General features: G+C 46.3%; 3 protein-coding genes across 8 annotated transcripts; 1 reads left to right on the forward strand and 2 right to left on the reverse strand.

The window, feature by feature from the left end:
* Nucleotides 1–9,175: 9,175 nt before the first annotated feature.
* LOC125081763 (metallothionein-1E-like) lies at nucleotides 9,176–9,587 on the reverse strand (the record flags this gene model as incomplete). Its single annotated transcript, XM_047696499.1, has 1 exon — nucleotides 9,176–9,587. A coding segment is annotated over one exon (252 nt), but the record flags the coding sequence as incomplete, so codon positions are not given.
* Nucleotides 9,588–16,111: 6,524 nt separating this feature from the next.
* On the reverse strand, nucleotides 16,112–25,257 carry PRAME (PRAME nuclear receptor transcriptional regulator). Of its 6 annotated transcripts, none has more exons than XM_047698278.1 (5): nucleotides 24,838–25,257; nucleotides 22,074–22,443; nucleotides 18,777–19,076; nucleotides 17,781–18,371; nucleotides 16,112–16,898 (listed from the first exon to the last, which is right to left on the reverse strand). In XM_047698278.1, the coding sequence occupies exons 2-5, from the start codon at nucleotides 22,181–22,183 to the stop codon at nucleotides 16,373–16,375; spliced, it is 1,527 nt and encodes a 508-aa protein (XP_047554234.1). In that variant the 5' UTR covers nucleotides 22,184–22,443; nucleotides 24,838–25,257; the 3' UTR covers nucleotides 16,112–16,372. The 6 variants fall into 6 exon arrangements, with proteins under 6 accessions (XP_047554234.1, XP_047554232.1, XP_047554233.1 ...); XM_047698276.1 differs by having other exon boundaries at nucleotides 18,777–19,079; nucleotides 24,838–25,256; XM_047698277.1 differs by lacking the exon at nucleotides 24,838–25,257 and adding an exon at nucleotides 23,129–23,212 and having other exon boundaries at nucleotides 18,777–19,079.
* A 13,278-nt stretch (nucleotides 25,258–38,535) lies between these two features.
* LOC125082436 (immunoglobulin iota chain-like) lies at nucleotides 38,536–39,607 on the forward strand. The gene is given in 3 exon segments (XM_047698101.1): nucleotides 38,536–38,860; nucleotides 38,862–38,910; nucleotides 38,996–39,607. Coding segments are annotated over 3 exon segments (585 nt in total). The 5' UTR covers nucleotides 38,536–38,731; the 3' UTR covers nucleotides 39,403–39,607.
* Nucleotides 39,608–67,296: the final 27,689 nt, after the last annotated feature.

Raw genomic sequence — 67,296 nt, forward strand, 5'->3', positions numbered from 1 at the left:
CCAGTACTATGAACAACTGTATGCCAATAAAATGGATAAATTCTTAGAAACATAAAACTTGGGGCACCTGGGTGGCTGTGTCGGTTAAGTACCTACTCTTGATTTCAGCTCAGGTCATGAACTCACGGTCATGAAATTGAGCCCCGTGTCAGGCTCTTCATTCAGTGGGGAGTCCGCTTGAGGATTCTCTCTCCCTCTTTCTTCTGTCCCTTCCCCTGATCACAGTCTCTCTCTCTCAAATAAATAAATCTTTTTTTTTAAGATTTTATTTATTTATTTGACAGACAGATCACAATCACAAGTAGGCAGGGAGACAGGTCGAGAGAGAGGAGGAAGCAGGCTCCCTGCTGAGTAGAGAGCCCAAGGTGGGGCTCGATCCCAGGACCCTGGGATCATGACCTGAGCCAAAGGCAGAGGCTTAAACCAACTGAGCCATCCAGGCACCCCTCAAATAAATAAATCTTAAAAAAAAAAAAAGGAAACATAAGACCTACCCAAACTGCATCAGGAAGAAATAGAAAATCTGAACAGACCTAAAATAGTAAGAAAATTAAGTCACTATTCAAAAAATAGCCTGATAAAGAAAAGCCTTGGACCTGACAACTTCACTGGAGAATTCTACCAAACATCTGGATAACAGTGGTGCTTCTCAAACTGTCCCCAAATACTGAAGATGAGAAAATACTTTTAACTCATTCTATGAGGTGTTACCTGATACCAACGCCAAACATACTACAAGAAAAAAAAAGAAAAGACCAATATCCCTTGAGCCCAAATTCTCAATAGGTGACATCAGTGAAATGGCAGAGCGCACAGCCTCAGACCCTCATTTCCCTCATGTATCCTAAAGATACATGAACCAAAGTGCCTTTGTGAGAAGTCCAGAAGCCATGTAAGACATTGTAGCACCCAGGTGAATGCAAAACCAGTAAGAGCTGTGCTGAAACAGTAGAAAATGTTCAGATAAATTTCTAGGGCCAAGATGGAGCCACTCCTGCTTGGGATGCCATGTCAGCAAACCAAGTTTTTGTGTTCCTGTAAAGACTCTGCTTGATCAGAAATGCAGTACTATCCAGTTAGCCAATCCCCAAACACCCAGCCAATTCTGGCTCTATAATCATTTCCTTGATCTTTTTAAATGAGGCAGACATGCAGCCCCAACCAATCACGCCACTTGCAATGCTCCTACCCAAAATCCCTCAGGAAGAGTTCTCCTTATTTTGGCTCCCTCAGCTACAATGGTTTCCCCCAGTGGCATCTATTGGGACACTGAAAGGGACAATAATTTTTTCTTCTGGTTTTTGGACATTACTGAAATTCCTCGTCAAATCACTCAATGACCCCAGAGATAATGGAATAGGAACTTCAGTGACCCCATGCAACATGGAATACACATTGCAGGAAGAGCTTGGGAAAGCCTAAAATAGGTACTTTCAGCCCAAAACAAATAAAAATCAACAATCTTTCTGAGGGGCAGAAGAATGAGGTCTCCAGAGTTAGCACAGTTAAATACTCAGCACATCTGGTTCTCAAAAAGTTGACAGTTATGCTTGTAAGGGCCTGCCCCTCCCAGAGGAACTAGCTTGTGGACCCCGGAAGTAGGGGCGGGGCAGGCCAGGTGGAGACGTCCAATCGGTGGGGCGTGGGTATATCCACTGGGTAAATTGCAATTCAATTGGTTAACTGTGCAGGGGTGGGGCTCAACCACCCCCATAAAGATTGGTCTGCAAGGCTGGCGGGAGCAGAAAAAGGAGAGCTGTCAGAAGGAGCAGAAGAAGGAGAGTCGGCGGGAGCAGAAGAAGGAGAGTCGGTGGGAGCAGAAGAAAGAGAGCTGTGACAGCTCTTGTGAGAGCTGTGAGAGTTGTGACAGCTCTTGTCAGAGCTAGACGAGCAGCCCCACCCACACCGCGGCTCTGGCAGCGGCTCCGCGGGGAGCAGCGGAGCCACCAGCAGCCCCGAGCACGTGAACGGTCCCAGCACGCCAGCAGCAGCCGACGCCACAGCAGTCCCGATGCCAGGGGTCCCGACGCCAGCTGTCCCAGCACACCAGCGGTCCCAGCATGCCAGCAGCAGCCGAGCCGCCAGCAGTCCCGACGCCAGCGGCCCCACCGACAGCGGGGAACGGTCTAGACGCCAGCAACCTCGCTGCGAACGCCTCGTTGCCAGGAGCGGCCTTGATACCCTGAGCCGCAGCCTCGCTGGAGCTGCCCCATTCCGGGGAGCGGCTTCGTCTGGAAAGAGGCTTCCTTGGTGAGCAGCCCTGCGGGAGGCAGCATTGTCAGAAAAGAGGCTTCCTCCAGAGTGGCCTCTTTTTGTGAGCAGCCTTGTCTGAGGAGCGGCCTCGCCGGAGCAGCCCTGTCTGAGGAGTGACCTCATCAGCTGCAGCCTCGTCCTGGGAGTGGCCTCGTCCAGAGTGGCCTCATCTACAGAAAGGCCTTGTCCAGAGCAGCCACGTTGGGAGCGGACTTGCTGGGCTCATCGTTGTCACCTTTTCGTAAGAGACAGCCCTGACCGGTCAGTTTGATTTTTGATGCTTGGCGTGAAATAAAGCTTTGTTTGATTTTTGCTTTATATCAAGTCTCGTTCCTTTGATCACGGACCCTAACAATGCTCACTGAGGTAGGAAATCCATGAATAGAAACCTCAAACCAGGGATGCCTGTGTGGCTCTTCAATTAAGCGTGCAACTCTTGATTTCAGCTCCCGCCAAGAGCTCAGCGTGGTGAGATAAAGCCCTATGTTGGGCTCTGAGGTGGGTATGGAGCCTGCTTAAGATTCTCTCTTCCCCTCTCCTGCCCCTCCCCCTGACCCTGCACATTCACTCTCTACAAAAACAAAAAAAAAACAGCCAGAAAAAACAATGTATGAACAAAATGAGAGTATCAATAAAGAGACTGGAATTCTAACAAAAAACGAGAGGAAGAATGGAGAGGATTGTGCAGAATGTAGTAGGGATCTGTTGCTCCATGCAAACATTTGACACAGGCATACTCTGTATAAAGGAACTATTTTAGAACTCTGAAGTCTATCAGAAGGTTTGCAGTTTCCAGGGGAAGGTTTGGCTGGTAAGCTACAGTGAATTTTGGTCACTTTCAACTGTGTGTAGCAACAGCTACCCACTCTCTCCCCACAACCCCGGTGGCAGGCAGCTGGGCTGGTGTTCCTCATGTAGCTTGTGGGGACTATCACCAGGGAGACTCCCTAAAACTCTGGAAACTCCTAGAAGCTTCTATGCTACTATCAATTTTATCTTTTAGAATTAGCAAATTGGGGTGCCTGCGTGGCTCAAGTGGCTGAGTGTCCGGCTCTTGGTTTTAGCTCAGTTCATGATCTCATGGTTGTAGGATCGAGCCCTGTAACAGGCTCCCCGCTCAGCCGGGGGTGCCTGCTTGTCCCTCTCCCTCTGCTCCTCCCCCCAACTCACACTCTTTCTCTGTCTTCTCTCTCAAATAAAGGAATTAAAGAAAAAAAGAAACTAACAAATTGTTAGAACAGGCCCCCAGGAGGATGCCGATGCAAATGAATCCTACAGTGCCTAACAGCTACCTCAGTTCCATTATGTTAAAACCCCTGGAAGGGGCATACAACTCATTAGCATGACATACAGTATGAATGCTGAGTGCACATGTGCACCTTTACGCCTGTAATGACAAGGCCTCCACCTCTGAATATTCATTCTAACCCTAATAGAAGAACCCTGCTTATCCCTGGCTGGGGAAGTTACAGCTTTGGAAAGGAGTTCCTGTGATTTCCTTATTTGCTGCAAATAAAGATGACTTTGTGAGGCAACTCCACCTGGCATAGTCTCTGTCTATAATTCACCAAAGAGCAGCCTGCATTGGTTGGGTAATAGAATCAGGATGGTTAATAAGGACTTTGTCCTCCAAAAATCAGGAATCTATGTTTTGACTGCTCTTGATAATAACCGTGGGCCAAAGCAGCTTCCAAGGAGTTTAAAAAGATACTGGCTACTTCCCCCCCCCCCCCATTTTTCTCCTTTTGGGAGCTAAATATTGAAGGATTTAGGTATTCAAAATCAACAGTTTCAAAAACTTTAGAAAATCGCTGCATATATCCTGAAAAATGTAGGCTCAGAGAAGAACAAAGAACACCTTAAAATTTCTATCTCAGGTGATGTGATCCCCAGCAAAGAGATTTCCTAAAACAACAACAACAACAAACCCAACCCAGTACACCCGGGGGAAAGGGAAGAATCTGATTTATGGAGTTCCATATTGTAAGATTCAAATGCCTAGTTTTCAAAAACAACAACAAAAAAATTACAAGATCTACAAAGAAACGGGAAGGAAAGTCCAATTCAAAGGAAAAAAAACAACAGACACTGTTTCTGAGACAACTGCATGGTGGATATACTAGATGAAACAACCATCGTGAAGACTGCTTAAAGAGCTAAAGGAACAGTGAACATCCAGAAAATATATGAACAAAGTAGAAATAACTGCAATGTTTCCTAAAACATAAAACAAACCAAAAGGAAATCCTAGAAAGTACAGTAACTGAAGAGACTGAAAAAGATTTGAATATAGAAGAATCCGTGGACTTGGAAACAGGACAAATGAAATCAGTAACAATCAGGAAAAAAAAAGGAAATAGACCATGTGCACATAATAAACCAACATGATCTAACAGAAATATATAGAACACAACTGAATTCACATCCTTCTCTAACACATATGGGATATTCATCAGGACTGACCACAAAACAAGACTTAACAGATTTTAAGAGATCTAGAAGGTATCTTATCTGACTACTGTAAGGGCCTGCCCCTCCCAGAGGAACTTACTTGTAAACCCTGGATGTAGGGGCGGGGCAGGCCGGATGAAGACATCCAATCAGTGGGGCATGCGTATATCCACTAGGGTGAATTGAAATTCAATTGGCCACCTGTGTGTGGGCGGGGCTCAACCACCCCCATAAAGGTTGGTCTGCGAGGCTGTCGGGGACAGAAGGAGAGCTGTCGGAGGAAAAAGAAGGAAGGAGGAGAGTCGTCAGAGAGAGAAGAAGGCAGAGCTTTAAGAGCTGTAACAGATCTTGTCAGAGCTGTAAGCGGCGGCGGCCCTTGGCAGCAGCACTGCGGGGAATGGCCTAGCCGCCAGCAGCCTCGCCACCACAGAGCCTCGGCCCTGCTTCGAACTGCCTCGCCACCCTGAGCCGCGAGCGGCCTTGTCGCCCCAAGCTGCAGCCCTGCCGCAAGGGGCCTCGCCGGAGCAGCGACATTCTGGGGAGTGGCATCGTGGGCGTGTGGCCTCATCTGGAGCGGCCTCGTGGCCTCGTCTGGAGCAGCCTCGTCCGGAGTGGCGTTGTCTGGGGAGAGGCCTTGTTGGAGTGGCGTCATGGGGAGCAGTCTGTGTCGTCGGGGTTGTTGTCCTCGTTGTCGTGGCCTCTTTGTCATCAGGAGCGGCCTCATCTGGGGAGCGGCCTCGCTGGAGCAGCATTGTTGTCCTTGTTGTCATCACCTCTTCGTCGTTGGGAGCGGAGTCCTCGTCATCGTCGCCTCTTCAGAAGAGATGGCCCCGACTGGTCAGTTTGATTTTCGATGCTTGGCGCGAAATAAAGCTTTGCTTGATTTTCGCTTTGTGTCAGTCTCGTTCCTTTGATCATGGACCCTAACAGGTATACTGTTAATTTTTTTATTACCAGCTTTGTTGTTAATCTCTCACTGTACCTAATTTATAAAGTAACCTTTATCATAGGTATGTATGTTTAAGAAAAAAAATACACAGTTGATCTTTGGAAACTATAGGTTTGAACTGTCTGGGTCCACTTACATGTGGTTTTTTAAAGCGCTGACAGCATAAGCCACAAGGCATTTATTTACCACTGCATAAGATCAAACTGAAGGCCTCTGGCACAGAGGTCATGCTCTGAGTACCTAGAGAGGCTTAATGTGGTTGCCAGCATCCCCCTCAGGGGAACCCAGGACTGGCTAGGGTGTAGGTCACCTCACATACTAATGGAGTGGCTGGGTTGAACTCCTGGGGCTGGCAGGCAGGAGGCTGGGCTCAAGTAGAAGAAGGTACTCAGAGGGCAGAGAAAGTGCTGCAAAGGGAGCCCCACACCCCTGGTGCCCCCATCCCCCACAAGTCCTCCATGCAAGGGGTTCCAGGGCTGTGCTGGGGTCACTGCAGGCCTTGGGTCCCCCTGGGCTGGGTGTGGACTCCTCCCTGTAGTGGTGCCCTGGCCCCATGGCCACCTGGAGACCAGACTACTCAAGCTTGGCCATAGTGGCTATCGACCATGGCTGGTGGTACCTCTGTAGGCAGATGGGGGAGCAGCTATACTGCACCTCTGCGTGCAACCAGCAGCTGCCACTGCTGAGCTGAGGCTACAGGCTGCAGAACATTGCCATCCCAGGGCCAGGCCTGCCACTGCCACCACCCCTGTCCTGACCCAGTGCACCTATATGCAAATTTTTTCAATAAGTATGTATACAATACTGTAAATGAATTTTCTCACTCTCTTTTCTCTGAGAGAGAGAGTGTGTGCACAAGTGGGGGTGGGGAGGGGAAGAGGGAGAGAGAATCTTAAGCAGGCTCCATGCCCAGCGTGGAGTCTGACATGAGGCTCAAGAGCAAGACCTGAGCCAAGATCAACAGTCGAACACTTAACCAACTAAGTCACCCAGGTGCCCCTGTTTTCTCTTCTTTATGGTTTTCTTAATGTTTTCTTTTTTCTACTCTATTATAGGAATATAGTACACAATACATATAACATCTAAAATATGTGTTAATTGTCTTGGTAAGGTTTGTGATCAACAGTAGGCTATTATTAATTAAGTTTGAGGGGAGTCAAAAGTTAGACAGATTTCTGACTATGTAGGGGATTGGTGCTCCTAACCCCCCTGCTTTTCAAGGCTCAACAGCACTATCAAACTAAATTCAATAGCACATCAAGAGAGTCACATACCATGACCAAGTGGGATTTATCTTTGGGATGCAAGGTTAGTCCAACACATGCAAATGAATCAATGTGATACACAATATAAGTAGAATGAAAGATAAACATTACATCATCATCTCAAAAAGTGCAGAAAACACTGACAAAATTCTATATCCAATCGTGATAGATAAAATCTCTCAAATTTCTACACGAGAAAGGCCATCTATGAAAAATCTACAGCTAATATCATAACCAATGAGTTATAACTGGAAGATCTTCCTCTAAGATCCAGAACAAGGCAACGATCCCCACTCTCACTACTGCTATTCAACACTGTCCTGGAAGTCCTAGCCAGAGCAATCAGGCAAGAAACAGAAATACAAGGTATAGAAATTGTAAAGAAAGAAGTAAAATTATCTATTTGCAAGTGAGAGGTTTGGGGGGTAGGGAAGGAAAAAATGAAACAAGATGGGATCGGGAGGGAGACAAACTATGAGACTCTTAATCTCACAAAACAAACTGAGGGTTGCCGGGGGGAGGGGGATGTATGGATAGGATGGTTGAGTTATGGACACTGGGGAGGGTATGTGCTATGGTGCGTGTTATGAAATGTGACTGAGGATTCACAGACCTGAACCCCTGGGGCTAATAATACATTAAATGTTAATAAAAAATATAAAATAAAATAAAATAAAATGCAAAAAATTTATTTGCAGATAGGATCATCATATATATAGAAAACCATAAAGACTCCACAAAAAACTACTAGATCAAATTCAGTAAACTTACAGGATATGATATCAACGTACAAAAATTCTCATTTCTAAAGACTAAGGAATGAAATGGAGCACCTGGGTGGCTCAGTGGGTTAAAGCCTCTGCCTTGGGCTCAGGCCTTCTCCTGAGACTAGCCCTGCATCGGGTTCTCTGCTCAGCAGGGAGCCTGTTTTCTCCTCTCTCTCTGCCTAGTTGTGATCTCTGTCTGTCAAATAAATAAATAAAATCTTAAAAAAAAAAAAGACTAAGGAATGAACTATCAAAAAAGGAAATTAAGAAAACAATTCCATTTACAATAACAAAAAAAGAATAAAATACATAGGAAATAATAAAAGAAGTATAAGACCTCTATGTGTTGAACATTATAAAACACTGATGAAGGAAATTTTCAAAGACACAAATAAATGGAAAGACATTTTCAAAGACACAAATAAGTGGAAAGACATTAAATTTATTAAATTATTAACTATCTTTCCGTTTATGTGTTTTTGAAAATTTCCTTCATCAATGTTTTATAATGTTTGTAGACTGGAAAAATATCGTTAATATGTCCATACCACTCAAAGCAATGTACATATTTATTGTAACCCTTACCAAAATCTTTCTAATGACACCTTTTACACATACGGAAAAATTGAAATAGAATTCATATGGAACCACGAAATACCACAAATACCAAAGCAATCGTGAGAACAATAAAACTGGAGACATAATGCTTTCTGGTCTGAAATTACATAACAACCAAACCACATAAAAACAGACAAACCAGGGGCGCCTGGGTGGCTCAGTTGGTTGAGCGACAGCCTTCAGCTCAGGTCATGATCCTGGAGTCCTGGGATCGAGTCCCACATCAGGCTCCCAGCTCCATGGGGAGTCTGCTTCTCCCTCTGACCTCCCATCTCATGCTCTCTCATTCTGTCTCTCTCTCAAATAAATAAATAAAATAAAATAAACAAAAACAAAAACCAGACAAACCAATGGAACAGAAGAGCGAATCCAGAAATAAGCCCATACATTTACAGCCAACTGATGTTCCACAAGGATGCCAAGAACACACAATGGAGATAGGATACTCTTCAACAAATGGTTTTGAGAAAAATGGATATCCACATTCAAAAGAATGAAATTATATCCCTATCCCACACCATACACAAAAATCACCTCAAATGAGTTAAAGAATTAAACCTCAGGCCTGAAACTACAAAACTCCTAGAAGGAAATGGGAAAAACATCTTGATATTCATCTTGGCCATAACTTCTTAGATGGGACACCAAATTACAGGCAGCAAAAGCAAAAACCAACAAACGGGACTACATGAAACTAAAAAGCTTCTGCATATTACAGGAAACGACCATGTGAAAAGGCAACCCATGGAATGGGAAAAAATGTTTGTAAACCATATATCCAATAAGGCATTAATATTCAAAATATATGAGGAACTCCTACAACTCAACACTAAAAATATAAATAACCTGATTTTATTTTATTTTTTTTTTTCAAGTCAACAGCTTTTATTATGTAATTCACGTATTTTATAAGGATAAACAACAAGGAATGTAGGAAACTGGTCAGGTTTGTATCCCAAACAAAAAAGCACCAAGAAACACTGTAGGTTTGCACACGTTGCTCTATTTACATCGGAAACAGGCTCCCTGGGATCAGGCACAGCAGCTGCACTTGTCCGACGCCCCTTTGCAAATGCAGCCCTGGGCGCACTTGGCACTACCCACCGGGCAGCAGGAGCAACAGCTCCTCTTGCAGGAACTGCATTTGCATTCTTTGCATTTGCAGGAGCCAGCGCACGTGCAGGAACCACCGGTGCCACAGGAGCAGTTGGGATCCACAGCGTAAAAAAACGGCGGCTGGAGTCCGTGGACAGTAACACGACGAACAGCAAAGACTTCAGGGAACAGTCAATAACCTGATTTTAAATGGGCAAAATACCTAAATGCCACTTCTTTAAAGAAGAAATTCAAATGGCTAACAGGGACATGAAAAAGTTCTCAACATCTCTCATCAGGGAAATGTAAGTCAAAACCACAGTGAGGTTTCACGTCACGCCTGCTCAGTTGGGTATTATCAAAAAGACAAAAATAGTGTTTGTGACAATCTGGAAAAAGGGAGCCCTCATACACTGCTGATGGAAATACGAAATAGTACAAACATTGAAAACAGTATGGAGATTCCGCAAAAAAATTAGAAGATCAAGTGATCCAGTAATCCCATTTCTAGGTAAATATTTCAAAAGAGTTGAAAGCAAGATAGCAAAGAGATAGCTGCACTCTTGTGTTCTTCACAGCACTATTTAAACTACAGAAATAACCTAAATATCTCCCAGTGGATGAAAGGATAAAGAATATCACGTTTCCTTTATCCATTCATGTAAACACGTTTTTATTTATGTATGATGTAATAATAGCCTTAAATAGGAAATCCCGCCATTTGTGACAAAATGAATGGAGCTGGAGGACAGTATGCTAAGCAAAATGACCAAGACACAGAAGAGAAATACACTGCATGATCTCACATGTGGAGTCTAAAATATTCTAAATTTGGGGCACCTGGGTAGCTCAGTCACTTAAGGGTCTGCCCTTGGCTTGGGGTCCTGAGGTCCTGGGGTCTAGCCCTGCATTGGGCTCCTGGCTTGGCGGGAGTCTACTTCTCCTTCTCCCCAACTTGTACATGCACATACTCTTTCTCCCTCTCAAATAAAAATATTTTTAAAAATAAAATATTCAAAGTCATAGAATGAAGAGTAGAATGGTGGTGGCTGGGAGTGGGGAGAGGGGGAAATGTGATGATGTTGGCCAGAATACAAAGTTTCAATTATACAAGATGAATAATTTCTGGAGATCTAATTATGTATCTCATGGTGCCAATAGTTAACAATACTGTTATTTTATGCATGTAATTTGCTAAGAGGATACATCCTAAATGTTCTCCCTAAATACACACACACTACCTAAGTAATGTATGTATTAATTAGCTTGACTGGGGTCATCATTTCACAATATACACACATATTGCAAATGTCAAATGTATAACTTAAATATATGCAATTTTTATATGCCAACATCATCCCAATAAAGCTGTTTTAAGAAACACTAAAGGATTATAAAAAAGCACCATGGACAACTATATGCTAACAAATTAGATAACCTAGAAAAAATGGACAAATTCCTGCAAACATAAAACCTACTAAGACTAAATCATGAAGAAACTGAAGTTCTGAAAAAATCTAGAACTTTTAAGGAGACTGAAACCATCAGAAAGCTTCCAGCAAAGAAAAACCCAGGACCAGATGGTTTCACTGGTAAATTCTACCAAGCATTTAAAAAACTGACACCAATGTTTCATAAATGCTTCCAAAAAACTGAAAAGAAAGGAAAACTTCCCAACTCATGCTATAAGGTAAGCATTACCCTGACACTTAAGAACAGACACTACAGGGCACCTGGGTGGCTCAGGTTAGGCCACTGCCTTCGGCTCGGGTCATGATCTCAGGGTCCTGGGATCGAGTCCCGCATCGGGCTCTCTGCTCAGTGGGGAGCCTGCTTCCCCCTGCCTCTCTGCCTACTTGTGATCTCTCTCTCTCTCTCTCTCTCTCTGTCAAATAAATAAATAAAAATCTTTAAAAAAATAAAAAAATAAAAAAAACAGACACTACAAAAATTGAAACTACAGACCAATGTCCTTCATGAATAATGGTTCTAAAATCAATAAAATACTAGCAAATTCAATTTAGCAACATTTAAAAATGATTATACATCATAACCAAATGGAATTTATGCCCAGAAAACAAAGATGTTTCAACATTCAAAAATTAATAAATGTTGGGGTGCCTGGGTGGCTCAGTGGGTTAAAGCCTCTGCCTTCAGGCTCAGGTCATGATCTCAAGGTCCTGGGATCGAGCCCCGCATCAGGCTCTCTGCTCAGCTGGGAGCCTGCTTCCTCCTCTCCCTCTGCCTGCTTCTCTGCCTACTTGTGATCTCTGTCAAATAAATAAATAAAATCTTTAAAAAAAATTAATAAATGCAACACACATTAGTATCATGAAGGGGTAAAGCTCACATGATTTCAACTGATGCATATCTGACAAAATCTAATACCCTTTCATGATAAAAAGAAACAGTCAATAAACTAGGACTAGAAATAGACTACCTCAATGTAATAAACACCCATAAGGAAATACCACATGTAATGCTGAACTCAATGGTGAAAGACTGAAAGCTTTTCCCCTAAGATCAGGAATAAAACAAGCATGTCTGCTTTCAATACTTCTCCTCAACGCTGTACTAGAAATTCAAGACCGTACGGTTAGGCCAATAAAAAAATAAAATAAAAGGCAAATGAATTGGAAAGGAAGAAATAAAGTTCTATCTCCTTGTAAAGTTGTAGGATACAAAAATCTGTTTTATTTCCATACACTGGTCATGAACCACCAAAAAAATTAAGAAAACACTTCCATTTACAATAGCATCAAAAACAATAAATACTTTGGAATAAAATGAACCATGGAGGTGATAGATCTGTACACTGGCAACTACAAAATTATAAAACAGGAATAAACTAAAGAAGACCTACAGAAATAGATATCCTATGTTCATGAACCAGAGAACTTCCTATCAAGATGACCATATTACATTAGAGGTTGAACTGTGTCCCTCAGAAAGATTACTTGGCAGCCTAATTCCTGGTACTTGGGAATGTGATGCTATTTGGAAATAAGTCTTCACAGATGCAATCCATTAATAGGAGATCATACATGATTACATTGGCCCATAATGCTGTATGACTGGTGTCCTCATCAAGAAAATTTGGACACAGGGGCGCCTGGGTGGCTCAGTGGGTTAAAGCCTCTGCCTTTGGCTCAGGTCATGATCTCAGGGTCCTGGGATCGAGCCCCACATCGGGCTCTCTGCTCGGCAGATAGCCTGCTTCCCTCTCTCCCTCTGCCTGCCTTTCTGCCTACTTGTGATCTCTGTCAAATAAATAAATAAAATCTTAAAAAAAAATTTGGACACAGGCAAGGAGGAAAGACAACCATGTGAAGATGACAGTAAAGACTGTAGTCACGCTGCTGCTACCAAAAGATCTAACAGGCAAGGAAGGAACATATGCTAGAGATTTCAGAGAGAGCATGACCCTGCCAATACCTTGATTTTACAACTCTAGTCTCCAAAACTGTGAAAGAATAAAATTTGTTATCTTAAGCCACTTCATTATGGCAGAGGGGGAATGGGAAATTACTGTACAGAGACTATTTGGAGTGAAGAAGTTTTGGAAAATAGAGAGTAGTTCTGGTTGCAAACACTGTAGATGTAACATGCCACTGAATTACACACCTAAAACAGGTTAATTTCCATAGACGGAATAGAAAAAGTTATCAGGATCTATCATGCAGGAAGCACCAAGCCCAAAGAGATCCACAGGGAATCCTACTAAACTTCAAGACTTTCAGAGGCTATAGATTTCCTTTGCTATCTGAAAGTAGAGAGCATTTTTTTTTAAGATTTAATTTATTTGAGGGGCGCCTGGATGGCTCAGTGAGTTAAGCCTCTGCCTTTGGCTTAGGTCATGATCTCAGGGTCATGGGATTGAGCCCCACATCGGGCTCTCTGCTGAGCAGGGAGCATGTTTCCCCCTCTTTCTCTGCCTATTTGTGACCTCTGTCAAATAAATAAATAAAATCTTTTTTTAAAAAGAAGGTTTATTTGAGAGAGTGAGTGTGTGTGCACAAGTGGGGGGGGCAGAGGGAGAAGCAGGCTCCTCACAGAGCAGGGAGCCCAACATGGGGCTCGAGCCCAGGACCCTGGGACCGCAACCTGAGCTGAAGGCAGACGCCTAACCAACTGAGCCACCCGGGTACCCTGATCTTTGAAAAGTAGAGCATTATGAAACCTTTCGTAAGCTGAAATGTTTGTGTAAAGCAAAGCAACTGCCATTAATTTATATGGAAAACATTTTAGTGTTCCCAGACCCAAAAAGTAACCTCTCCTAGGCTTGTCTGACATCTCAGCACACACCTTGCTAACACAAAAGCACAAAATAAACCAAGAAAAACCACACACACTCACAGACACGGTTCACAGCTATGGTGGCTTGTCGAGATGCGGAGCAGAGTTCCGGGGCGGGGTGGAGGGGGGTGCACTTGGCAGGGCCACTCTCGCAGCCTGAGGTGTGCGCTGCCTCTAAGATGACCTGCTGCAAAACAAACGCTGAATGCTATTTTCGCTTTTTACATAAAAGTGAAAATCCTCTTCGAATTTCTTTTGCTTAGTAGAAACAGGGACAAATGGAGGTCTTTTGCACAAGTGGCGTCACACAAATTTTCAAAAAGCGGGGCACACCTGTATATAGGAAAAAACCCAAAACCACAGAAGTGGGACACACTGAAACATCACCCTGAATAAAGCAGCATCATTTCAAACTGCCATATGCTGAAGGCACAGCTTACACCACCAGGAATGAGACAAGGACACCCACTCTCACGCATCATGGTATTGGGAGATCCTAGGCAGGGCGATAAGGAATGACAATCTTAACAGAGAAACAATCTGAAATTAGCAAATCAAACTGCTGCTATTGGAGACAGAGAAAACACAAAAGTATAAATTATTAGAAATAACAGAAGGAAATGAAGTGGGCCCAGAAAGTTAAAGGCAGTTCTTGGGAAGTAATTTGGGACAGGGAGTTGGGTGGAGAGGAGACATGCGCTTAGGTATCACCATTTATTATGAAGAAAAAATTGGAACAATTCCTCTCCACTACACTGCCCTCCGCCTTAACCAACTTTGCTCCAGCTCAGTTGCTTTTTCTCCAGGGGACTCTAAGCAAAAGACTACTCCACGAGAAAGGATTCTCCCTTTTCATCATCAAAGGGTTTGACATATCCTTCATCCTCTGTCTCTCCTTGATTCCTTCTCACATTCCTCCTCTCATCTCTCTGCCTGGGGTGAGGGCTTCCCTAGCTCTTCTGATATCTGGATGCTTTTCCACACACACCTATCAGTTACTGGTATGTTTACAGAGAATCCTCAATTCCTGCATCTCCCCTCACCAACTCCCTCAAAGCAAAAACAAAAACAAAAACAAAACAGCCATTGTTAAGGAAAACCCCAGTTCTACCTCCCTCGTGGGGAAAAACCCAGTTCTTTGCTGCTGGGAGTCTTTCTCCTGGGTCTCCTTTATGCCTCACAGAAAACACTGCACTTCTAACACTTCTGGTCACCAAATGTGTGGGGATTCGTCCCTGCAACAAAAACTAAGTCACACCGTATCTCCAATACCATGCACCTGGAGAGAGTGGCGGATCCCAGGAGAATCGATCAGTCCCACATGACTGCCCCCACCCTACTTCAGATGCCCAAGAGCAAGTAGTTAAGCCCCCAGCTTACTCACCACTTGTCTGATCTGGCTACAAATCAGAGGCGCTCCCATGACCCCCTCCCTCAAGTTGGATTAATTTGCTGGAGTGGCTCACAGATCTCAAAGAAACACTTACTATTACCAGTTTATGAAAAGATGATAAATAGTACGGATGAAGAGCCAGATGAAGAGATACATATGGTGAGGTCTGGGAGGAGGGGATCCAAGTGGAGGAGCTTCTGTCCTTGCGGTGTTGGGGTACATCTCTCCATACCCCTACTACTGGGGTTTTATGGAGTTTTCCTCATGTAGGTGTATCAACTCACTCCGTTTCCAGTCCCTCCTCCCCCTCTGGAAAATGAGGCAGGGGCTGAAAACTCCAAGCTAATCATGGTTTGGTCTTTCAGGGGACCAGTCCCACCTGGGAGCCATCTGATCGCCCAGCCTAAAGTATGTCATTAGAACAAAAAATGATCCTAGTATTCTTCTCACTTAGGAATGTATGTACAAGGGTTTCAAGAGCCCTTGTAGGGGTAGGGGTAGGGGTCAAAGGCCAAATGTTGGGACAAAGGATACTTCTAGAGTTGTTACCTAGGAAATGACACTGCTTTCAGAAGCTCTGCGTCAGGAACTGAGGACAGACCAATACATATGCTCAACCATCCCAGTCCCCTGACTCTGGTAACCCCTCGCCATACTGGTATCCTGTTGTTCTCATGGCACTCCTCTGAAACCAGCTTTCTTAGGGGTTTGGTGACCTGTTTAGTGGTACCCATCCCTTTCAAAGCTACGTTCTTTGAAAGCAGACACCTTGAATGTTTACGCTCTTCCTCAATAAGAGCAGTTTCTGAACAGGAAGTTGACAAATATCTGAATAAAGAGGTGAACAAAAGCTATGTACTGAGCACCTACATTCATCTATACCCTTTATGAATATGTCAGTGATCCCACCTTATTAAAAAAAAGTGCTTTGAAAAGAAACTCACCCAACTGCATGGTGTTCAAAGTGGGAATGCTGAAGCAAAATGAAAGGGAAATTGGGTAAACAGACCAGAAGGAAAAGTGCTGGGAGACTCTCTCTTTTTATATCCAGCACTAAAACAGCACCTGCAGGGTCGATTTTTGACCGGTGCTTGTCGATGTAATGAGTAAGTGAGCCCCAGTTGGATCCAGAAATAGGAGTCCCCACCACAGTGTTTGTTGTGTTTTCTCTTGTTTTCATAGTTTTCTTCAAAGCCACACCATCCCTCGGGAAATCCACTGCCACAGCTCCAGGATCCACTGCTGCCCCTCTTTCCCATCAGGTCAGCTATGCATTCTCATTAAGTCAGGCCACTGAGGTTGAGTTAGTCAACTCCATGTCGGCCCGCTGTAGTGCCTGCAACATTTCCTGCAACTTGGCATGCACGCGGGCGAGCTCCACTCTGTTGAGGTTCCCCCACCTGTATTCATCCAAGTACACAACACACTCAGCAGGGACAGGGTACTGCACACGCTTCAGCTCCTTCAGCCCCGCTAAGTGCTGCAGCACGTTCATGATGCCTGAGGTGGAGATGACATTGTCGTAGAACACCAGAGAGCGGAGGTGGGAGCAGCAGCACAGGGCAGGCAGCAGGGCTCGGAGCTGGGCTTCCTTCAGCCGGCAGCTTCTCAAGTTCAGGTGCTGCAGAGTGCCTGAGACCTCCCCCAGCAGAACCGCGAGGGGTCCAGGAACCATCTGGGATAGATTATTGCCACAGAGGACCAACTCCTTCAGGTGGGTGGCATGAATGCTCTGGGACAAGTAAGTGATGTCATTCTCAGTAAGCCTACATCCATTAATCACCAGTGTCTCTAGTGGTTTTTGCAGGCCACTGTGGAGAGACAAACACTGTTTACTCCTTGGAAATTAGAGTGTACACCAGATGCATTGGGAAAAGATCCAGAAATCTGGCCTGAGAAATTTGCACTACGCCTACCTCAGTCTGGATGCAAATGGTGGGAGCCATCTTCTGCAGCAGTTAAGAACACAGCGTGGAATGAAACATTTCTCCATTCCCCACAGGACCTCTCTATTTTCAGAGTATGGTGTTGGGCACCCCTCTTAGCTTCCTAACAAGCCACATCGACACAGTTATCACTCATGCTCCATAAAGCATAGAATTAATGAAATTTAGATGTAACTCCTACTCATGGTAAGGCCTAGATTCTACTCGGTAAAAGGTTCAGGAAGATGGTTCCCCATGCTTCTATTTACTCAAAGACCCATGCCCCAGGAGAACTACTCCCTATTCCAGGGCGTACCACAGAGAAATCTGAGAGACATTTATGAGGAGAGTCAGTTCACCAAATCAGCTCAGCTTAGATGTTGTGGGGGGCAGTTTTCTCCCTCAAACACCACCCTCACAACTTACCATCCTTATTCACCTTCTCTACATAAACTCTAGACAGATTTTTTTCAAGGCTGCATATCCATTCTTAGCTAACTGCTTGGCACAGACTAAGCATGAATGAATGGAGTGAGTGAATGAATGAGTGGATGAGATGACAATTTCAGACCTGCCTCTTTCTCTTCTATAGCAGCCACCAGCCTCTGGCTGGCCCAGGACCACCGCCCTGGAGTCTGGGTCCAGCAGCAACTCTGTGGACTCACAGAAGGGAAGCCCAGGCTTGTCTCTGCTCCAATGCAGCAATGCCCAGAGCGGCGTCCAGGCGCCCTGGCCTGTGTATCTTCAGAGGACTTGCCGCACACTCACCTCAGCATCTTCTGTAGCTGGCCTGAGAGACAGCCAAAGATGAGATGGAGCTTCTGGAGGTGGCCCAGTGGACTCAGCAAGGAGAAACAGTCTGCAGGGAAATCCCAGGGGATGTCGTTCATGATGAGGTGACCCAGGTTGCTCATCTGTCCTACGTGGGTGAAGAACTGGATCAGGTCCGACCGGAAGCAGAACCTGCTCCTGTGATGAAGCCTCACCTCTCGGATGGTCTCCAGCTCCAGCATTCCCAGGATCTCAACGAGGCTGCGCAACGGCACCTGGTTGATGACCAGGGTCCGACAGCGGAGGCGCAGACAGCCATGACTCTTCTCAACTCTCTGCAGTATGTACGAGGGGAACCCCGACAGGTGGAAGAAGCCGAACAAACCGCCGAGGAAAAGGTCTGTGTGGATTTCCACAGGTTCTCGGTGATGCGGAGGCTGTTCTTTGGAACTGGGCGCCAGCGGGTCTGCCTCGGGCTCTTCCAGCATGTGTGTGATGACAAAGGGAGCAGGAGTCGTCTCAGAGCACTCCTCCCAGTTGGAGTGCTCAAAGTCATGGGTAAAATCCAGCACCTTCAGCTTCGATTTCCTGCAGGGAATGAGGAGGATAGTAGAGACTGGGACTTCCAGGCCAGTACAGCAGGGCTGGGAGGAGACCAGCAGCAGTGAACCCTGGAAAGGGCCGCTGGGCCAGCCAGCAGCCCTGCCTGCTGCCCTGCACCATGCGTTCAAAGGGCCCTCCTCAGTGCCCACCTTTTTATACACTCCGGGGATACCACCCAGAAACCTACCCATTCCCTTAACCACCTCAGCAGCGTGATCGGCTCTGAACTGCACCAGGGCCCTCTTCTCAGAGGGACCCTGAGCAATGGCTCAAGGCTTCCCAATGATTGACATTGTACCTGGTGGCACATGCCTGGGCCCCGCATCCCTGAATCCAGCTCCCGCTTCCTCAGTCACTGCGCCACTATCAGCACCCTGTCTCTCCAGTTACCTGGGGCAAGCAGCACTGGTAGGAACCAATTCTAGCCCATCTAGGACAGCTTCCAAGAGGTCTTGAGTTATTGACTGATCTCTTAACGATCCAAGATGGAGGCAGGGGAAGGGCCAGGCCTGCACCATTGCTGTCACAGTCTTCGTGTGTCCCCCATCAAAAGCTGCCGTGGATAGTGCTGGGAAGAGGCCCACAGGGAGCTTCTCCAGGGCACGGACAGCTGAGTCCTCATCATTCAGGAGGCTCTGTGCTGCAAGATCCAAGAGGCTGAGAGGATCTTGTCCACTCATCTCCACTGACCTGCTGCAAGGTAAGGGAAAATCCTCAGTGCATTTTCATGGTGCTCAGCCCTCCCTCTTTTGGGCCAGGACAACCCAGCCTCCACCACCCTTCTTAGCAAGAAGTGAGATCCCTGGAGGTCCCCTATCCTCCTTCCATCCTACCACTTCTAGTTCTAAATCTGGAGCACGCTCTCTCTCTCTCTCTCTCTGCTGGTGGCACCGGTGTCCCTTACTCTGATCCCAGCTGGCTGAAAGGAGAGTAATTAGGGCTTTATCTCTGTTCCTGACTGAGCTTCACAGAGCATAAATTTTTCCAAAGTTAGTTTCTCAAACTTTCCCCAAAGATCATCACCATCTCCAACATGATTTTAAGGACTGGACAACCATCTCTTTCCCTAGTCCAGTGGCAACAGGTCAGGTCCTGAGCTTTTGTTTGCCTTCTCTGGTAGGCAGGCAGGCCTTACTAAAATGGTAATGGCAACTTTCCACATGTTCAGATCTGGACTCCTTCCTGCTCTATACAGTGCATTCCTACTCATAATCCACCAGGCTTCAATGCAAATCAGAGGCAAGAAAATTATTTTCAAAAAAATCAGAAAGATCTAAAACTCCTCTTACGGTGCTAGTAAATTTTTGACACAAAAATGTCAGAGAAAGGTAAGAGAAAGGAAAATTAAAGCACCATCCCAAGTGTAAGTAGATACAATAGTCCTGGATAAAATATTACTAAACAGAACGAACCAGTGTCTCATGACCAAGCAGAATCACAGAGCGTTTCTTCCAGGAACAAAAGGGGAGTGACACATTGGAGAATCTATTAGTGAACTTCTGATTACACTTGGACGACTGAACATGAGTGCTCTGAGCTGCCACTTGAAAACCCAAATGAAATAAAGGAAGAGCTAAAACCAGAAGGTCAGAGAGGAGAAGTTAAGACACCCCTGCTCTTTAAGAAAAAGGCAAGTTTTGGAATCTAGAAAATGGTGGATCAGAGGAACTAGAGTTTGGACTACAGAAGCTAAAACCTCAGCCTGTGTGGATGGTGAAGTCAGAAATCAATTGCAGAACCCGCAAAGGCCTCAGGAATGATACCCACAAGCAGGGCCCTGGGCAAGGGCCAGAGCGCTTGGCCAGCCCTGTGGTAGCAGTCTCTACAAACACATGGAGCATATGCATTTCCCTCCACCCCAGCACAGCCAGCAATCCACACCTGGGCCCCACCTTCCTCCAGTTCCACCCTGACTCTGCTCTGCCACTCCCTGGAGCCACTCTCAGCCCTCACCCTACAGCAGGCTGCTGTTCCCAAGGGAACGAGGGGACTACGAGAGAGCTGGTTTGGTAAATAATGATTTTAACCATCAAAACGCTGGACTATGACCCGACTGAGCATTTTCCACCTATGTATAAGTGAGAAGGGGCACCTGCTCAGAGCCGAGGCCCAGTAAGCAGCACCAGGCCCCTGTCACAATCCACCAATTGTTCTGATGGCAGAGCTCGTCTGAAGGAGGCAGGGCCCTGGCTGCAGAAGTGGCTATGTCTGAAGCCCCCCTCCCCCGCCCGTGCTTCTGAAATGGCCCACTTCTTTGAAGGAACAGCTCAAGGGAAACCACACGTGGGCCCCTAGGGGCGTCTCTGCCCTTGCCCCTCCTTCATGCCCCTCTCACTTGGTTAAGACTAAGTTCAAATACCAAACCCTTCATGGGGGATGTATATTCTACTGACATCTGCACAAGACACAGAGAAGAGACTCCCCAAAACTCAGCAGTGAAAACTCCTCACGTTCTCAATCTCCCTTCCCCTCCCCTAAGCCTGTCAGCCTTCCTGCCAAATGCCTTCCTTGGGAGGAGCTGTTCACACCTCCAGCTTCTCCCCACTGAAGCCCCTAAGCATCTCCCTGCTGCACCCTCCTGAAGGACCTTCACCAACCTCCCACTATACTGCTGAAAGATGCTATAAACACATATTCAACATGTCACACTGATTTTCTTAGGGCCTTCTCCTAGATTCCAATGCATCAATTCTCCTCATCTTGTCTTCCCTCCATTATTCATTGTAGATTCAAGGTCCCTACCATTCTGCTGTCCTTGCTAGCGAGCCAGGTGGCCTGGCTCACACCTCATCTCCGAGGGGTCCGAGCCCCTGCACCCTGTGCCTCTTGCAGTGAGGGCTGTAGCACAATGAGGCAAGGGAGTACTGAGACCCTAAATGGATCCCTCGGGAGTCAAATTTATTCTTCTCTATCCCCTGGTTTAAAAGCAGCTCTATTCTCTCCTAATCTGGGTCAATTACTCTCACCAAGATGGGGGCTCCTTTTTCTTACCAGTTGGGTGCTGGACACAAAGAGGATAAAGTCTTCAGGCACTGCTACAGCTTCTAACCCAGCAGGATCTTCTGCTTCACAATGGACGGTGGCTGTACCTAACCAACTTTATGACTTCGCGGGTTTGACAGAACTTCCCTCATGACAAGCATTTCTGGCCATAGGGTCATGTCGTGTCTGATGGCCCTCTGCCAGGCCCACTAGCACTACAGGAACTGCTTTATAAGCACATGAGTCACCTCTGCAGACTTCGCAGCCTGGCTCCAGACCCCTAAGAAGGTACCTTTTCCTACCACTGATACCCCCAGTCCCCTCAGATTGCACCATCTTGTGGCCCAAGTACCAGGGCTGCTTTCACAACAGCTTAGACTTTGCTCCTCTGCGGAGAACGTTCCTAGTCTGGGATACACTCGAAGTCACAGTCTTTTTGGGCACCTTGGTGGTTCAGTCAGTTAAGTGTCTAACTTCAGCCCAGGTCATGATCTCCAGGTCTGGGGATCCAGCCCAGTGTCTGGCTCCATGCTTAGTGGGGAGTCTGCTTCTCCCTCTGCCCCTCCCAATTCCCCTGCTCATGTACACAGGCGCACTCTCCAATATACCTTAAAAAAATGGGGCAGTCTTTTGTGTCTGGTATACAGGCCAAAGAAGCATTCCAAGATATGGAATATGTTGTCTCCAAAACCTGAGGAGTCCTACCAGGTGTCATGCTTCCTTCTTTGCCACGGGAGGTGCAAATTGTGATAATTCATCTTTTCCTTTGGATGGTATGACCCAGCATATCCTGGGGCACTCCAAGCTCTTCTCATGCAGCAGATCCTTGAATCTTCACAGGCACGTCTCCAAGGATGCAATGCATGTTTCTTACCAAGGCTTCCAACCTGCCAGCTATTTCTCCCTAATCTCGCTCGAATGGCATGCAGTCAGAGTAGTGAACTGGTGTGATGTTCTGTGGATGCCCGGGTGTAGGTGGTCCAGATCTCTCTTCCTGACAGAGGCAGGAAGGGCATAATCCTGGGGCAAAATTAAATGTAGACTCTCGCCTGTTCTGTGTGAAAGCAGATGGTACCTGATAGGGACAGAAATGAACACATTTGCCAATTAACATTTGTATACCATATACCCGAGACTTCATTAATCCAGCTTGAGCAAGGCAAGCCCATCTGGAATGGCAGCTTCAGCTGGGGCTACTACCTGGGTGACTTTACAGAAATCTTGGCCAACTTCCAGGATGAACCTGCTTTCTGCAAGGACAGACTGCTGAATTAAGTGGAAATATGACAAGGTCCACCACTCGAGCCCTTTGCATCCTTAAGAATGACAAAATTATCTGTCATTCCTCCTACCGTGTGATACTGTTTTATATTTACTATCTTGACCAGGAATGGGAACAGGTACAGAGACCTCCACTTGGCCTCTCCTATCATGATAGTTCTTATCTCACAGATAAAAGACCCAATCTGGATGCTGCATTGACTTCCAAACATTCTATTCCAATCAGGCTTTGCAAACTGGGCAATGACACAGGGTTACCATTGTGAGCTGGATCCTGACCCAGAATTCTATTTATTATCTGGCTCCCTAGAGCCACCCACTCAATTCTAACAGTGGGGCACAATTATGTTTTGTACATCCAGATAGTAATATCGACTTTGACTCTATGTCCAACAATACATAATTATTTATATATCGCCCTTTCCCTGGTCTGCTCCTCAAACTGCTTGTATATTCCAGTTCCCCTTGTTCACATTTACCCATGTGTGGTAAGCATCACCCAAAATGACCACAATAATTCTTGCCTCCTGGTATCCATTCATGCCCTTGTGAAGTCCCCTGCCACACTGAATAAAACAGACCTGTGATCATCTGTGGAAATTACAGTGTGTGACTTCCAAAGTTAGGTCATAAAAGGCACTGTGACTTCCACCGTGCTTCCCCCTGGACACTGGCTCTCGTGTCACAGAGACCCCCAAACAGCCTTATGGCCTTATGGAAAGGCCCATGTAGCAAGTAATGAAGGGCTTTTGTCAAAAACTGACTGGGCATGTGAGGGAGCTGCCTTGAAAGTGGGTATCCAAGGCCCAACTGAACCTTCAAATGACTGCAGCCCCAGCCCAGGTCTTGCTTGCATCCTCAGACACACCAATGAGCCACCAATTAGCACTATCCAGCTAAGCCACAGAAACCATGTAAGATAAGAACAAAAAGAATGAATCAGGCTGCAAAATTTTGGGCTTTCTTATTGCACACCATCAGGTAACTGAAATACTGAGTAAACGTGCATAAATTCCCTTGAGAAAATTTATTGAGTCCCCTTGCCATAGAGTTTTGTGGTCCTTTAAGGCGTGGTTCCTTTATCTCCCTTCTCAACCTAAGCATGTCTCTTGTTGTGTTATGCTGGGACAAGCCCTACTTACATGCCAGGAGGGAAACTGGGGAAGACAGCAAGAAAAGCATATTTTGTCTTAGTGAAAATGCCCCTGCAATGTATTCAAATAGAAGACTTAGTGGGGGGGGGGGGTTGGGGGGGTACTTTTTTTTTTTTTTAAGGTAGGCTCCACACCCAGCATGGGGCCTGAACTCACCACCCTGAGATCAAGACCTGGGCGGAGACAGAGTGGGACGCTTAATCAGTTAACTGAGCCACCCAGGCACCTCAATATTTTAGTTTTTAATAGGGTGGGTTGGCCCACTTACTTCCATGTCAGAGGGTTAAGGAGAATCTGTGAATTTCAGATCACGGGGCTTCAATGCAGGTAACTCTATCTATATGCCAGGGTGCCATTCTTTCCCAACCAGGCTGATTTTGGTATAGCAGACCTGCCCTGATTGGGAATTCAACCTCCTTTGGAACTCTACTTCCCTGCAGATTAAATCCCAGCCAGACCCTTAGCTCTTCTCCCCCACACCACATCCTTCCCCCTCCACCCCCCAAGATGAAGGCCTCTTTGTTTGCTACCAAGGAGATCCTGAGGATGGCTTTCAATTGCCAACTGGCCCTCTGCCTTTATCCTTCCCTATGGCGTCAACCCAGCCTAGCACTAGCCATTCAATCCCACAGTTCTCTTTTCCTAATTACTAATTGGTCATGCTTTCCAAAATGATTCACCTAGTGTGCTGCCTAGTGCACTCCCTTCCGTGGGCATCCTATCCCAATTCACCACCAGTTCAAGCTCTAACTTTGGGGCCGCCATCTTGTGCCTGGGCTACCTGAGCTCCACTCCCTTCCACCAGTGACGGCTCCTAATGCCAACTGGTGGTGAGCTGCGTCCAGAGGCAGGGCATGGCCAAGTGTCAGGGTCAGCCCATCCTTGTAGGTCCCAATGGTGGAAACTGGGCCTCTCCGGTGCCCTCTGTCCCACTGCGTCGGTGGCAGTCTCCGGAGGGCAGCCCCCGTGGCGGTCTCCAGTCAAGGGTAAGAGGCAGCGCAGGTGGTTACAGCAAGAAAGAAGTTTGTACCCACCTGGAAGTCCGCCCACTCGACTTTCCTTTGGAACCTCTCCGGATCCCCCATCAAGCAAAGGACACAGGAAGCGTCCCGCATCCCGCGCGGCCACCTGAACCTCAGGAGAACGTAGGAAGCCCGGGCCAGACAGCTTCAGATTCCGGTGTCCTGAGGCCTCCTTGGTGCGGGAGCCCTGGGCTCCTGTTCCACATTTTGACGCCCCACGCGACCCCAGAGCCTACGACGCAGCTGAGAAGGGTGACCTGGGGATTGAAAGCACTCTCAAGGGGCCGGAAAGCAAGACTCAGAGCCTAACTGCAGCTCTCAAAGTTTCCTGAGACGCGGGCAGCTTCCTGAGTCACGTGGGGTGCGGGCTGAGAAGAGGGTTGGCAGCCTCACACAGGTCACGTGGGCAGGGCCCCCTCCCCCTCACGTTGGATCGCGTGAGAAGCAGGGCCGGCCCAGCTCCCCACGCCTTCTACGGGTCACGTGGTTGGGGTGGGGCCTGCTTCCTGCTAAGGGGAACTTGGGAGATGGGGCGGGGCCTGTCCCTTAAAGGGATCTTGGGGCCTGATCGCTTCATCGTGCTCACATGGGCAGGACCTCGTTTCGTCAGTTGGGATCACGTGTGAGGTGGCAGTTAGGTCCTGCTCAGCTCACCCCTCGTCTCCTGGTTGGCGACTGTGGTGGGAAGGGCCGAGAAGTAGCCTCGGACTGCAGTCTGTGGGTCATATCACCAGTGCGGGCTTGGAAACCTGGATGGCTGAGATAGGGTCCCAGGCCTGTTGGAGAGACCGAGGAGGGGGCATGGAGGACCCCGGAGGCGTCTGGACCCTAGGAGGGTCCTTCTGGGAATTGGGCAGAAAGTCCTTCTAAACCTGAGAAAAGGGTTTCTGCGCGCCGCCAAAGTCCCAGCACTTGGCGTAAGAATTAAAGGTGGCCCTGCCCCAGTGAGCAGTTTGAAGACACCTCCCCATCTTTTACGTTGTATTTTGGTTCCCCAGTGGAGTCCCCAAGGGTCTGCAACAGGCCTACTCTGAACCATGTTTTGTAGAGAGAGCAGGTTCTCAACCTTTTCCCCTAAGGGCATCAGGCGCCTGAAAGAAGTAACTACCTCTTAAAAGACGTTTGTCCAGTGCCAGGCACCCTGTCAAGGATTTGCTGTACCTTATTTCTTCCCAAGAATGCTGCTGGAAGTTCCACACACACCCTTCCTTTTCTCCTGTCTGACCCATATAGTTCTCTCCTACTGGAGCCTTCTTTTTAACTTCATTAACATCCATTAAGGATGTGTTACATATATGGTTCATTCTGAGACCCTGAATGTAAACCATTCCTGTGTACTTCTTAGAATAAAAATATTTGTAGGCAGTGCCTCAGATGCATTCGATGATGATTCTCCGTGAGATAAGACTGCTTCAAAATAGAACAAGGGCTTGGAAATAGGGGTGCACAGATCCACCCTACGGTGACCTATTGAGGATCATGAGGGCACCAGGTGCCCTCTGGGCATTCTTTTTTTTTTTTTTTAAAGATTTTATTTATTTATTTGACAGACAGAGATCACAAGTAGACAGAGAGGCAGGCAGAGAGAGAGAGAGGGAAGCAGGTTCCCTGCTGAGCAGAGAGCCCCATGCGGGACTCGATCCCAGGACCCTGAGATCATGACCTGAGCCGAAGGCAGCGGCTTAACCCACTGAGCCACCCAGGCGCCCCAACCCTCTGGGCATTCTTAATGATGTGGTCAATAGATTACAAAGGAATCATTCACTTTTTCATTCATTTTTGTGATGATGATGCTTTCATTTTCTCCTTCAGCCTAACCCCAGCTGTGGCCTTGGCCACGCAAGGACCTGGGCTTGAGGTAGGACTGAAATCAGGGATCAGAGAGGTTAGCCTGGAGGCCACACTCTCACCTCCAGTGGGGGAGAGAAGACAGTAGGGGCACCTGCACCCCCATCTGTGAGTTCTCAGACATGTTCTTCCATCCTCTAGGTGTCTAGAATTAGGTTGCACAGACTCTGCTGCTCCCAGGATCCGGGACCAGGACTAGGACACTCCTTACTTCCCTATGTCAGGGACCCCTCCTTTTTGTGGGTCTGAGTATCTCTGTTAGAACCATCACCCCTGGGTTTTATCTTGGTTTCTTGCTGGCCTTAGAGGTTCTGAATCACTTTGTTTCAAAGTGAACATCCCCTTTCCCACTGAGCTCACCGGAGCCCCAACTGTGGCCTTTGAGGACACGGAGAAAGAAAATGTTTAAACATTAGGTGATAAGAAGCACCTTGGGTGACGATACAGAAGCACCCTTCTTGAGTACCTGTCCAGCTCCCGGCAGAACCCAAGAGATGTTCCTTCTGTGGGCATCCTCGTGGTTACCTCTTGTAAACCAAAAAACCTCAACTAAAATAATTTGCAGCAGCTGAGGCTGGGCACCCTCCTCTGACCTTGGCTCTTACCCAGAACCCCAAACCCCTCTCCTTCACCAGAATAAATCCAACTTCAATAGTCTGCAGGTATAATGTATTCTGTCTTCACAGGGGACAGAGGAGAAGTTCCCAGGGTAATGGAAGTGAGCGAAACCTCACTCCACTCTCCATGAGCCAATCTCCCCTTCCTTCCCACAGCCTGTCAGCCTGGACATGCTCCTTTATGGGCAGGAGCCATTCACACCTCTAGATTCTCCCAAAAGAAACTCCAAATTAGGGACGCCTGGGTGGCTCAGCTGGTTAAGTGTCTGCCTTCGGCTCAGATCACAATCCCAGAGTCCTGGGATCGAGTCCCAAATCGGTTCCCTGCTCAACAGAGAGTCTCCTTCTCCCTCTGCTGCGCTCTCTCCCTCTCTGTCAAATAAAATCTTTAAAAAAAAAAAAAAAACAAAACAAAAAAGGAAAAAACTCCAAATGATCTCCCCACTCAGCACCAGCAGGAGCCTCTCAGATGCCCCTCTTCCAGTTGAGGTGGATGTTGTAAATAGCATGCCATTTTACCTGCCACACTGATTTTCTCATGACCTTAAGTTCCAGTGCAGCTTTTCCTCTCAATTTTTAGTCCAAAGCCTATCAGTCTCTGCCCAGCAAGACATGGGGGACGGGGGAACTAAGGTCTTTGATTTCCCCTGGACTTACTAAATTTCAGGCACTTCTCCTAATCTAGGTACCTCGGGGTTTCAGGCACCAACTGTGGCATGAACTTGGCACATGATCAAGGTCAGGGAGTTCCTGCTGGAAAAGAGACTTCAAGTAGACACTTGGCGTATAAGGCAAAACAAAAACAAAAAACCTGAAAACCAGTGGTTTAATTGATGGATTAATTGATGCTATTGTTAAAACTGGTTCTCCGTAGGGAGGAAAATTAAGACAGACTCTGTACCACACGGCATTAAGAAAGAAACCCAAAGGGGATTAGAGTAAAGCTATAAAGATAATGAGTAATCTGCAGGAGAACATTTTTTTCTGTAACCTGGAGGTGCTGTTTGAGCATGGCACTAAGCAAAGGGGAAGCAAGTCAGTGAATATCAAACTAAAATTTTCCATCCAAAAAGATAAAAGAGACAACTGTAAATGCTGGATTATAAACTGGGACAATAAATTTTTAAGGCAGTTGATTAAGGTCTGGGAAATGAGAAAACCCCAATCAAGAGAGGGAAAATGGATCTCATGGAAACATACAGACATATACATGGGCAGCTCCCAGAAGGCTAAAGGGTAAAGGCCAAAAGCATGCCTTCATGGTAATAACAATGCTGAAAATTAGAGAAAAAAAAAAATCTGTGAACGCAGCAGAGATTAGGAAGGCCTAACAATGTGGGTGGGGATGGGACAATGTGTAGTGTTCTGGGAGCAACCCATCAGGATGAGTGAAACGAGGCGTCCCTTCACCCCTTCCAGCTGGCAGCTCCTCTCTCATGTGGAGTGCAGCTGGGCATGTTCCCTGTCCCCCCAGGGCCCCCCTCTGTTTCGTGGGGAGATGTGAGGTGCATGTGACCTCAGGGTTGGTCAGTCTTCAGGGCAGCAAGAATCACGGAAGGATCACTGAGGAGCCTTAGACACCATGAAAGCCTGAGCCCGCCCAATGGTTCTTGTACCTTCGGTTTGAGAGCTGTTCGGACAACAGGATGACTTCTGGAAATGCTTTCCTGAAGTTTCGCCTACAGACAAGCAAACGGAACACAAGTGTACATCTTGATGGGCTCTCACCAACTGAACTCTGCTGTGTGACTAACACTCAGATAAAGAATTAGAGGGGCGCCTGGGTGGCTCAGTGAGTTAAGCCGCTGCCTTCGGCTCAGGTCATGATCTCAGGGTCCTGGGATCGAGCCCCGCATCGGGCTCTCTGCTCAGCGGGGAGCCTGCTTCCTCCTCTCTCTCTGCCTGCCTCTCTGCCTGCTTGTGATCTCTCTCTGTCAAATAAATAAATAAAATCTTAAAAAAAAAGAATTAGAATATGACCATGATTCCATTTCTTAGGCAGCAGATTTTTAAAAGAAACTCCCACGTGATTCTAACAAGTGGTAAGTAAGATTTCCAGAAGTATTACACAGGGCAGGGGTTTCCAAACTTCATGGTGTCTTGAAGTCACCAGGGATCTTTAAGAAACATTGATGCCTGGGGCGCCTGGGTGGCTTAGTGGGTTAAGCCTCTGCCTTCGGCTCAGGTCATGGTCTCAGGGTCCTGGGATCGAGCCCCGCATCAGGCTCTCTGCTCGGCAGGGAGCCTACGTCCCTTCCTCTCTCTCTGCCTGCCTCTCTGCCTACTTGTGATCTGTCTGTCAAATAAATAAATAAAATCTTTAAAAAAATTGATGCCTTGCTTCAACCCCCAGATGTTCCAGTGTAATAGGTATGGGTGAGACCGTCATCCTGTTAATGGAGTACTAGACAGCCATAAACATAGATCTCTACACGTACGGTAGAGTTAAAAAAGTGACAGATTGGCTGGGCACTGCATAACAATAACATTGATGCAAATTTAAAATACTCATAAAACCACTATCTTTTTCCTTTTTTTAGAGAGAGGGAGAGAGCCCACTTGAGCAGGGGTGGAGGGGCAGAGGGAGAGAGAGAATCTTGAGCCCAACTCAGGGCTCAATCTCATAACCCTGAGATCATGACCTGAGCCAAAATCAAGAGTCAGATGCTTAACCAACTGAGCCACCCCCATGCCCCTTTTTTCCCCAAGAGATATATGTGAGCAAGAGAAAGGGTTTTGAGCTCCTGACAGCTGGGACCCTGCCTGGTCCTATCAGCCAGGTCTTGGGCTGCTGGGAGTTGGCCCAGCCCTGTAGCACCCAAGAACATAAACAATTTCACAGAACACCAGCGTCAGACAAGGCCAGTGATGGATCAAGACAAAACAAGATCATACTGCAGTCATATCTGAACACAGACAAAACACGAGCTATTGTTCAAACCACAAAATGACCATACGCCCACCTTGGTTGACTCCTATGAGTGCCTCCTTCCCTACCAGCTCTAGCTTTATACATGTCTTATGCTCCTCCTCTCAGGTTAGAATTAGGACACTCTTCAATGATAGAATCACCCTGCCCGCCTGACAGCATCCAGCCACCCAGCAAAGTCCTTCTTCCTTGAATCCTCTCCAAAATTTCTGAAAGCAAACCCAAATCCTATAATTCTTTCCTAACACCCTCTAACTGAGCCACCCCACCGTTTCCCAGGATATCCAGTATCTGACATTCCAACAAGTCCATAAATCCAGGCTTGTCTGGCTACAGGTGTATGCTGGAGGTCTTTGTCTGAAGAACATTGACGAGTACCCAGGATCACAAATAAATCTAATTGTAATCGAAACACAGTTACCACGATATTAGAATGAACAAATCTATGAGACTATAGCAGCAGGTCTAATCTAATAATTACCAGAATTTAACCTTATGGATAAGTGTAAACTGTGTTTGAAAGTTGGTCAACAACTAACTATAACATGATGTGAACGTTACTGCAGTTTCCCTTGGCGATAAATAGGTATTGCCAAGACTGCCGTGGTCTCATGCCTACATTCGCCACAGAAGCAAGTGCTAAATTTTAGTGAGAGGTGAGTTGTAATAAAAGAATACAATTTAACCCTCCCAAGTGCACAGCCCGCAGAATTCTACCTATCCCAAGCCCCGTTGACGCCTGGTGCTGGTGCACGCTCATCTTGGTCGGCAGGGGGCGCTGTGCAGCCGTCCTGAAAAGAATACCGCCTCCCATCAGGGGACCTCTCAGGGGACTCTAAGGTAGTTGTACCAACATAGTCTTCACTGGGGTGTGACTGATCGCAGCTGTGCCCAGCCAGGACCAACGGGGTCCTAATGGGGCCAGGAGCACCTGCGCTGCCCTCCACCCCTACTGAGGCAGGTCCAGGAGGCCAAGGCCCTCCCCCAGACCATGCTCAGACTGGCCAATCAGGAAGCAGCATCTTTCGGCATCTCTGCCCCCACGTAGGTGTTAGTAAGTTTTAGACGTATCCGAGAGACCAGCCCCTGCTGTGGACTGTGGGCCAGAGCTCTGTGGTACCTCCACCACGGCCTGACCTCTCTGCTCCTCTTCACCTTCCTTTCTCTTTGCCCACGTGACCTGCAGATGGATTCTCAAGAAACAGCCCTTGGGCTTTTCTCTCTTGCCTTCCTCTGCATTTCGTGTGGCTCTCAGCTCAGGGAGACGGGACTGGTCTCTGAGTCTCCCTCCCTCCAGGGCCCTGGACCCAGTTAGTGCTGACCCAGCCAGTCTCAGTGACAGTGGTTCTGAGACACATGGTCACCATCTACTTGATAAAATCAGAGTTTGACACGGAGTTTGGCACAGTATTCTGCATGGACGAACCTCCCACAACATGTACATAATGGAACTCGGTTGGATCAAAACCTAAAGCTAAAGCTGTAAACCCTTAGAAGGAAACAGGATCAAATCTTTGTGGCCTTAAATCTATTTCTTAAACACGACCCCAAAACCACACGCAACAATGAGACAGATCAATGGGGTTCATGAAAACTAAAGGCCGTGTGCATCAGAGGACACTGTCCAGAAAGTGAAAATAAAATTCACAGCATGGGAGAGAATATTTGCAAATCTCGTAAGAGTCTGTTGTCTAGAATGTGTAAAGAATCCCTAGAACCCAACAATAAAAAGACAAGCAATCCGACTTAAAAGTGGTCAGAGGACTAGCATAAACAGTTCTCCAAAGAAGATAGCCAAATGACCAATGAGCACATGAAAAGACTTTCAACATCACTAGCCATGCCACAAGGAGATGCCACTTCTCCTTTGGTGGGATGACTAGAGTCAAAAAGACAATAACAAAGATGAATGAGGTTATAGAGAAATGGGAACCCTTGTGCATTGCTGGTGGGAACATAAGATGGTGAATTTTATGCTGTGTGGATTTTATCTCAATTTTTAAAAATTGATTTCTACATCTCCTCCTTAACTAGATGAGAAATTTAGCCCACCTGCATGCCAATTGCATTGATACTTCTCCCAAAAGTGTTTCTTCCTTCAGGACAAGGGTGCCAACATTTCTGAGGCTTTTGTGACGTAGACTGATTCTATTATGCAATAATATTATGCTCTCTTGTTCATAAAATTTGGCTGGATATAGAATGCTAGGCTGAACTTCCCCCTGTTCATTACACTGAAAATATTCCTCCATTTTTTTCTTGCATACAGAAGTATGTGTGCGGTCAGTCTGGTTCTTGTTCCTTTGTAGGTGATCTTTTTCTCTCTTGAAACTTCTAGATTTTATTCTTTTTTTAACCCTTAATTTTACTATACTTCCTGGTGCAGGGTTTTTCTTTTCTCATCATGGGCTATTTCAAGCTGAGGTCTTTCATGTTCCTTTAATTTTGGTACATTTATCTTCTACTATTTCCTCAAATATTTATTTCTCTTGGGCTTTTCCTCTCCTTTTATATCTCTTACTAGCACTTCAGCTGCCCATCTGACTGCTTGAGATCATTCTGGGATCCTCTTTCTTACTCAACAATCCATCCTTCACCAATTCATACCAGTGCATCCCACAAAAGACGTTTATGATTATAGTTATTTGGAAAAACCTATCTTCTGGAAGACCCAGCCTTTTTTTCTCTTCAACTGGACATGGGGTGTTCATTTCATAGAAAAGCAACAGCAAGAGAATGCTGCAGACAGCTCTAGTACGTCTAGAGTATAGCAGATAAAAATGATTAATTGCTCATAATGGCAACACCGAACCACTGAAATGTACCAAAGTATTTTCTGAATCCAAAAAATCAGATTGTACTCATTATGGTTTTATTTTTTTCAATTTTTAGAAAGATTTTATTCATTTATTTGAGAGAGGGAGAGAGCATGAGTGGGGTGGGAGCAGGGTGGGCAGAGGAAGAGGGAGAAGCAGACTCCCAACGGAGCAGGAGCCCCACTTGGGGCTCTATCCCAGGACCCTGAGATCATGACCTAAGTAGAAGGCAGATGCTTAACCGACTGAGTCACCCAGGTGCCCCTCATTATGGTTTTAATGTCCTTCTATATCTCAAAGTTCTAATACACTGATGTTTGGTAAACCAAATAGTCAGAACATTCAACAGCTAAGTCTTCTGGCAGTACATAAACTTACTCATACACGTCTGGTATTTCGCCGCACAAATATTTTAAAATTCCAAATCCTTGATTAAGTGATGTATTGCTTGCATTCATTAAATATATTTAATAACAAATTTATTTAGACTTCTCTATTATACAAAATTAAATTTGCAATTAAATTAGTAAAAAAGTGCTCACTGTGGTTTTTATGGAACATTAATATTCTGGCCAAAATGTTTATTAATGTACTCTGTAGTTTAGAAATATTGCCTTTTTAAAAAAAATTTTATTTATTTATTTATTTTTGACAGACAGAGATCACAAGTAGGCAGAGAAGCAGGCAGAGAGAGAGGAGGAAGCAGGCTCCCCGCTGAGCAGAGAGCCCGATGTGGGGCTTGATCCCAGGACCCTGGGATCATGACCTGAGCTGAAGGCAGAGGCTTTAACCCACTGAGCCACCCAGGCGCCCCTAAGATTTTCTCTAAAATGATCAATACTGAGTAAAGATTAGCAAAGTAACTACTGTTTTTTCAAAAAAGCCTTGGAGCACCTGGCTGGCTCAGTTGCAAGAACATGCGACTCTTGATCTCAGGGTTGTGAGTTTGAGCCCCAGGGTGGGTATAGAAATTACTTAAAGAATCAAAGTTAAAGAAATAAATATAATAAAAACTTTAAAAAGCCTTCACTTGGATTAAAAGACAAGAATGAGGATTGAGATCAAACTCCCTTGAAAAATACTACGAATATTGCAATTCCATCTGAGGAGAAGATAAGGATGGGAATATTATAAAATGTATTTGTGCTCTTTTCATAGCACTGATGAGAAGCAGGTAGTTTTGTGATTGGTTGATCCAGGAGCCTCCTTGCAGGCATCATTAAAATCTGCATGGATTGCATGCTCTGAGCAAACACCCCGGGCTTCTCAGACCCAGTTGCATTTCACGGCAAGACTTAGTGTCTCCAACTCAGTCTGGCAGCCTTGAACTTGTAAACCCTCTTTGGAGTTTGCCCCAGCCCTTCTGAGATGCTGTCTTTTTTCTCTGGACAGACAGGGGATACCTGTGCCGGAGCAGCTGGGTGTGATGTCAAGGAAGAGGGTAAAAATTCTTTTTCGGCCATAATGCCAGGAAAATGCTCTTCCTGGTGAGGCTGAGAGCTCTTGCTGAGGATTTCCTCATTTTTCTTCCTTCTCCAAAGAGATCTGTCAGCCTCTCTGCAAATGGCTTCTTCATAGCCAGGATTCCTTACAAACCATGGGTCGTAATGCCGAACAGCTTAATTTTCTCCACCACCACCACCACCACATCAAAGAGTCTTTCTGCATCTTAGCTTCAGGAGAAACATCTGAGGGCTGTGCGCCCCCCCCCCCCCCCGCCACCGCCATTTGCAGCATCGACAAATATTCTGTAAGTATCTCCTGGTGTTCTGATCCCTGAGTACTCCAGGGCAAACTGGTGGTCTCCAAGGCTATGTCTGATTCCTACTTTCCATTCATTAAAAAATAACAATGTGGGTGGGTGGGTTTTTTTTTTTTTCCCTGTATTTTTGTGTACCTTCTTTGGTTCAGTGTCGTGGGAAAAATAAACTGTTGGTGAAGATTCATCGTCATCTACTGAACCACCATCATCACCAAAGTGCAGGTACTGGTGATGCTCAATATCATTCTCTTGACCTTGTCTTTGACCTTGCACTGGGAAATCTCCTTGTAAAAACTTTTCTGAGCAAGGGAGCCCATAGTCTCATCTGAGATATGATCTTTTCCCTCTCCATATGTGACCTCTGCCTCTGGGTTACTGTCAAGCTCACCCAGCAGGTTTTCTTGTCTCTCCAGCTCTCCCAGGCAGGCCCAGTGTTCTTCATCCATAAGCAAAGCATCCTTGGACTTTACGTCATTTTCAAAGTGTGACGTTTTGGGTCTTGAACGAGGTTTGTGCACAATTTGGGGTTTTCTTTTCAATACAGAGTTGTTATGAATGTGTTTTCTTATCTCAAAAAGTAAAAAGTAAAGTAAGCTAGAGAAAAGAAAGGGTTTTTAAGAAAATCATAAGGGAGAAAAAACACATTTATAGTACTGTCCTATTTATTATTTATTTATTTATTTATTTTTATTATTTATTTTATTATTATTATTATTTATTTTAAAAATCCACATATGGGGTGCCTGGGTGGCTGTCAGTTTGGTGTCTGCCTTTGGAGACAAGTTGAGATCTTGGGGCCCAGGAGGGATCCCCACAAGACTCCCTGCTCAGCAGGAAGTCTGCTTCTCCCTCTCCCTCTCCCCTTCTTCTCCCTCATCCCTCACTCATGCTCCTTTCTCTCTTCTCTCAAATGAAAAATAAGGGGTGCCTGGGTGGCTTAGTGAGCTAAAGCCTCTGCCTTTGGCTCAGGTCATGATCCCGGGGTCCTGGGATAGAACCCTACATCAAGCTCTCTGCTCAGGAGGGAGCCTGCTTCCTCCTCTCTCTCTGCCTACTTATGATCTCTATCTGTCAAATAAACAAATAAAATCTTTTTAAAAATGAATAAATAACATCTTTTTTAAAAAATCCACATATCAGGGGTGCCTGGGTGGCTCAGTGGGTTAAGCCTCTGCTTAGGCAGACGTCATGATCCCAGGGTTCCGGGAATCGAGCCCCACAACCGGCTCTCTGCTCCGCGGGGAGCCTGCTTCCTCCTCTCTCTCTGCCTGCCTCTCTGCCTGCTTGTGAGCTCTGTCTGTCAAATAAATAAATAAAATCTTAAAAAAAAACACCACATATCAGTACACCCACACAGTTCAAATCAGAGTCATTCAAGGGTCAACTGTATTTACTGATTCCCTACTAGACTCTAAGTTCCATGGGGATAGGAACCATGGATATTCACAGTGGCTGCTCTTGACCAAAGACTCACAAAGAATAGTCTACCTGGAAGAAGAGGTCATATAAAAACCCAAATCCTAATTTCTCCTAAAATAGCAGTAAATAAGGCTTCCCTAGGTAGGAGCACCAGCCGGTGATACTGTGATTTATGATAAGAAATATATATTTGATCTTCTTCCAGTTCCTGGCACAGAGCTCCTGAAACTTTTGGAGCTCCTTCCTTCCTTTCCTTCCTTCCTTCCCTCCCTTCTTCCTTCCTCTGCCCCCCCCTTCCCTTTTCTTTCATTCTCTCTCCCTTTCTTTCTCTCTCTCTCTCTCTCTCTCTCTCTCTCTCTCTCTCTCGGGAATAAAAGTATATTGAATGCACCACAAGGGAGCAGAGGGCACGACAGCAAAGGAGAGACTGTCTGCCTGGAGTTTCTTAGGGGATGAGAGCTCTAAGGGTGTCTTTTCTTATTCATAATAAACCCCAGACAATCACACCTGTAACTGCAGGGTGTGGGTAGGCACATTACTGGTGGGGAACCCCCGTTGCTTCCTTTCCTGCCCTGGGAGAGGATTTCTTTCCCTCTGGCTGGGAGCTCTCTTGGTCCCCACTGTCAGTATGACCCAGAAGACCTTCAGCATGGACACCAGAAGGAGCCAGCTGGCAGACTGCCAGTCCCATGGGGAGCTAAGTCAGAGCCAGGAGTTTTTCTGCACTCTGCCCTGGAAATTATTCCAAGCATGGAACACCTTGCAACCCCCTCTAGAATTCAGCATATGTTCTCATCTTAGTGGCTGGTCCTACTTATGCCTTTTGAGGAGAAACAACAGCTGAGGTGACCCACCCCCTGGAGTAACCCCTTTTCTTTTTTTCTTTTCTTTCTTTTACCTCCACCAGAAGAGAGACCTTGCCTTAGAGCCCCCTTAGAGGGTGCCTGGTTGGCTCAGTAGGTTAAGTGTCTGCCTTGGGCTCAGGTCATGATCTCACATCGGGCTCCAGGCTCAGTGGGGAGCCTGCTTCTCCCTCACAAGCCCCCTGCTTGTGCTCTCTCTCTCTCTCTCAAATAAATAAAATATTAAAAAAAAAAAAAAGAGCCCCATGAGAACTGAGGACCCACTTCACTTCCTTGGCTTCCCTCTGTGGCTATGTCTTGCTGAGAAAGTTCTAGAATGAGATGAGGAGAGAAGGGATGGTAAGGTGTGATGGTTGATTTCATGTGTCAGTTGGACTCGTCCAAAGGATGCCCAGATTCAACATTATTTCTAGGTGTGTCTGTGAAGGCGTCTCTAAATGAGATTAACATTTGAACCAGTGTATTCACTGAAGCAGGAGACCCTCCCCAAAGTGGGTGGGCATCTTCCAGTTCATCAAGGGCCTGACTAGAACAGAAAGGAGAAAGAAGGAGGAATTGGTCCCTTTCTGCTTCCCGTCTCCCACTGAGCTGGGACATTGGTCTTCCCCTGCCCTTGGACTGGGCTTTCCACCACCGGCTCCCCTGATTCTCAGGCCTCTAGACTCAGAATGAGCGACACCACTGACTTTCCCGGGTCTGCAAGATGGTGGGTCATGGATCGCTGGGTCCACCGTCTTGCAGACATCTGGCAGATCACGGGACTTCCCAATCTCCATACTTGAGTGAGGCAAGTTCTCATAATAAATCTCTTCTTACATATATCGCCTATTGGTTCTATTTCTCTGGAGAGCTTCTGATTAACATAGGGACATTAGTCTTCATCTGAGGGCTTTGTGGGGAGGGCTTTGTGGGCAGCACAGAGCAGAGAGTAGGCATCAGGCCTTCTGGAAGTGCTCGGTGATGGGGGTCAAACGCAGGTGGGGCAGGGATGGGACACACAGAACCTCTACAGGGGCAGGGACTGGCCAAAGAGGGGGCCGAGGACCAGGGGGACACTGACATACTTGCTCCCCAGGGAGACTATTGTGAAGAGGATAGAGGTCAGAAAGGCTAGGGCCAGGCCCCTGGAGGACCCGATGGGGGGAAAAGGCTGCTCTACCTCTGCCCCCACCTGCTCTGGGCCCCACCTGGGCACTCCCACCCCCAACAGCAAGTCCCTTCTGGTGCTTCTTTCTCAGAAGCTGTGAGCCACAGCTACTTCATTCTAGGAGGAAAGCGGACTGGGTTTGGCGGAAGGGAGCAGCAGGAATGTGGAAGGGGACAGAGTACCGCACTCACCCCAGGGCCACAGCATTTTCTGCTGTACAAAGCAGGTGTTTTCACCACCCTAAGGTTGTGTTCTCTCTACTGTTTCACCGGGCATGTAAATTTGGACAAGAACCATATTATTGGGGGGTTCAGCTCCCTCAGGAGGACGTTGAGGTTACCCTACCTCAGACACCCAACCTTGCAGGCTGGCCTCCTGGGCACTGGCCCGTGAGATTCCAGCAGGTGCTTCCTCCCCGGACGCTTCCAAGGGGCCAAGGCAAGAGCCACAGAGGCAGCCGTGGGACCGTTCCCCAACCGACGCTGCAAATTCTAGAAAGTTCAGGATGGTGGCGGCCAGGAAGCAGGCCTGCAATGGCTCCACCCCTGGGAGGGCACAGGAGGGTGCTGGCCCAGCCCTGAGAGGGGCTCAGGAGCCATGGCAGCACAAAGGAGACAGAGCCCAGCACGTCTATAACCATGTCCTGGACTCCTGCCCTGCTGGTACTCGTCGCTCACTGCATAGGTGAGAATACCCCAGAGCTTGCCACCCCTAGCCCCATCCCCTCCCCTCACCTGCCCCAAATACCCATGTGCTTCTGTGTCCCCAGGCTGTGGCTCCCAGCCAGGGCTGAGCCAGCCGCCATCTGTGTCCTCATCTCTGGGAACCACAATCCACCTGCCTTGCACCTTGAACGGAGACCATGACATCAGCATTTACAGCATCTACTGGTACCAGCAGAGGCCCGGTCACCCTCCCAGATTCGTGCTGAGATATTTCTCCCACTCAGACAATGACCAGGGCTTCAAGATCCCCCCTCGCTTCTCTGGATCCAAAGATGTGGCCAAGAACACGGGGTATTTGAACATCGCAGAGCTGCAGCCTGAGGACGAGGGGATGTATTACTGTGCGGTGGGGTTCCAGGGCATGGAAAAGGTGAGGGTGATGACAAGGGAAGAGAAGGAGCCTGCTGCTCCAGGGTCCCAGGCACCCCAAGACTCACATACTGTGATCTAAAGACAGACGGGCATGCATCCTCAGGGAGAGGCGCGTGTGGGCAAGGAGGGCTGGGGCCATGAGCTTCACAGGGCCGAGGAGAAGAGTCCTGGCTCAGCTTTTTCCTGTTTGGCAGCTTTGCTGAAACCCCGCAAATTCTTATTGTCCCCCTCCCCTCTGCCCCCGGAAGGCCAGATTGGGGGATTAAACTCGCTTGTGTCTTGCACAGTTGTCCCACTGAGTTTGGTGCGTCTGGTGTGCTGAATTGTCCTGGGGAGGCCGCAGATGTTCTGTGAAAGGTCAGAAGGAGTGGGATGCAGGGGCGCCTGGGTGGCTCAGTGGGTTAAGCCGCTGCCTTCGGCTCAGGTCATGATCTCAGGGTCCTGGGATCGAGTCCCGCATCGGGCTCTCTGCTCAGCAGGGAGCCTGCTTCCCTTCCTCTCTCTCTGCCTGCCTCTCTGCCTACTTGTGATCTCTCTCTGTCAAATAAATAAATAAAATCTTAAAAAAAAAAAAAGAAGGAGTGGGATGCACCCAAGAACCAACCTAGGGTGAAGGTCCCAGGAGACTGGTGGCTCACAGTCTACGTGACCCCAGTCTCTGCTCTGGGAGGTCCTGGGCGGGGGAAGGGGCTGCACCTGGGGAACATGCCTGTTGAGGACGGGATGCTGGATTGTGCAGGGGTTACAGGGTGATCAAGCCTCTGGGGGGTCGTGGGCGCCAAGGGACAGGTCGGGAGCAGGTGCTCCAGCCCGGTTCCTCTGACGTTCAAACACCGTTCTCTGTGGTGAGGCTGTCCCGTTGAGCAGCATCTCTGACCCCAACCCAACAGATGCCCGGACCTGCGCCTTCCCGCCCCTAATTACAACAACCAAAAATGTCCCCAGACATTGCCAAAAGTCCCCAAGGTGGCAAAATTACCTTGATTAAACACCACTGATGCAGGTGAGAGAAATGCATGGATTCTTTTGCGCAAGAGAGTGGCAGCGGCTGGCAACTATTTTCTATAAAGGACCGTATAGTAAATAATTCGGGCTTTCCAAATTACTGTGACAGCGGTCACAGATAACAGACACATAAATGGATAGGTATGGCTGTTTATTATTAACTTTATTTACAGAAACATAGGGCCGAGCCAGATAGTACCAGACCTTGCTGACCCCTGCTCCGGAGGAACTCTCCTGCTGCTGGGTTTTAGTCAAGATACGTTTGGTGGGGCAATCAAGGTCAACCGCAAGTCCTCCCACCTGATAACTCCATGGAAGCCTCTGGACCTGGGGAAAAATCATGGAGGCAGGGGGAGTGGCCCCACCAACAAGTTTACTGGGTGAAGAGGAAACAGTGGGTGCCTTCAGGCCTGACCTATTGTGCAGCTCACTGAGTCCCTGGGTGGTGGGTCAGGACGTACCCTGCAGGAAGGGACCCCCTATATAGGTAATTAGGGGGGGCATGCCTCCTACTCAGAGAGGTCCCAGGCAGACTATCCAATCCTATGATCCCAAACATGGGTGAGAACGTCCATTTCCCAAGGGGTCCCCCAGAGAGGTGGGCGCATGTCAGTACTGGCCCTTCCACCAGTATAAAACAATGGCCTCAGCTCATGCCATGTCCTAGGTACCCTCTGAGTTTCTACTTCCTCAAATGCACTGTGTTCTTCTTCTTATTGTATTATTTCCTTATCAGTCACCAGGCCTGGCCTTCCTCTTTGTCAAGTCCTTTCCTTTAGCCTGAGTCCTTTCTCACCTCAACCATTATCTGGCTTCCTGCCTGTCCCCACTGCTCAACCTGTACCCTCCATTCCTCCTCATTACTCCCAGATCCAGCTTTGCCTGCACTCCTCCTCTCTAACTAACCTTTTGTCTCCCACCTTCAAAGTCACCTATGCAATCCACATCTGTAACTTTTTATTTTCTATTGACTACATTTATTTAAAAAGGTAAAAAGAAACAGGTGAAATTATTTTTTAAAAGATTTTATTTATCTGACAGAGAGAGATCACAAGTAGGCAGAGAGGCAGGCAGAGAGAGGGGGAGAAGCAGGCTCCCCACCGAGCAGAGAGCCTGATGCGGGGCTCGATCCCAGGACCCTGGGATCATGACCCGAGCCGAAAGCAGAGGCTTTAACCCACTGAGCCACCCAGGCGCCCCTGAAATGATTTTTTTTTTAAGATTTTTATTTATTTATTTGACAGAGAGAGATCACAAGCAGGCAGAGAGGCAGGTAGAGAGAGAGGAGGAAGCAGGCTCCCTGCCAAGCAGAGAGCCCGATGCGGGCCTCGATCCCAGGACCCTGAGATCATGACCTGAGCCGAAGGCAGCGGCTTAACCCACTGAGCCACCCAGGCGCCCTGAAATGATTTTTAATAGTGCATTTTACTTAAGCCAGTATATCCCAAATGTTATCATTGCAGAATGCAGTCAATATAAAAATTAGCTATGATGGTTTTAAACTTTTTTTTCCCAGTATGAAATCCTCAAAATCCTGTGTGTGTTTTACACTTGTGGCTCATCTCAATTTGGACTGGCCACGTCCCCAGTAATCAACAGCTGCCTGTGGCTTGGGCAGGAAAGTACAGATTGAAGGGGGAAATTCAGACTCTTTATCATGACGCAGTCTTTGGAGGCTGGCCCAGATTTGGTCCCAAGTCCCATGTCTTATACATCCCCCTGCTCAAGTGTTTCTGCTGCATTAACTCTCTGCAATTGATCCGACACCTAATCCTCTTGGTTGCCTCCAACGCTTTTTCCAAGCCGTTCATTGACAGACAGGACTTCCTGACCCTTTACAGGATCCTCCAGCAGGCGTCCCAGTTCAGGGTTCTAGAAGGATCTCAAAACTCCCTCCTCAGGCAATAATATTTCCCTGACCTCTTAATGCAGTTACCAGCTTCCTGCCATGTGTAAACATTGTGGTTTCCTAACTAAGCGCCCACCATACAGATCTAAGTTTATTTTGCAACTCTCTCTCCTTAACTAATCTGCAAATTCTGCAAATCCTGATGGGCAGGATCCATTCCATGCGTTTGATGTGTCTGATAAATACAAGATGCTGACAGAGTTGGGCAAAGAGATGAATGAGATGAATGAGCAGCTGATGGCATGACCAAAGGGATTCCTGAGTTCCAAAGACCCTGCCATTCTGGGACTCCTGGAGATGGCTGGGGTCATTGTGATTCCCTAAGAAGGGAAATCATGTCACATCAGTGACTGGCCACATTTTGTCCTTCTGTCTGTCTGTCTCTATCACACACGCATGCACACGCGTGCACGTGCACACACACGCACACACACACACCTCTGATGCCTTGCATATGAAGCTGGTGATTTATACAGCTGCTGGGAGCATGTGGGAAGGAAAGGGTCAAAATAGGCCAATGCAGGAAAGGGAACATTTGGGGGAACTTTCTGAATCAGTAACAGAGGAGAGGGATGTCAGAAAGGGTGTGGTTCCCAGATTGTTGGGATCTGGTGCTGCATCTCACCCCCACTGCCACCCCTAAGCATCTACAGCACCCCCAGCTGTGACACAAGATGAGAACCTGGGGTGCTAGGAATTGTGGCCTGTGTACAGAATTGCTTGGCGCAGATCCCAAATTTGACATAGAAACACAGAACCCAAAGGGTTTGGCTATGGCACCAGTGGTACTGAAGATGGAGGACCCAACATTTTTGACCTGAGTTAGACCCTGAGACCCCCCAAATCTGAGGGAGGCCCAGGGGTCTTGGGAGTGGAGCATGCCAATCAGACAGAGTGAAAGTTCAAGGGGCTCTTGGAGCATACAGAAGGCCAGTGTGACTTTGACATGGTTTGGCTAAATGAACTGAGGGAGATGGCTCCACATAACAAGGGGGGGTGGTGGAATTAACACAAGGACACCCATCAGGATATGGAGTGGGGGCCCTTGTATTCCATTCTAAATTGTGTTTTTGTGATGTAAGCACAATGCCCTAATCCATTGGTTCATTACTGGATGCAAGCCGGGGGAAGTTCTCATTCCTGCATTCTTGCATTCCTCCTTGACTTTGGTAAGAAAATATCCCCTCATCAGTGATTCAGTCCCCAGAGGAGCTATGTATAAGGTAAAAAGCAAGATAAATGTTTGCTCTTTTCCCCTCTTATTTACCGACTGTCAATAGTAATAAGTCAGTGTGCCAGCTTCTTCCAACATTGGTTTGCTAGTGTCATGATAAGCCCATGGGTATAAGCATATTTGAGGTGTTTAAATCCATTGCCAGTAGTTCTCAGGGAAAGCAAGGGCCCCAGGAAAATAGCCAGACAAACCCAGACTGCAGAATGCTGGAAAAGAAAATTGGCATGAACGCTTCGAAAAGTGAATATCAGGAAAGAAAAGGTGTAGACCCTTACAGATGAAAAGAATCTGGAGAGATCTAACAAGTAACGAGAACACAGTTTATACAGATTAGATCTTCTCAGGAGACCAAACCAAACAAAAAGTAGTAACTATAAATAAAAGCCATCTTATGGACCATTGTGGAAATTTGACTGTGAAGCAGCTATTAACTATTTCGGGATTATAATAATTTAGATGGGATCAGGATATTGTGGCTTTTTAGGAGAACGTGTCAAGACAACTGCAACTGAATTTTTCCAAACTTTTAATTTTGAAATAATTATAGATTTACATGAAGTTGCAAAGTAATGTACAAGGATGGTCTATGCACATTTTCCCCAGCTTCCTCCAATGTTAGCATCTTGCATAATTATAGTACAGCATTAACACCAGGAAATTGACATTGATATAATCTAGAGCTTATTCCATTTTTTCCAATTCTACCTGCACTCATTTGTGTATGTGTGTGTGTGTGTGTTGTGTGTGTGCGCCTATGTTTTCATGTGTGTTATCTTTGCACGATCACCACCAAGCAAGATATTTAGCTTTACCATCTACCATCCACCATCTGCCACCTCTACCACAAGGCTCCTTCATGCCCTCATTCCTCCTATCCCTAACCCCTGCAAGCATCATTCTGTCCTCCATCTCTTTAATTTTGTCCTTTTAAGAATGTCATAGAAATAGAACCATAGTAGGTAACCTTTTGAGACTGGCTTTTTCCATTCAACATAATTCCCTTGAAGTTCATCCAATTTGTTGCATGCATCAATAGTTCATTCTCTTTTATGGCTGCGTAATATTCCATGGAATGGATTACCATATTTGTATAACCATTTTCTCATTGACAAACATTTGGGTAGCATCATATCCAAAAATTATTTTGAAATACCCCATAGCCCTAAGTAGAAATCCTAAAACCATAAAACTTTTAGTAGAAAATCTTTGTGACCTCGAGTTAGGCAAAGACTTCTTAAGTGTAACAGCAAAAGTACTGTCTATCCATAAAATAACAGGTTGATAGCTTCATAAAAATGAAAAAAATGTCTGCTCTTCAAAAGACACTGTTAAAGGGGCGCCTGGGTGGCTCAGTGGGTTAAGCCGCAGCCTTCGGCTCAGGTCATGATCTCAGGATCCTGGGATCAAGCCCCACATCGGGCTCTCTGCTCAGCGAGGAGCCTGCTTCCTCCTCTCTCTCTGCCTGCCTCTCTGTCTGCTTGTGATCTCTGTCTGTCAAATAAATAAATAAAATCTTTAAAAAAAAAAAAGACACTGTTAAGAAAATTCAAATATAAGCCCCAGACTCGGAGAAAATATTTGCAAAATATATACCTGATAAAGGGTATATGTAATACATAAAGAATACACAAAGAACTCTCAAAACTCAATAATGAGAAAACAATCCATTCAGCTTTAATAAGGGAAAAGTTCTGAACAGATACTTCACTAAAGAAGATATATGGAAGGCAAGTACATGAAAAGATGCTTAACATTGTCAATCATTAGAGAATTAGAACCACAGATTAGGGGCGCCTGGATGGCTCAGTCAGTTAAGTGTCTGACTCTTGATCTCAGCTCAGGTCTTGATCTCAGGGTTGAGAGTTCAAGCCCCATGTTGGACTCTACGCAGGGTGTGGAGCTTACTTAACACAAAACAAAACCGAAAGCCACAAATTAAAACCACAACAAGATAACACTATGCATCTGTTAGAACAACTAAAATAAAAAAGTCTAACAATGCTAACTCCTTAAAGGATGTGGATCAACTAGAATACTCACACATTACTGAAGGCATTGCATGATGATATGGCTACTTTGGGAAACAGTCTGGCAGTTTCATATAAAGTTAAATGTACACTTACTTACGACTCAACAATCTCTCTTAGGTATTTACCCAAGGGAAAAGAAGACATATTTTCACACAAATGTTTCTAGTGGCTTTATTCATAATCACCAAAACCTGCTAATAGAATTGTCCTTTGATTGGTGAATGGATAAATCAAGCTGGAGTATTCACACAATGGAATAATAACTTAGCCGCACAAAGGAATGAATGACCGCTGATAGACGCAAGACATGGATTGTCTCAAGTGCAGCAGGCTATGTGAAAGAAGCCAGTTTAAAAAAAGAAGCCAGTTAAAAAATAAAATAGGCTATGTGAAAGAAGCCAGCTACATATTGTATGATTCCATTTACATGACACTCTAAAAATGCAAAACTATGGGGATTAAAAAAAAAAGAGAGAGACCAGTTGGTTGCTAGGGTTTGCAGGTGGAAGGATGAGGTGATGGGGTGATGACAAAGGAGCATGACGGGTTTTTAGGGGTGATGAACTATTCTATATTTTGATTGCAGCAGTGAGTGGCTACAAGACTGAATGCATGTATTCAAACTCTGAACTGTACACTAAAGAAGATGCATTTTCATATATCTAAATTATATCTCAGTATACCAAATGTAAAAAAAAAAATTTCACACAGCAATTGCCACGTTGATCTGTCTTAGTAATGATACCACATCTGGAACAACTGGGGTTGCCGCTTGATTAAATTTACCACCATTTTCAGCCTTGACCTAAGTAGTAGAATTTTCAGGGACCAGACGAATGATTTAAAAGATGGGGATCACCGCATCTGCTTCAAGTTTTGGGGGTGGGAATATATTCTGCCATTCCACCTAGAGTGCCATATTGGTTTTTGTTATTGTTGTTGTTTGTTTGTTTTGTTTTGTTTGTCTGTTTATTTGTTTTAAGATTTTATTTATGTATTTGACAGAGGCAGTGAGGGAACACAAACAGGAAGTGGAAAAGGCAGAAACAGGCTCCTAGCTGAGCTGGGAGCCTGACATGGGACTCAATCCCAGGACCCTAGGATCATGACCTGAGCCGAAGGCAGACACTTAACAACTGAGCCACCCAGTCTCCCCTGTTTTTTTTGTTTTTTTGGTTTTTTTTGAAGAAAGATTTTATTTTTATTTATGTATTTAGAGAGAGAGAGCAGGGGAAGGAGCAGATGAAGAAGGAGAGACAGAGAATCTCAAGCCGTCTCTGCACCAACTCCAAATCCCCACACAGGTTTCACACAACCCCAAGATCATGACCTGAGCTGAAACCAAGATTTGGACGCCCAACTGACTGAGCCATCCTGGTGCCCCCACATTGTTTTTTGATGACCTATGATTGACTTTGTATATGTCCAGAAACAGGAAATTATCACCAGCCAGTTCTGCAGATCCAGTGGACACTGTGTGAAACTGACATGGGGGAGGAATCCGTTAATCCACCAGTCTTCTGTATTGTAGTTACCTGCAAACGAACAGGATGGCTTTTTTTTTCTTCCTTTCTTTTTTTTCCCCTGCTTTCTGTATCACCTCAGAACCTGTGTCAACAGCCCTCAAAAGTATCTGGATATTCATTCCCATTTCCTGTCAGTTATTGGGTAAATAATGAGAGGATCTCCTTGGGGAAGGATTTCTGAAATATTGTAAGGTCCTCCTTCAAGTACACCTGGTTTTCCTATTGGTTTATTCTGGATCTGAGAATAGTTTATATCTGGAAACTGGGAAGGGCTCACGACTCTCCTTTGGTGTGGCTGAATCACTGGTGTGACTCACCCACTTGCAATCACTAGTCAAGCCATATGTGACTGCCCCTACATCTGATACCTCAATGTACCATGGTCTGTTAATCATTTCTACATGTTCCTGTGGATCAGAGTCTCTTGGTTGCCATCTCAACTTTTCTGCCTGTGTCAGTTTGAGTCTTCTGAGGGTTAGACACCAAACTGGGATTAGACATGTATGAGAGTTTTTAGGGCAAATAGCTGAAAGGGGAAAGGAACAAGAATTGGTAGGGATAGACCTCAGACCATACTACTGGTCTGAGACCTGAGAAAGGAGAAAGGGAAAGAAGGAACGGTGAAGAAGGGTCTCAGGTGGAAGTTCTAGGAAAATCTTATCCATACTGATGAGGAGTCCCCAAGCAAAAGTTGCCCATTGGGGTGTCCATGTAGGGAGGAGTGGTCCATCACTTGTAACCCAGCCAGTAAAGTGATGGGAAGAGCCTGGATGAAACAGCTGAGGGCTATCCTTCAATTATCATCGCTCAGCCTTCCCCAAGGTGTTCTGGAAGGAAACCCGGGAGGGGCATCTCACTCCCTTCATGGTAAGTACTTCCACCTGGTCTCTGTGCTTTGGCGTTGCCACTGGGACATCTGCCATACTCATTGAAATGGATTAGTCCAATTCTATGGCAGTATCCCTACCATGAACTCCAGCCTGTGGAGGACAGCTACCACTGAGTGTTTCCAGAGTGGCAGCCCCTCCCATCAGCTTCATTTTATGAAGAGAGTGTCATCTGAGCCCTCTGGAAAACAGTCCACTGGTGTTTCTCTGAACCTTTATAATAAGTCCATTGTAACATGAACACCTCTCTCTGATCATTTTTACCCTGTTCCTCAAGGTCGAGGACGTTCCAGAATCCCCATTGTTGTTTTTTTTTTAAGATTTTATTTATTTATTTATTTGACAGATCACAAGTAGGTAGAGAGGCAGTCAGAGAGAGAGAGAGGAGGAAGCAGGCTTCATGCTGAGCAGAGAGCCCGATGTGGGGCTTGATCCCAGGACCCCGAGATCATGACCCAAGCCGAAGGCAGAGGCCTTAGCCCACTGAGCCACCCAGGCGCCCCAGAATCCCCATCGTTTTAACACTAGGGTCCCATTTATCCAAGTTTCAAGCACCATCCCATTAAGACCGATTCTGGTTGTCTTAATAATGGGGCACTGCACCAGGACCAATAAACTCTCTCCATCCGGCCTTTTACTCTCTTTTTTTTTTTTTTTTAAAGATTTTATTTATTTATTTGACAGAGATAGAGGTCACAAGTAGGCAGAGAGGCAGGCAGAGAAAGGAAAGCAGGCTCCCCACTGAGCAGAGAGCCCAATGTGGGGCTGGATCCCAGGACCCTGAGACCATGACCTGAGCCGAAGGCAGCAGCTTAACCCACTGAGCCACCCAGGCACCCCCTTTTACCCTCTTCTTGTTCCAACACCCTCAAGACACACCTAGGCATGAACTCCTAGGTCCTTTTTGGTCATTCCTCCTGTCGTCCAGAGACAGTACTCATGTTAGGACATTTTGAGACTTGATTTTGCTTATTAGTCCAAAAGAAATGATGGGATATGGGACATTTCTTGAGTAAGGCAAGCATAATTCTGAACCAGCCTTTGGGTGAGGTCTCTGCCATGTCTCCAGATGAAGTTGGAAGCTCCAGATATGTAGGAAGGAGAAAGCCCCTTGACCCAGAGGTCCTAGGGAATCAGAGTTACAGGTTAAGTGTATGCAGCTAGATGTGGCCATGCCAAGTGCCAGGTCCTATGCCCTTCCTATCACAGCCTGACTTTGGTGTCAGAGATGCTGGGGCTGTGAAATCTGTCACCTTGTTTCTCTGTTATGCTCCACCCACAGATCTTCATCTTCCCTTTGGCCACAGATTACAAAGATCTCTAAGCATTGCCATAGAAGCCATCTGGCTCCCACATCAGTTGGCTGTCCTGAGACCACCATTTTCTTCTAGTGCTCTGTTGGCATTTAGCGACAACCAGCCCACTCCATGGTTTTACAGTGACCATTTCTGCCATATTGCTCAAATGTTGGAGATATTAGTCAATGCAACCCCTTCCATCTGAACCTGCAGATCCACCACATGCGAAGGGCTTATTAGGTAAATGTCTTATTACTTGAGGAACCGAGCATGCTAGAGTCACTAATAAGGTCCTTACTTCTATTTGACTGGTGAGGTATCCAATTCCAGAATTTCACTCTGAAGATCTGCTTCTTATGACCACGACCAGCTACTTAGGGTTTCACAAGAATCCAATCCTGAATTGAATGCAAGTAGCATATTTAGGAGGCGCTCCTACAAAACGTGGATAAGGAAGGGAAGGATGGCAGGAAAACAAGTTATCACTCTTGTGCAACTGGAGTTTAATCCCACTGGGGACCCCTAGGAAACATCCTAAAACACACACCTCAGACTGTTGGGTGCCCCAATAATGGATCCATGATTAAAGGAGTGAGACTGATACAAAGCAAAGGTCAAGCAAAGCTTTATTTCGAGGCAAGCCTCAAGAATCAAACCGACCGTCAGTCAGGTCAGGGCCGCCCCTTACAGAGAGGGTGACCCCACTCTGTTTCACAGGCTAAGACCATGTGGTTGGGCCTGGCCACACACAGGTGGCCAATGAAATTGTAACACACAGAGAAAGCTGCACAGTCATGTTAGGTCACACATAAGTGACCAATTGAATTACAATTTACCCTAGTAGACATTTGAACCAGCCTATCACCTTGGTCAGAATTGGCGCCCAAAAGGTGCCCAAAGGGCGGGGCCCATACTCCTTGGTAGCTAGGAGACAGTATGCTCTCCCACTGATTGAATACCTCCACCTGGCCTGACCCACCCTTGTATTTGGGCTTTTTTACCTGGGACTGGTTTCCAGGACTTGTTTTTAAGTAAGTTCCCCTTGGGGGTGGGGGCAGAGCCAGTTTAAGTTTTACAACAAAATGGCAGTTCAACCGGGGTGGGGCCGCTCTGGCTGAATAGGCCCTTACAAGACTACTGCCTTGGAAGTGTGGGAGAACTGAGGTGTCTATGTACCTACCAAATCTCATCGGTCATTGGTTGAGAGCTGCTCAGGGAGGAGCTAATTTCTTGCACCCTTGTCCTCCCCTGCCCACAGGCACAGATGGCACTGATGGCCAGAGATGCCCAGGTGATAGCAACTAAAAGTCAAGCAGAAATGCAAGTGTTGAGGGAATACAGGCAGGTCCCAGACAGCTTCTACTACAATCTCCAGGGGCTGAATGAAGATTCTTGCAGTGGAGAACAAGAGGACTATGTTAATTCAAAAGATGTTGGAGGCAGATGAAGAGTCCTGATGTGTACGAGGGTCCCGGTCTAGGTGAGTATCAGTTAGGGTTGACTAGGGAAGCAGAATCACTGTGAAGGATACAGAACAAAGGATTACTAGGAGGGTGAATGTTTTGCCGTGGCGTGAGCAGTGGAGCAATACTCACAGGCTACTGCCTCTCCTCTACTGTTGAGCCTGTGCTCGCTCTAGGTTATCCAGATCTGCAGTTGGGAAGGAAAGCAACATAGGCAAATTTATACCCATCTCCTCTCCCACGTTAACCTCAATGCTGGCAGTGACCCACAGCACAGAAACAATGACGCAGCATTGCATTCAACTTCCAGATCTTCCATGAGTGTTCCCCTACACCTCACCCTAGCCAAGCCATGCAGGGAAGAGAATTCTGCTAATGTGGTTTAGTTGAGCTCAGGCAAAACGGCATGAAGCCAACCCCAAGTGACTGAGGAGGAGAAAGATTTCTAGAGAAATCTGATGATGCGTTTATTCTGGTTTATAGTTTGTAAGACTGTGAGCATAGAGGGAAGTCAACAGAAATGGGAAAATCACATTGCAAAGAACGTGAACACTGCCCCTGATGATGGGCTTGTCTGCCCTTAGGTGGTGGCCACAGCTATAGACTGGAGGAGGGTGAGGCAGAGGCGCACCCTTCAAAATCAGCAGTGATCTGGGGCACTGGCATGGCTGGGGCTTGACACAGAGTTTTCTGCATGACAAGGAAAAGGAGGAAGCAGCTGCTGGGTCAGTACGCAAGTCCAGGTGCCGTGGCGTCTGCCACTGAGCCTCCATCAGTGAGCACGAAGCCCAATCCCAGACTGGGAGGCGGCTGTGAGCAGCCCTCGTGAGGACACTCTGGGACGAGGCCACAGCGCCCCCTGCTGGCCACAGGTCAAATTTCAGTCTTTCCCTAAGACCCCAGCATCGGACAGACGGTGGACAGTGATTCAAGCCCCTGAGCTGCCAGCTCTGCTCTGAGAGATGGGGTGGCTGAAGAACGAATAGATGAGGGTTCGTTCCGGGCAGCCGAACGTTTCCATCTTTTCTTTCTTGGCTCCTGCTTCTTGTTACATAACCCTTCTTAATTCTATGTTTAATAATACATTAACTTGGGGCGAGTAGCTGGCTCCATAGGGGGAGCAGGGGCTCTTGATCGTGTGGTATTGAGTTCAAGCCCCACGTTGGGTGGTGTAGCGTTTACTTAATTAAAAAAAATTTAATGCATCCTTTTTTTCTGCTTGTTTTGCTTTGCTTTTAGCTATTCAATATATCTGAAATGTATCTTTGCATACAGAGAAGATAGGTAGTTGCATTTTTAAAAAATGCGGCAAGTTCTGGTAAGGCTTAATAACAAAAGACTTAACTACAAGCTTATATTGTGCTTCAAATTTCACTCTTTAAGGGACTGATGATTCTTTTCTGCTCATAATTATTTGTTCAGAGAACAAGCAATTAGATTATTGATGTTTCATCTAATGTTCTTCTCTCATTTGCTAGGATACATAAAACACTTTCAAATTATTTTTGCTATTAAGAAGAGTAAAATGGAGGGGAGTTAGAGAGGAGAAGGGAGTTGGGGGAAATTGGAAGGGGAGGTGAACCATGAGAGACTATGGACTCTGAAAAACAATCTGAGGGTTTTTGAAGGGGCGGGGGGTGGGAGGTTGGGGGAACCAGGTGGTGGGTATTGGAGAGGGCACGGATTGCATGGAGCACTGGGTGTGGTGCAAAAACAATGAATACTATTACGCTGAAAATAAATTAAAAAAAAAATGAAAAGCCTCAGCAATCAGACAACAAAAGGAAATTAAAGGCATCCAAATCGGCAAAGAAGAAGTCAAACTATCACTCTTTGCAGATGATATGATACTATATGTGGAAAACCCAAAAGATTCCACTCCAAAACTGCTAGAACTTGTACAGGAATTCAGTAAAGTGTCAGGATATAAAATCAATGCACAGAAATCAGTTGCATTTCTCTACACCAACAACAAGACAGAAGAAAGAGAAATTAAGGAGTCCATCCCATTTACAATTGCACCCAAAACTATAAGGTACCTAGGAATAAACCTAACTAAAGAGACTAAGAATCTATACTCAGAAAACTATAAAGTACTCATGAAAGAAATTGAGGAAGACATAAAGAAATGGAAAAATGTTCCATGCTCCTGGATTGGAAGAATAAATATTGTGAAAATGTCTATGCTACCTAAAGCAATCTACACATTTAATGCAATTCCTATCAAAGTACCATCCATTTTTTTCAAAGAAATGGAACAAATAATCCTAAAATTTATATGGAACCAGAAAAGACCTCGAATAGCCAAAGGAATATTGAAAAAGAAAGCCAAAGTTGGTGGCATCACAATTCCGGACTTCAAGCTCTATTACAAAGCTGTCATCATCAAGACAGCATGGTACTGGCACAAAAACAGACACATAGATCAATGGAACAGAATAGAGAGCCCAGAAATGGACCCTCAACTCTATGGTCAACTCATCTTCGACAAAGCAGGAAAGAATGTCCAATGGAAAAAAGACAGCCTCTTCAATAAATGGTGTTGGGAAAATTGGACAGCCACATGCAGAAAAATGAAATTGGATCATTTCCTTACACCACACACGAAAATAGACTCAAAATGGATGAAGGATCTCAATGTGAGAAAGGAATCCATCAAAATCCTCGAGGAGAACACAGGCAGCAACCTCTTCGACCTCAGCCGCAGCAACATCTTCCTAGGAACATCCCCAAAGGCAAGGGAAGCAAGGGCAAAAATGAACTTTTGGGATTTTATCAAGATCAAAAGCTTTTGCACAGCAAAGGAAACAGTGAACAAAACCAAAAGACAACTGACAGAATGGGAGAAGATATTTGCAAATGACATATCAGATAAAGGGCTAGTGTCCAAAATCTATAAAGAACTTAGCAAACTCAACACCCAAAGAACAAATAATCCAATCAAGAAATGGGCAGAGGACATGAACAGACATTTCTGCAAAGAAGACATCCAGATGGCCAACAGACACATGAAAAAGTGCTCCATATCACTCGGCATCAGGGAAATACAAATCAAAACCACCATGAGATATCACCTTACACCAGTCAGAATGGCTAAAATTAACAAGTCAGGAAATGACAGATGCTGGCGAGGATGCGGAGAAAGGGGAACCCTCCTACACTGTTGGTGGGAATGCAAGCTGGTGCAACCACTCTGGAAAACAGCATGGAGGTTCCTCAAAATGTTGAAAATAGAACTACCCTATGACCCAGCAATTGCACTGCTGGGTATTTACCCTAAAGATACAAACGTAGTGATCTGAAGGGGCACGTGCACCCGAATGTTTATAGCAGCAATGTCTACAATAGCCAAACTATGGAAAGAACCTAGATGTCCATCAACAGACGAATGGATAAAGAAGATGTGGTATATATACACAATGGAATACTATGCAGCCATCAAAAGAAATGAAATCTTGCCATTTGCGACGACGTGGATGGAACTAGAGGGTATCATGCTTAGCGAAATAAGTCAATCGGAGAAAGACAACTATCATATGATCTCCCTGATATGAGGGAGAGGAGATGCAACATGGGGGGTTGAGGGGGTAGGAGAAGAGTAAATGAAACAAGATGGGATTGGGAGGGAGACAAACCATAAGTGACTCTTAATTCACAAAACAAACTGAGGGTTGATGGGGGGAGGGGGTTGGGAGAGGGGGGTGGGGTTATGGATATTGGGGAGGGTATGTGCTATGGTGAGTGCTGTGAAGTGTGTAAACCTGGCGATTCGCAGACCTGTACCCCTGGGATAAAAATATATGTTTATAAAGCTGTAAAAAAAAAAAAGAAAAAGAAAAAAGAAAGGATGAATACCCAAGTTTTGTAGCAACATGGACGGGACTGGAAGAGATGATGCTGAGTGAAATAAGTCAAGCAGAGAGAGTCAATTATCATATGGTTTCACTTATTTGTGGAGCATAACAAATAGCATGGAGGACAAGGGGAGATGGAGAGGAGAAGGGAGTTGAGGGAAATTGGAAGGGGAGGTGAACCATGAGAGACTATGGACTCTGAAAAACGATCTGAGAATTTTGAAGGGGTGGGGGGTGGGAAGTTGGGGGCACCAGGTGGTGGGTATGGTAGAGGGCACGGATTGCATGGAGCACTGGTTGTGGTGCAAAAATAATGAATACTGTTATGCTGAAAAAATAAAAAATTAATAAAAAAGGGACGCCTGGGTGGCTCAGTTGGTTAAGCAGCTGCCTTCGGCTCAGGTCATGATCCCAGCGTCCTGGGATCGAGTCCCACATCGGGCTCCTTGCTTGGCAGGGAGCCTGCTTCTCCCTCTGCCTCTGCCTGCCGCTCTGTCTGCCTGTGCTCGCTCTCGCTTCTCTCTCTATGACAAATAAATAAATAAAATCTTAAAAAAAAATTAATAAAAAAAAAAATGAAAAAAAAAGAGTAAAATGGGGGCGCCTGGGTGGCTCAGTGGGTTAAGCCTCTGCCTTCGGCTCAGGTCGTGATCTCAGGGACCTGGGATCGAGTCCCGCATCAGGCTTTCTGCTCAGTGGGGAGTCTGCTTTCCTCTCTCTCTCTGCCTGCCTCTCTGCCTACTTGTGATCTCTGTCTGTCAAATAAATAAATAAATAAATAAAATCTTTTTAAAAAAGGAGTAAAATGTATTAGCTTCTAACAGTTTAATTAAATGGCAAAACATTACTTACCTCAGCAAATGGAAAATCAACTATGTATCTATAATCCAAAAGGTTGTTTATCAAGAAAAACATAAATAACCAAAATAAACATAATCTTGAATTTCATTTAATATTTGAAATATCATGTCTACTGCCATATCATCCTGAACATGCCCAGTCTGGTCTGAAATATCATTCCACTTCTTTCTGAACATGCTTCATACATCAAAATGTACTTCTAACTGAGATGTAACTGACATATAACACTGTATTCATTTTAGGTGTGGGATATGATTATATGTGTCTATTGCAAAGAGATTACCACTGTAAGTTTGGTTAACTACCATCACCACATATAGGTATTTTTTCCTTGTGATGAGAACCTTTAAGATTAACTCTCTTGGGGAGCCTGGGTGGCTCAGTGGGTTAAGCCGCTGCCTTCGGCTCAGGTCATGATCTCAGGGTCCTGGGATCGAGCCCCGCATCGGGCTCTCTGCTCAGCAAGGAGCCTGCTTCCTCCTCTCTCTCTGCCTGCCTCTCTGCCTGCTTGTGATCTCTGTCTGTCAAATAAATAAATAAAATCTTTTTTAAAAATTAAAAAAAAAAGATTAACTCTCTTAACTTTCAAATATACATCACAGTTTTGTTAACTAGAGTCCCCATAATGTACATTATATTCCTAGGACTTACTTTTCTTATTTTTTTTTAAAGATTTTATTTATTTATTTGTCAGAGAGAGAGATAGAGGGCCCGAGAGCAAGCACAGGCAGACAGAGAGGCAGGCAGAGACAGAGAGATAAGCAGGCTCCCTGCTGAGCAAGGATCCCGATGTGGGACTTGATCCCAGGACGCTAGGATCATGACCTGAGCCGAAGGCAGCCCCTCAACCAACTGAGCCACCCAGGCGTCCCTGGAAGTTTGTACCTTTGACTGCCTTCACCCATCTTGCCCACCCAGACTCCCGCTCCCTTATTTTTCTGTCATGGACAAGAACTTCATTTCTTCATTCAATAAACATTGAAAGAATGTCATCTGACAGACACATCCAGTAGTGGGAACACAGGTGTCAGCCCCTCAGGGATCTCACATTTTGTTGGAAGGAGACAAAAACTGAACAACTAAGCAAATACATCATCTGTAAGGTGGTGACAAAGCAAGGTTGGGACAGAGGGTCATGGGAGTGCTGTCCTGGTCAGGGGCAGGACAGGCCTTTCTGGCAGGGGGGCGGGGGTGCCTTAGCAGTAGCAGCTGCGGGTAGGGTGAGTCAGACAGACAAGACAAGAGCCAGACCAGGAGTGGGAACATCCAATGCAGGTGACCTTAGGAGGAAGGGTGCCCAGAATGTTCTATGAATGTTCTCCGAACAGCCAGACCAGGAGTACTGCGAATAGAGGCAACAAGGTGGCTGAGGAGCAGGCTGAGGGCCCAGAAGCTGTTGTAAGGATTTTGGCCTTTTCCCTGAGAGAATGGAAAGGTCACCACAAGGGAATTTTATTTTATTGGTTTTGTTTTTAATGCTCAAATGCGATTTCTTTTAAAATTGAGACTGCGGGGGGGGGAGTGCCTGGGTGGCTCAGTGGGTTAAGCCGCTGCCTTCGGCTCAGGTCATGATCTCAGGGTCCTGGGATCGAGTCCCACATCGGGCTCTCTGCTCAAGCAAGAAGCCTGCTTCCCTCTCTCTCTCTCTCTGCCTGCCTCTCCGTCTACTTGTGATCTCTCTCTGTCAAATAAATAAATAAAATCTTTAAAAAAAAAATTGAGACTGTGGGGACGCCTGGGTGGCTCAGTTGGTTGGGCGGCTGCCTTCAGCTCAGGTCATGATCCCAGTGTTCTGGGATCGAGTCCCACATCGGGCTCCTTGCTCAGCAGGGAGCCTGCTTCTCCCTCTGCCTCTGCCTGCCTCTCTGTCTGCCTGTGCTTGCTCGCTCTCTCTCTCTCTCTCTCTAACAAATAAATAAATAAAATCTTTTAAAAAAAAATTGAGACTGCGGGGGGCCTGGGTGGCTCAGTCAGTTAAGCATCCGCCTTCAGCTCAGGTCATGATCTCGGGGTCCTGGGATTGAGCCCCACAATGTTGTCTCCCTCTTCCTCTGCCCCTCCACCCCTAGCTTGTGTTTTCTCTCTTTCTCTCTCTCTCTCTCAAATAAATAAATAAAATCTTTAAAAAACCAAATCAAATCAAATTGAGATTGTGCCCCAGTTGAAGTAACTACCTATATGAACCAGGTGGTGGCCAAGCCTAGGAGAGAACCTCTGGGGTGCCCGAAAAGGCAGGTATCAGACAGAGCTATGTGCACAACCTGAAACACCTCCCCCGCCTGCATGCATGCGTCAGGCTCGTGTATGTTCTCATTGTTTCTGATATAAATATTTTTAAGAGCTATGCTCAGCCTCTGTATCTTGGAGAGATCTTACTTCCCGCACATAACACAGATGTCTTCGACAAAGGCTTTCCCTTGGGTATTGTGTTTTGGGCTATTTGCAAGTCAGACAGATGTTCTGTCATGGTCAACCCTGGCCAAGGACCGTTGAGTAGCCAGATCCCACTGAGCTGGAGTCTCATCTTCCCAGTGGTGCTGGCAGGGCAAGGAGAGATGGACAGGGCTGGTCAGCTGGGGGTGTTTGTCTGTGGGTCTCATGGAGCCTCTCCCCTGGCCCCAGGCAGCCTCTGGAGGAGTCAGCCTCATCCTCTGTCTGAAAGAGTCCCTGCAGAGCCCCCACAGGCGAGGACTACAAGGGACATGGACCCCTACGGAGTTGAGCAAGCCAAGGCAGGGGTGTGGGGGTGGAGGGGGGTAGTAGTCAGAAAGGCTCCTTCAGGAGAATGGACGGTGCAGTGGTGAGACGGGACTGCAGACAGGAGAAGCCCTGAGCCTTTGTTTAGTTGCTCATCTTAAGCTTCTGGAGGGGGCCCCTGGGTGACTGAGTGAGTTAAGCGTCTGCCTTCAGCTCAGGTCATGACCCCAGGGTCCTGGGATCGAGCCCCACGTTGGACTCCCTGCTCATCGGGAGAGCCTGCTGCTCCCCCAGCTTTTACTCTCTCTTGCTATTTTTGTATGTCAAATAAGTAAATAAAATCTTAAAAAGAAGAAGAAGAAGAAGAAGAAGAAGAAGAAGAAGAAGAAGAAGAAGCAGCTTCTGGAAACAATGCCTGGCATTTTAAGCACCAGGGTATTTTGAGTGTGTAAGTGGCCATCATGTCAAACCACATCACCGAACCACATCAGCGCCATTTCCTCACAGGCCAACCTTCCATCTGGACACACAGGAGTCCAGTGAGCAGCAATGGTTCAGCCTCGTGGGGACATCTGGGCCATTCCCTTGTGTCTCTCGCCTTCGAGTCTTCCCCGTCGTCTTCAGCCTCACACCTACTCAGCCTGATGCCTAAGGCCCTCCTTTCTTCCCGTCTCTTAGAAATACCACCGATCCTCCTCCCTCCCCTCTGGATTAAATCATATTCCCCAGTGCCTCAACTCGGCCATAAACTTTGTTTATGGTGGATTTTCACCTGCACGGGTGGAAAGTTTAAACAGTGAAATTACAGATTTTTCTTATATACTTAAAACTATTCATGGAAAATTGCATTTAGACAAAATGTTACTCCATCCCTGGATCCTCTCTTCTCCTTGACCTTGACCTTTATCTTAGGGTTTTCCAGAAAAACAAAACCAATAAGAGATACAGATGGACAGATAGAAGACAGACAGATAGGGGCACCTGGGTAGCTCAGTTGATTAAGTGGCTGCCTTCGGCTCAGGTCATGATCCCAGGGTCCTGGGATCGAGCCCCATATCGGGCTCCCTGCTCAGTGGAGAGCCTGCTTCTCCCTCTCCTTCTGCCTGTTGCTCTGCCTACTTGTGTTCTCTCTCTGTCAAATAATTTTAAAAATCTTTAAGAAGACAGATAGATACAGCAATATCTAGAGACTTATGGTAAGGTATTGGTTCATGTGATCACAGAGGCTGAGAAGTCCTGCCATCTGCTCCACAGACTGGAGGTGTGGTTCAAAAGCGCAAGAGCTGGGGAGTGGGGAGTGGGCAATGGTGTAGATTCTAGTCCAAATCTGAAGGCTTGGGGACCAGGAGCACCCAGGGCAGAGGAAGATCAGTCCCAGCTCATGCAGAGAGGTGAAGGGAGAGTAGTTCCAACCTTCCCCTGCCTTTGTGTTCTGTGCAGACCCTTGATGGATCAGATGACGCCCGTTGGGGACACAGATGTGGGGAAATGGCTGTTCAAGTCCCTCACATCCTCTGTGATATCTATTATTAAAAGAAGAGAAAATTACAAATGTGGGTGAGGATATGGAGAAATGGGAACCCTGTGCCCTTGGTGGGAAGACAAAATGGTACAGCTGTTATAGAACATGTGCTGAGGAGCCTCAAAAAATGAAAAACAGAATTACCATTTAATCAAGTAATTCCACTTCTGGGCATATAGCCTAAGAATTGAAAATAAGATCTCAAAGACATATTTGCACAACTATGTTCATAGCAGCATTATTTACAACAGTTAAAAGGTAGAACCAACATTTGTCCATCGATTGGCATATGAATAAATAAAATATGGTCTATCCATACCATGGAACATCATTCAGCCATAAAAAGGAAAGACGGACCTTGAGAACATTTTAGTAACAGGCATATGGTGAATGTGAAGTGGCTTCTCATTATGGTTTTGGTTTTCATTTCCCTAATGATGAGTGATTTTTGAACAATTTTTTCATGAACTCCTTAGTCATTCTGTATCTTTAGGGAAATGGCTGTTCAAGTCTTTTGCTTATTTTTTAAACTGGATTGTTTATTTTTTTTTTAAAGATTGTATTTATTCATTTTAGAGAAAGAGAGCTCATGTGTGAGTAAGGGGAGGGGCAGAGGGAGAGAGAGAGAATCTCAAGCAGACTCCCCACTGATTGTGGAGCCCAACACGGGGCTCGATCCCAGGACCCTGAGATTGTGACCTGAGCGAAATCAAGAGTTGGACATTCAGCTGACTTATGCCACCTCGGCATCCCTGGGTTGGGATTTTTGGCTTTGAGTTGTAGGAGTTCTTTCTATACCCTGGATCTCAATCCTGTATCACATATTTGATTTGCAAATATTTTCTCCCATTCTGTGTATTGCCTCTTCACTCTCGATTGTGTCCTTTGACTCACGTAAGTTTTAAATCTGATGTAGTCTGATTTGTCTATTTTTTCTTTTGTTATCTGTGCTTTTGGTGCAATACCCAAGACATTGTTGCCCACAAGTTTTAGTACATTGTGTTATCATTTCCATTCACCTTAAATATTTTCTAATTTCTTTTGTGATTTCTTTTTTTGCCCCATCGACTATTTAGGAACATGTCCAATTTCCACATGTTTGTGAATTCCCCAAATTTGCTTCTGTGATTTCTTTCTTATTTCGGTCCTTTGCGGTGAGGCAATGTACTTTGTATTATCTCAATCCCTTTAAATTTAGGAAGACTGATTTTATCATCTCCCATAAGGGCTATCCTGAAATTTAGGAAGACTGATTTTATCATCTCCCATAAGGGCTATCCTGGGGAATGTTCCACGTGCACTTGAAAAGAATGTGTACACTGCTATTGTCGAGTGGATGGACTGTCCTAGAGATGTCTGTTGGCTTTTGTTGGCTTACGATATTGTTCAGATCCTCTATTGCCTTGTTGAGCTTCCATCTACTTGTTCCATGTACTACTGAAAGTGGAGTATTGGGAGCTGAGACTAATATAAGACTGTACATTATGCACTGGAATTAAAATTTTAAAACTTAGTAAAATTAACATAACAAAAAGATTATAATGAACCCAGAATGAAAAGTTTCAATAAACAGCCAGAAAAGAAAAAGAAGAAGAAGAAGGAGGAGGAGGAGGAAAACTGGGATATCGGAGTCTCCACCCACTATTACCAGATGAAGGAACCTGTTTGAACAAATCCTGAATACGTTTTCTGATACTTGGGATCAAATCAAGGGTGGGAGGAGAGTATGAGAAGTATAGTTTACTCCCCCAAAAGGAAAAAAAAAAAAAAAAAAAAAAACAAGAAAAAAGAGAGGATAATGTCAGGATAACATTAGCCCACCTTACATCACTCCCTCAAAATGAAAAAGAGTGAAAGTCTGAGGAAAATACTGCCATCCCCTGCAAGCCTCCTGTCCCCTTCTCCGAGGCTTCGTTTCTCACCACAGAGGTAAGGCACAGGGAGGCTGGAAGTTGGGGAGCAGGAAGTCTACGCGGGACTATGTGGAATGTCGCCGAAGCAGATGGAGCTGCAAGGATAATTGTCTTTACAGGCCAACCACAACCCTCCCCGCCATTCCAGGAACTACCCTCTAACTGGGAAGTGTGCGAAAGTGCCTCAAATCCGCACTCTCCTCTCATGTTCTGCATCTCAAGAGGTACGGGCTTCCGAATGTTCTACCTTCTGACGATCTAGTTCGAGCTCGGCTTCAGTTCACCAGAGGTCAGATCTGGCCCCCAGAGTCGCCCCTCTGGCCGCAGGTGGCCGCCCCGACTTCCATTACCTATTGGACCAGTGAGAACACCTTTCAACAAGGCCGCCAGGGGGCAGTACAGAGTAGCATTTGCACCTTGTTACTCCAAGTGTGGTCCGTATGTAGGGTGGCAGCCACGACCCAGCCCCGGGAGCTTTAAAGGAAAAAAAAAAAAAAGCCTCGTTTCCGGGGCCAGCTCAGACGTGCTGAATGTGAATCCGTACTTTCCCCAGGTCCCTGGCATTCTCTGCACGCCGAAGGCTGAGAAAGCACGTCCTTAGCCCTCATCATCTGGTTCAGCCTCACCGGCTGAGAGGCTTGCCTGCAAACCACGCGTTTGGGCAAGCGAGAAGTCACTTCCCCTTGGTCTCTGGCGCCACTGGGTTGTAAACTGCACACCCCTTCCCTCCTAGGTAGTCTGGGCTGTTTTGACATCTTGACCAAACCTTCCACTGGATCTTTGCAGCCCTGCTTCCTTGATGACTTGAGGTCCCTCCTCCCGCATCCAGTCCCCGCCCCCCTTGCCCCCCTGCCACCCCACCCTCCACTTTCAAAGCCCTCACCCAGCAGGACTTGGAGGCCTCTCCCCCTGCCTGGGGCTGTTGCTGCCCTCCCTTAGTTCCCTCCATCCCAGGAACCACCCCCGTGAGATTTGCTGCCCAGGGAAACAGACAGGCACTGGACATTGCTGGTGGCATTCTTCTTCCATTAAAACTGCCAGGACAGGTGGGTGAACAGGACTGGCTTTGTCTCCTGTTCGTCTGTTTCAACCAAGGCTTGAGAAATACCGTGAGTACAAATGGCTTTTAGGCCAGGCCTGAATCCAAGTCCAGGGAAGGGGTGGGGGCAGTCCTGGGTGGGTCAGAGCTGCCACTGCACCAGCTAAGAAAGCCCAGCCCATGGGGTGCCTGGGTGACTCAATCGTTAAGGGTCTGCCTTAAGCTCAGGTCATGATCCCAGGGTTTTGGGATTGAGTCCCACCCCCATAGAGCCCCGCCCCCCCCAGCCCCTCATCCTGCTCCCTGCTAAGCAGGAAGCCTGCTTCTCCCTTTCCCACTCCCCCTGCTTGTGTTCCCTCTCTTGTCTCTCTCTCTCTGTGTCAAATAAATAAATAAAATCTTTATAAAAGAAAGAAAGCCCAGGCCAGACTGTGAGAGTCCTCAGGATGCAGTCACACCTGGATTTTCAACCTTGCAACCATGGGAGGATGTGGTCTGTGGCAGTGATCCCCAAAGACCATGGCAAGACAGCTAGGGTTCCTGAGCTTAGGTCCAGCCCCTCCTTCTCTCTGAGACCTGGGGCTGTCCCAGGTAGAACCACAGTTTCAGAACCCTGGGCACTGGCTGAGTGTGTCACACCCACACAGGGGCTGCTGGGACATGGGGAGCAGCTTCAACCTGGACCCCAGGGACAAACCCGGCCCCAGGTCCAAAGGTGCAGGAAGCCTGAGGTCAGAGGCAGGAGCGGGTTCATTATCACAATGAGGAAAAGCTGGACTGAATCGGGGGCCTCCCAAGGTCTGCCCCTGTCCCCTGTATGATGTCTGCTAGGGTGCTGGCCCCATTACTGTTCCGTGCCTTGCCCATTTCCCTGTTGACCCTGAACTCTCCAGGACGCAGTGCCTGGCCCTCAGGGATGCTGGGTCACTAAGTGTGGGACCCAGAGATCCAAACAGAGTCACAATCCTGCATGGAGTCCAACCTCACTGTGGCCCTCATGAGCTCCATGTGCGAGGAGGAAGTCAGAATGTCTGTCTGTTACTGCATCCAGGACCATGGTTGGACAGATGCCAAGGAAGCACCTGAATCCATCAGGGCATATGGCACCCATGAAATTCACTCTGGGGGACACTAGAGGAAACCTTACAAAGATGGACAAGCCACCAGGACCTCACTGCTCCAGGATACACCAGGATCTAGAGGATCTAAAACAAGGGGTGGTTTCAAACTTGAACTGCAGGTCCACCAACCGTGAAGGGCGGGGTGGATTTGACAGCTAGCTTCTGGTAGAATGCACAGCCAAACCAGTGTGTTGCTAGATAACATTTTCCTCAAGTTTTCCTATCAAAACTCCCACTATGAAAGGCATTTCCCATCATCATCCAGAGGACTGATATGAATTTTGACAACTGAAGCCAAATCCTGTGAACCGTCAGCACCCCACTCCTTGCACCGGACCCGACCCTCTCTGTTCTCCTGGCTGCTCTAGGCTACTTCACTTTTGCAAAATGCTAGTTGCAACTGACCGAACTGCTGTCACAGCCCTCTGAGTGACAAGACAAACTTCGAAAGGTGACAGTTGATATATAACTAGGGTGTCATTTATTTTTTGCTAGCCGGTGATTTTTTTCCTCGGCCCCACCAGACAAAGCTGGTGGCTACACTAACAAGAACAGCAATAAGAAATGTGATCATAACAGCCGTCCTCCATATGTGTTATGCTCGCTGTACTTTTCCATTTAAAAAGCACATTCACCATCCACAAAAATAGACTCAAAAGGGATGAAAGACTTAAATGGGAGACAGGAATCCATCCAAATCCTTGAGGAGAACACAGGCAGCGGCAACCACTGTGACCTTGGCCGCAGCAACTTCTTGCTAGACACGCCCCCAAAAGCAAGGGAAACAAAGGCAAAGATGAACTATTGGGACTTCAGCAAGAAAAAAACTTCTGCACAGCAAAGGAAACAGTCGACAAAACCAAAAGACAACTGACAGAATGGGAGAAGATAAGTGCAAATGCCTTATCAGATAAAGGGCTAGTATCCAAGATCTATAAAGAACTTCTTAAACTCAACACCCAAAGAACAAATAATCCAATCAAGAAATGGGCAGAAGACATGAACAGACATTTCTCCAAGGCAGACATCGAAATGGCCAAGAGATAAATGAAAAAAGTGCTCAATATCACTCGGCATCAGGGAAATACATATCGAAACCACAATGAGATACCACCTCACACCAATCAGAATGGCTAAAATTAACAAGTCAAGAAATGACAGGTGTTGGTGAGGATGTGGAGAAAAGGGAACCCTCCTATATTGTTGGTGGGAATGCAAGCTGGTGCAACCATTCTACAAAACAGTATGAAGGTTCCTCAAAAAGTTGGAAATAGAGCTACCCTATGACCTAGCAATCATACTACTGGGTATTTACCCAAAAAAAACAAATGCAGTGATCTGAAGGGGCATGTGTACCCCAATGTTTATAGCAGCAATGCACACAATAGCCAAACTATGGAAAGAGCCCAGATGTCCAACAACAGATGAATGGATAAAGAAGATGAGGTATAGACGTACAATGGAATACTACTCAGCCATCAAAAAATGAAATTGTGCCATTTGCAACAACATGGATGGAACTAGAGGGTATTATGCTAAGCGAAATAAGTCAATCAAAGAAAGACAATTATCATATGATCTCTCTGATATGAGGAATCTGAAAAAAAAACAGAATCATAGGGGAAGAGGAAAAAATAAAACAAGACAAAATCAGAGAGGGAGACAAACCATAAGAGACTCTTAATTATGGGAAACAAACTGAGGGTTGCTGGAGGGGAGGGGGTACCTGGGTGATGGACATTAAGGAGGGCACGTGATGTCAATAGCCAAACTATGGAAAGAACCTAGATGTCCATCAACAGATGAATGGATAAAGAAGATGTGGTATATATATACAATGGAATACTATGCAGCCATCAAAAGAAATGAAATCTTGCCATTTGCGACGACGTGGATGGAACTAGAGGGTATTATGCTTAGTGAAATAAGTCAATCGGAGAAAGACAACTATTGTATGATCTCCCTGATATGAGGATGTGGAGAGGCAACGTGGGGGTTTTGGGGGTAGGAAAAGAATAAATGAAACAAGATGGGATTGGGAGGGAGACAAACCATAAGAGACTCTTAATGTCACAAAGCAAACTGAGGATGGCCGGGGGGAGAGGGTGGTGGGGTTATGGACATTGGGGAGGGTATGTGCTATGGTGAGTGCTGTGAAGTGTGTAAACCTGGTGATTCACAGACCTGTACCCCTGGGGCTAATATAATACATTATATGTTTATAAAAAAATAAAATAATTTAATAATAAAAAAAAAGAAGCACTAAGTATCAGGGTGGAGGAGAAAGCCAAGGCTGAACTTGGGAACCGTAAAAATTAATAGAAAATTATATCTGAATATAGTTTGTTTGAATAGTATAGCACAAAATAAAAATACCATGGTGGTTAGGGGCACCTGGGTGGCTCAGTGGGTTAAAGCCTCTGCCTTCGGCTCGGGTCATGGTCCCAGGGTCCTGGGATCGAGCCCCAGGTGGGGCTCTCTGCTCGGCAGGGAGCCTGCTTCCTCCTCTCTCTCTCTGCCTGCCTCTCTGCCTACTTGTGATCTCTGTCTGTCAAATAAATAATAAAATCTTAAAAAAAAAAATACCATGGTGGTTAAAAAAAAAAAAAGGAGGGCACGTGATGTAATGAGCACTGGGTGTTATATAAGACTGATGAATCACTGACCTCTGCCCCTGAAACCAATAATACCTTATATGTTAATTAATTGGATTTAATTTTTTTTTAAAGTACATTAAGGGGTGCCTTGGTGGCTTAGTTAAGTGCCTGACTCTTGGTTTCGGCTCAGGCTGTGATCTCCAAGTGATGAGATCATGTCCCAGATCAGGCTCCATGCTCAGCTCAGAGCCTACCAGAGATTCTCTTTCCCTCTGCCCCTCCCCCCGCAAAATAAAGAAATAAAATAAAATCTTTAAAAAGCACGTTCAAAGGACAAATCCTATGTGATTCCACCTATACGAGGCCCCTAGAGTCAGATTCAATGAGGCGGAAAGTCAGATGGTGGCTGCCGGAGGATGGGGAGGAAGAATGGGGAGTTATGGTGTTTCAAGGGGACAAGGTTTCAGTCTGGGAAGATGAAAAGTTCTGGAGAGGGACGGTGGTGAGGCTTGCACCAAATTGTGAATGTGCTTCATGCCACCGAATTGTGCACTTAAAAATGGCTAAGGTGGGGGGGCGTCTGGGTGGCTCAGTGGGTTGAGCCTCTGCCTTTGGCTCAGGTCATCGTCTCAGGGTCCTGGGAGCCAACCCTGCATCAGGCTCTCTGCTCAGCAGGAAGTCTGCTTCCCCCCTCTCCCTCTGCCTGCCTCTCGGCCTACTTGTAATCTCTCTCTCTGTCAAATAAATTCTAAAAAAAATTTTTAAATGGCTAAGGGACAAATGTCATTTTATGTCCATTTACCACAATTTTTTTTTAAACTAAAGTGAAAAAAAGCAATTTTCACATGCTTTATCTGCCAGCTTGGACCTCGCCGGGTCCTGAAAGTGAGCAGAGCCGGCAGGTGCAGCCAGCCCCGCCTCCCAGAGGCCCGGATGTCCCAATGGGGATCAGAGTATCCCTCCTGGCAGCGCCCACTGCAGAGCCAGGCTCTCACCACCCCATGCGGGGGCTCAGTC

Source organism: Lutra lutra, chromosome 12 (assembly GCF_902655055.1).
Source record: "Lutra lutra chromosome 12, mLutLut1.2, whole genome shotgun sequence".
NCBI lineage: Eukaryota > Metazoa > Chordata > Mammalia > Carnivora > Mustelidae > Lutra > Lutra lutra.

Bases quoted from the DNA above. Each gene is read 5' to 3' on its own strand.
- PRAME (XM_047698276.1), bottom strand. From the start codon at position 22,183: ATGAGAAGAGCTTGGAGTGCCCCAGGATATGCTGGGTCATACCATCCA. The intron at 18,372-18,776 runs GTAACTGGAGAG...CATTCCCTGCAG, and splicing joins ACCAGTGCTGCTTGCCCCAG to GAAATCGAAGCTGAAGGTGC. The intron at 16,899-17,780 runs GTGAGTGTGCGG...GTCTCTCCACAG, and splicing joins CAGCTACAGAAGATGCTGAG to TGGCCTGCAAAAACCACTAG.